Below are 68249 nucleotides of genomic sequence, written 5' to 3' on the forward strand. Positions count from 1 at the left end.
TACCAAAAACACAATTGGATGACCGACAAACCCATTAATGAGAAAATTAATTACACCAACTTGCCCAAGAAGACTACTCCCGACAGCTGGCTCCGAGATAATAAGGTAAACAAAAAACTTTGATACTTCTTCTCATGGAACGGACCTTCAAAGAGGCGTCACAAGTTCACACTTTTCGTTCAAAGATCACCCAAACCGTAGCCCTAGTCAGAGAATTCCGGCCGATCAGAGAGATCAGAAGATTATCTCATAAGTTAGAAGAAAAATGCCAACCTAGTCCATGGCACAACCATCATTTCAAAACCAAATACCAGAACAACCATCCTTCTTAGATCTCAGTTATATAACCCACCGACCGAGATATTCATGGTTTAACTAAACGCACTATTGTGCAATTCCTATATTACCTAGCTTCTTAACCTCACAAACCAGCCATGATAAGAGGAAGCTCAGAGGAGGAGAACAAGACAAAATGCACAAAAAACACTAACATAACAAAAAACCTAAAACTAACGACAAATTTTCCCAGCTCGTAGAAGAAAATCCTACTGTAAACAGTACCATCAATTCGTTAAACAAAAAAAAAAAAAAAAAAAAAACAACCCAGAAATGAAGATCAAGCACAGAAGCAAGCCGGAAGAGAAGAACAAAAACTAAACCGTTTGACCAAAGTTTAAAAAGAAAAAAAAAGAAAAAGGACTCACCAGGATTCTAGCTGCAAGCGAATGAGGGGGACCACGGTTAGAGAGGGCGTTCAAGGCGACCTCAGCGGCGGAGTGCTCAGCCTGGCGGAGAGTAGAGCAGTACTGAGGACATTCAAAGATCTCACCATTGAAGTTAACAGTAGCTTTAAACCTTGGCGCATGGTCTGGTCCTTCCCTAATGCAGGTATACGAGGGAAGATTAAAGCAACTTCTCTGCGCCAGCTCTTGAAGCTGGTTCTTGTACATTTCTGCTCCGATTCGGTGTCAGCTCCACTTCACTCCTTCCCCTCACTTGACAAATTAACCTCCTCCTCCTCCTCCCTCCACCAATAGGGCTTTCCACAGAAACCAAAAACCCTAGCCCAGATCCGATCCGCCGCAATCTGTGAAAACAATTCAAACTACAGTAGAATAATCTCACCGTCGTCGGTGACGGAGATGAAGACCCGGCGAGATCAAAGGTTTTTAGGGGTTTTTTCCCTTCACTTTTCAGAGAGAGAGAGAAGAGAGAGAGAGAGAGAGAGAGAGAGCCCTGAGGCTAGTTCGTGAGAGAGAAAGGAGAAGAGAGAGAAAACAAAAATTTCTTAGTGAAAATAATAATAATAGTAATAATAAATTTCAAATTTTTATTTAATTACATAAATTAATTATTTCTTCCCTTTATTTTTTGTGTGTTGTTTTGTCTTATTTAGAATTAATATTATATTGTTGGAAATTTTTATTATTTAATGCTTCTTTCTCTTTTATTTTCAGGGAGTCAACTAGAACGTTAAAGGCTGCATTTGCCATTGGATTTGATGAATTATTTTCATTTTTTAAATTACTAATTAATTTGTGGTTAACAAATAAATAAATACTTCTTTTTCAAATTTTTTTGTTATGAGTTTTTTTTTTTTTATTGTACAGTCACTGACACTGTACAGATAGACATAATAGAGACAATGGGATTTTTAAATCACCTTATATCAAACTAAATTTGAGTAGTAAAATTTTGTTTTTGCATTTATGTTTTTTGAATTTTGATCCATTATTTTACTCTCTCTCTCTCTCTCTCCCTCTTTTTCTTTTTTTCTTTTTTCTATTTTTGTCAAATGACAAAAATGTCCTTACCTTCTAATTCAATGTCTATTTTCTTGGTTATTTTTCCTTTATTTAGGTTCAAACGTTTTTTTTTTTTGTCTCTAAACTTTGAGATTTGAATCTAATTATTTTTAAACAATCTAAAGTTTATATAAATTTAGGATTCCAATATAAATTGACATTGTAAATTGAGAAAGAAAAGTAAAGTTGGGTTGAAACTATAATGCCCAATTTGCAAACATGTCTTGTAGCACCATATCAAAAGATGGAACCACTTTGAAAACTAGTGGAGACAAAAAGTGAAAAGAGATGAAAGTGCAATGGCATCTTTGGGTTGAAATTTTCAAATTTTGGTATTAATTGAATGGACTGCTTCCATTGATAAACCTAGGTATAAGGATAAATGGAGTTATCTACTCTATATTTTATTTCATTTCCATCCATTTTAAGAGTGCAACCAAAAAATATCTGAAAAATCAAATCCAACTCCTACTACTAGTTTGGTTCTATTACAAAAAAAATATATCGAATTATAGTTAAAAGCCACCCATTTCCATCCCTAAAAATTAATACACCCACTTTTAATTCTTTTCAAAAACAAAATTGCCTTTTTTTTTTCTTTTTCTTTTTTTGTTCTCGTTCGATTTGAATTTCGCGTTGAATGTATGTGCATCTTATTCGTATTATTAGTTTTCCTTCTTCGTATTTACCGGTCTTCTTGTTTGCAATTTCTTTATCTTCTCTTTCAGAATTTCTTCATTCTTTGTCATCTCTTATTTTCAGCATCATCTCCTTCTTCTTCTTCCTCCTTCTATTTTCACCACATGATTGTATATCAAAACCAATACGATCGTTTAAACGATCTTGTACTAAGATCTTCAGATTTGATACATGATCGTTTAGCTTTGCTAAAAGGTCGTTTAGCTTTGGTACAAAATCTTGTACCAAGATCGTGTAAATATTGGTGCACGATTGTTTCATTTAGTTCTAGTACAAGACTGTATACCAATATTGTTTAGATTTTATACAAGATCGTTTAGATTTGATACAATATTATGTATCGCGATCTTTTTACTAAGATCTAAACGATCGTGTACCAATAATGTCTGAATGATCATGTAGCAAGCTTTTCACACGTGTATATGGTCGATTAATTGCATGATATTTTTGTTATTCCATGTTATGGGTTTTTGGGTATTTTTCGTTTTTAAATTCTTTTATATCGTGTAAATAATTTTGCGTTTTGTTCTCTATTTTAAAGAACTCCTTAAATTATTTAAATAAAATACCTTTTAAATCTATTTTTAAAATTCTAAATACTGAATAAATATATTTTAAAAACTCAAATATCACATCAATCTATTGATTCCTATGAACAATTGAAAGACTAAGAGATATGTTCTTAAAAACTCACCGATCAAATGCACAAAATTTTCAAAATTAGAAGATTAGAAAGGTAATTTTTCAAGAAAGACAAAGAAACAAAAAGCAGCCTTCAAAACAAAGGTGAAAAGAAAAATGAAAAATTGAAAGAAAAAAAAAAAGACAAATAAAATGGATACGTTGTTGGGTTCTCAAAAAGATAAAATGAATCCTTTGATTTTGTCTTTTATTGCATATTAATTTTGTTTATTTTCTTATAAAACCCATGAGATTGATTTGGTTTTGGGTAGCTCCAAAAACAAGAAAATCGAACCAACTCAGTTAGATAAACATTAACTTCAATCTAATTGTTTTCCGTTCAGAAAAAAAAAATACTTCAACATAATTACAAGGAGAGTACCAACGTGTAGATAATTTGTTGGAAAAATTTGACCCATTTATAAACTTAAAATTTGATCAAGAATGAATTTAGTATAAATTTAGGGAGTCACGCTCTTCTAACTTTATACACTTATATATGTACTAGTAACAACACGTGTATGACATGTCAAACGCAGGGTTTTATTAAAAATTTAAATTAATATACTTTTTAAAAAAATTATAATATTTTCTACGTAGTACAAATACAAAGTAAAGTAAATTATTATAACAATAAGTTTTTAAATGGAAAAAATGTTTGTTGGAAGTATGGAAAAAACTTTTTTTTAGACTAATAACCATAAGTTATTAATTATATCTAGTTTTGTTTAAAAAAAACAACTCGTGATTATAAAATACAATAAAAGTAAATCATAGAATCACCCTTTCACAACTTCAAGTGATAAAACAAGTGCAAAGACAATTTTCAAATCAAATCGCTATATGTATTCAAAATGCAATAACCATGAGTAGCAATTAATTGATATCGCCATAACAAAAATCTTGTGCTCACTATTTATCGAGTAGAAAATTTTAAATAAGATATTAGTTGTGTATACTTACCTTAATCAACAATTCTTTAACAGAAAAATCTTTATTAATTTTGCTAGCTAGTGACTTTTGGCGCCTCATTCCTCCATTTTGGTTTTTGTCTCAATGGTTTGATTTCTATATGACTTGATGCTACAATGGTATGACTTCAAACATTCTCATATTTCTATTTTGTTGTCTGTCTTCGCATGTTTGAGAGGATGGTATTTTTCAATTAGCATAATGAACTTTATATATTGAATTAAATTTGTAGAATGAGAGGAGATCTTAGATGCAAAGTTTTATTTATTTATTATTGGTGTAAATTGCCTCATTAATGTAGTTGGGGTATGGTTTTGTAACGTAAAAGAAATAATGAAAATCATTTTCTATAAAAATGAATGAAAATTTGGAGAGCTAAGAGGTTTTTGGAATTTAAAAAGAAAATAAAGTCTAACATCTAATTAATTAATGTATTTAGTGGTAATTTGTTTTAAATGTACTTAATATTTATATATTAATTGTTAATTAATTGAACAAGTTATGTGACTATAATTTTCTTTTCAATTTTTATTTAACAAATTTTAAAATGGACAAAATTACCACAAATTTTATAGTGATAATTACTAAAATGAAAGGGACAAAATTAGAAGAAAAATGTTTCTCCCCCATACCCACTTTTATGTATAGGATAGAAGTATAGATGTATATCGAAAGTTAGCCGCCATATCTGAGTCTATGTTCAAGTCTCACACCTTATATTAAAATCCTATCAACAAAATTTAAAATATTATTTAGCTTTATATATCCTTATTAAAAGTAGTTTAAAGGAGATTCATCCCGAACATTACCTTTCGCTAAATTCTAAATTTACAATATCAACCAAATCTAATTGTTTTTTTTTATTTATGATTATTAAAATAATATAAAAATATAATTATCATTGACAAATTGTTATTTAAGAAATAAATAAGTTTGAATATGAAGAGTTAAATTTAATTTTCAAAATTTATAAATATATTTTAATGATGGGATTGTAAAAGGTTTTGCTTTTATCTTTTCAATAAACATTTGAATTTCAACTTTCTCTTCTACTTAGTTTTGTTTTCTTGGTTTTTTCACTCACTATGTTTTGTTTTGTTTCGTTTATATTTGATATATATTTTTGTGTTGTAATTGCTACAATAGATATTTGAATTTATCTTATACTTAGGTTTGTTTTCTTGATCTTTTTACGCATTGCGTTTTGTTTTGTCTATTACTTTGTTTCTATTGATATATACTTTTGCGTGACAATTGCAACAAGTTAATGCTTTAAAATTTGAAGGAAGACTTGAAAAACACAAAATTGAAACAATGTCAATTGAGAAATCCAAGCCCTAGAATTATGAGTTCTTTTCATAGCAATAAGTGCTTTGATTTAGTATTTTGAGTTAAATGTAGATATATTCTTTTTTTTATGATGTATTTAGCTTCTTTTAAATAATAATCACAATAAACTAATGAACTTTTTTAAGTTGTACGAATTCTTAAAAAATGTTAATTTGTAGTACATTATTATTATCAACAACACATGATTATAATTTGGATTTCTCGAGAAAGTAACAATCTTATTTTTACCTTTCATTACCATCTTAAAATGTTTTAGGTAGGTAATTAGTATCTAACATTTTATAAAAAAATTGATATAAGTTTATAAGTTGTCTGTGGACATTTATGATTATAGGTTTATGAGTTAATTCAAAATTTGAGAATGAATGAGTTTGAAAGTCTGTTTGTCCTCAAACATTAGTTTAAAAAAACTTATAGAGTTTTGTCCATTTTGATGCTCATTGTTGATTTTATAACATGGTAAGTTATACTTAAAATTGAGTTTGTGCAATTTATTAATTTAATTTGATTGATTTTTGTGGTTTTGAGTGTTGCTCAATTTTACAATGACTATTAATAAAGGCTCAAGGACAAACAATATTATATATTGAAATTTATTTTTCTACCTAGACAATAATTATAGGTTGCAGTTCCATTTTGTACAGTGATCTCAATAAAAACAACAAAATATTTGTTAAATTCAAATGTAAAAAATTTAGTAAAAAGAAAAAAAAATGTACCTCATTACGTAAGACTAAGTGAGTTCATCGCAATCATTCACTCCCTCCTTTATCCTTATAGTTAGACTATTAAAAATGTATTAGTTTAATAAAGTAATATTTTCTTTAAGTATTGTATTATATTTCTTTAAAAATGTTGAACGTTCATCAATTCAAAGGAAAGAAAATATAGATAATTTTTGAAGGAAAATTATATCAAATGACAAAAACATTAAAAAAAAAAATAGCTCATGATTTTTTACATATTGTAAATATGGTAAAATTAGTGATATAATCATAGGGCTGTTAGAAGGTTATCACTTTTAAATTTACTATTTTTATAAATTTAAAAAATGTTGTGACGTGAACTCGATTGTTATAAACTTTTTTGTTATTTTTGCAAAAATTCTTATTGATTTTTTTTAAAAATTAGTCTTTTAGTATTTCTTTAGACAATTTTACCCTTTTTCTTTTATTTATATTCGATTCATGCAATATTTCCCTATTTGTGAAGCTACCTTGATGATGGAGGGAGAAAATATATTTGTCATGGAGAGAAAAATATGTTTGTGATGATTTTTTCATTTTCTAATTTGGAGAGAGAGAACACATTATTTTGGTTTTCATTTTACGGTTTCTAGTGGCTCTTTTTCGTTTTTTATATTTAAGTTTTAAAATTATGTGATATATACTCTTGTTTGTTTTGAGTATTAATTTGTGTTAATGTAATATATTTTAATGTTTATTTGATATACATATCGGATATTTTGATTTGTAGCTTTAAGTATCACTTGTGATGGTAATATATTATCTGATGTTCTGATATGAATTATTCCATAATATATCTGACAACATTGTCAATATACATTGGAACCTATAGGGTAAATATTACGATATACATATTAGAAAATTGTATGACATTATGGAGTTTCAACCAATTTTCTTTTTAAAAATGAAGCATTAACAGACGTCATCCATGCATGGAGAGAGAGAATCACAATTAATTATATTTAAGTATGTGGGGGCTAATGTCTAAATTAAAGGCACTAACATAAGTGGCAAAGAGAAGGTCTAATAGGATAATTTTAAGGTCATTTAAGTTGAAACCCAAAAAAACAAAGGAGTAAAAAATGACTTAGTGAAAACAAAGATAACTAACTATGTTGGACTTAGATTTAATGATGTTTTGATGAATATTTGCATATTGGTATTTGTAAATAGACAATAATAATAGTATAAAGTGGTTCAACGTAGATAAATGGTAGATGTGTAAGAATATGGGTTGAATTTGAATAACTCGAACTATTCAACCCATCTTCTTATAAGACTTGGGTTGGGTTAGATTAAAATATAGTTTGAATTGGGTTAAAAAAAATTTGATTTTTTGAAAAATTTGATTCAACTAACCCAACACGAATTAATTAATTGATTATATATATATTATTTTAATAAAAAACAAATTTAAATGTAACACTTTTAAACTTTTATAACCATTAGAAACTAGAAACAAGAAAAAAAATTCTTGATTTTTCATACACACTCGTTTACAATTGATTACGGTCAATGGCGACGCATGTGAAGATACAAGCATATTTATGATACTATGCATAGATAAAGGTGTATGGTGACTTGAACCTTTACGTAGGTGACAATAATTAGAGTATTGTAAAGTAACTTGTAATTTTGAACTTTACTTCTAATGTTATTTGAGTGAAATTTTAAATTAGCCCATGCACGTATATCCCAGTTTAGCGAATGCTCTAGGAATCTGCTTAGAATTCCATAGGAAGCGATCCTCACTTCCACATTCACAAAGGTGAATCTATCAAGAATACTTTTGTAGCTAGGTACCCTACTTGATATCAAGTATAGATTTCATTAAGAACAAAGTTCAACCTTCTCATACGCTTCAGGATGTCATGCTAATCACTGAATCATAAGAATGAAACTCCTAGTTTAGCATGATTCTCGTTATATTCCATGTGATAAGTTATTACCCATTGAACTTGTTTCTTGGGATCTCTAGTTTTACAAGTTGGGTTTATCTCAGAGTAATTTATTTTTCAATAGGCTTGAGTCCCATTCTTTTTAAGGTTTTAAAAATCTTTTCACTTGCTAGTCCTTTCGTCAAAGGATTAGTCATCAGACCGTACGTAATCCACTATCACTGCACCAATAGTAAGAAACTCCCTAATGGTGCTATGCTTACGACGTATTTTTCATCTCTTACTGTTATAATAACAATTATGAACTTTTGTGTAGTTGCAGTACTATCACAATGGATTAGTATGGCTGGTACCAGTTTTTCCTAGGTGGAAATATCTGACAGCAAGTTTCGAAGGCAACTTGCTTCTTCACTAGCGGTAGCTAGCGCTATCATTTCTGACTCCATCGTTGACTGGACTAAAATTGTATGTTTCTTGGATTTTCAAGCAACAACTCCTCATGCTATATTAAAAATATATCCACTTGTAGCCTTTGAGTCATCTGAGAGGGAGTTCCAATAAGCATCGTTGTAACCTTCAAGCACAGCGGGAAATTTTTTTATAATGTATTCCTAGATTTTGTGTCTTCTTTAGATATCTCATTATTCTTTCTATGGCATTCCAGTGTTCTAAACTAGGTCTGTTGGTAAACCTACACAGTAAACCTACAATGTAAGCTATGTCTGATCTAGTACAATCTGCAACATACCTCAAACTTTCCATGATACTAGCATAATCAGATTGATTGTCACTGTCACCAGTGTTTTTGAATAATTTAATACTAGAGTCATAAGGTGTACAAGCTAGTTTGCTATTGAAGTAGTTATACTTCTTTAGAATCTTTTATATGTAATGATATTGATCTAGAGAAATTCCATTTTAAGTTCTTGTAACCTTGATACTTAGGATTACATCAGCTTCTCCTAAGTCTTTTATGTCAAAGTTTGCACTCAATGTAGAATTTACATCATTTATGACGTGCAAATTTGATCCAAAGATTAGCATGTCATCTACGTATAAGCATATAATGGCACATAACCTATCTTTAGTCTTATAATAGATACATTTGTCGCTCTCATTAACTTTGAATCCTTTTGACATGATTAAGTTATCAAACTTTTTGTGTCATTGCTTAGGAGCTTGTTTTAGGCCATAGAGGGATTTATCTAGTTTACAAACTTTAGTTTCTTGACCGTGTATTACGAAACCTTAAGGTTGTTCCATATAAATCTCTTCTTCTAAATCACCATTTAGGAAAGCAGTTTTGACATCCATTTGATGGATTAAGAGATTGTTCATGATAACTATAGAGATCAATACTCTAATTGAGGTGATTCTAGTGACTGGGAAAAAAGTATAAAAGAAATCTATGTTTACCCTTTGCCGACATCCTTTAGCTACTAATCTAGTCTTATAAATATCTACTGACCCATTAGGTTTGAGTTTCTTCCTTAAAACCCATTTACAACCTATTGCTTTGCATCTAGGGGGAAGTCAACTAGGTGCCAAATTCCATTGGATTCAAGAGAGTCCATTTCATCAATAATAGCTTCTTGCCATAAGTTGGCGTCTACTGAGGATAAGGCTTATATTAGATCTTTTGGATCTTTTGGATCTTCTACGTTATACATTTCGAAGTCTTCTCTAAAGTCCTTTATGGTTCTAGCTCTCTTGCTTCTTCTAGGTTTAGGATCTATTTCCTTTTCTTGGGTTTGGATCCTGATTGAAGGTAAACTACTTGAACTTGAGTCCCCACTAGTTTGAATATTTAAGTCCCCCTATTTCTAGATTTAAAAGGAAATCTATCTTCGAAAAAATCTACATCATTTGATTTTATGATTACTTTGTTTTCTAAGTCATAGAATCTATAGGCTTTACTGCTTTCAGCATATCCTATGAAAACACATTCATAAGCTCTACTAGCTAATTTTCATCCCACCAAGAAGGTGTTGCTCCTGATTCAAGTAAGATAGCAACCACTATCTTCGTTAGTGTTCTATTATTTCTTTCTGCTTTTCCATTCATTTCATAAGAATAAGGTGCTGTAGTTTCGTGAATTATTCATTTTGAGTTATAAAACTCATTGAAAGCAATTAAATCATATTTAGTTCCTCTATCACTACAAAGTCTCTTTATTCTTTTGTTAAATTGATTCTCTATTTCAGTTATATACACTTTGAGTATGTCAAATGCATCACTTTTATTTTTAAGCAGATAACTAAAAGTGTAGTTGGAACAATCATCTATGAAGGTTATTACATACCTTTTACTGTTCCTAGTTAATATGCCATCAAATTCACATAAGTCAGAATGTATTAATTCTAAAGGCTCTGTCACTCTAGTTACGTTACATACTTATGTGAGATTTTTGTTATCTTAGCTTGACTACAACATGCATATTTTTCAAATTCATGCATAAATAACTTAGGTATAAGATTTAACCTACTCATGTTGCTAATTAATCTTTTTTCACATGACAAAGTCTAGTATGCCAAACATTAAAAGAAGACAACATGTAATTAGAAGATAAATTCTTATTAATTTCTAATTTAATTTGAACATGTCATCGGTAGCATAATCATTTTCCACAAATACATTATTTTTTGTTAAGGTAAATAAGTCTGATCTTATGGTTTGAGTGAAACCATCCTTGTTAAAGAGATATTCAGAAACCAAATTCTTTCGAATATCTGAAGTATGCAGAACTTCCTTCAGCACAAGCGTCTTGTCAGATGTGAACTTCAGTTCTACTTCTCCAACACCAGCTACCTTGGTTGTGTGATGATCTCTCAGAAGGATATTCTTGTCCTTAATCTTATGATATTTTTTAAATAGACTAAGATCCTGACAGACATATGAGACTCGTATCCTTATAATGGTTCATAGCCCTTTAACTAGGTGGTCTATTGTGATAGACTTGACGATCTATAGCCCTTTTATTTGGGTCGTCTATTGTGATAGGCTTGATGACCCACAGTTCTTTCTTTGGGCGGTCGTAGTATGGATTTTATGGATAAATCTATAACCTTTAAATTTCATAGCCCTTTCTTTAGATGGTCCTAATTTGGACTTCATGAATAGATGTAAAATCTTCATATTTCAGTTTTTGAATGGTTTATCTTTGAAAGTCTTGGTGCAATTGGTCTTCGTATGGACTAGATGTTGTGATAGACTTGATGAAGCAATTAACATGATTGTGAAAGTGTGACTGTCTTCTATGGAAAAATTTATGGGTCTTTTTTTTCTAAAGGTTCATGTTGAATCAATGAAAATTTAAAGAGTAAAATATGTTATGGGTCACAACTATATTTGTTGAAAGTTTAAGAGGTAACTTATTCTACTTAACAAAGTTAATACCCTATTTTATTATGCATCAATTCAAATCGTCAAGATATTGGTGTTTGAATTTGGTCTTCTAATTAACTTTGCTCAAAAAGTAAGATTTATAAAATGTCTTGTTGTTTTGTTTGTTATACTAATCATTCGTGGAGGATTGTTGGAAATTATGACTTATATAGCAAAAGATGCTATGTAAAGACATGAAAAAACGATTTTATTATATCATAAATTAATTCTAATAATTAGTTATTGGTGATTAATTCCTAGAATTAATTTCGATTAATTCTAAAATCATTTTTAAACCTAATTTTGAAATAGTTTATTTTTGCAAAACTGATCTTAATTTTTCTTCCAATGACTCTTAGTTTTTGGAAAAAAAGATAGAGACCGATCAATCGTTTTCCTCTCTAAATCTACTATTTTCTAAGCATTTACCATCGATTATGATTCGTTCTTCAACAACTACATGTCATAGATTGAAGGTTGTGTTAACCATAGGAAGCAACTGACTTTTAACGATTTAACACCAAGGTCACATTGATTTTCCTTTTAAACACAGTAGTTTCCACAACACAACAATGATTCACAATGGTTCCTACAAAATGCACATAACTGATAACTATGTTCCACTATAACATATAAGGTTAAACAATAATTAACAACTTATCACATTACTACATACCTAAGATTTAGAATCCTTATACGATATATGGCAAGCTCGATATTCACATGATCTTACTTGTTCTAAATATCTTGGCATTTTCACAATAGTGTAGACAAAGTAGTCCGATCCTTTTAGTATTTTGATCATGGTCACTCATAATTTTGTAGAAAAACTTGTAGGAAGAGTGACCAAAGTTAGGATGTTATTTGAAAGGAATGACACATGTATATAGAAATAAAAGCAAAAGGTGGAGTAAATAATGGTTTGGGTGAAGAAGAAGAAAAAGAAATAAGGGGTAGGAAATGGAAAAGGCAATGTGGTTTGGTCAACCCAAAAACCAATTGAATGATGAGAGAGTGTTTATTAAGAGTGTCTTTATAGAGGTGAACAACTTTTGTTGAGTTTCATTTATCACTCTCCACATATGGACTGCCCCACCATTATATATATTACTCTTCTTTTCTCTTCTTCTAAATTTTAAAATCATAATACTTCTAATCTTTCTAATTATTTCAACACTTTCCCACAAAAATAGGGAATATATGATTGATGACATAAATTTGCTGAAGAATAATCACCTGCTTATACAATGGAAATGTGGTTTTCTTTTTCAATTTGAAAAAGTTGTTTTAGTATGGTTTTCTTTTTCATTATTCAAGTCTATATTTAGAAGCATCAACCATATTGAATAAGAAAAACTTGAGGGTCATTTAAGAATTTTATTTGCATTTTAAAATTACTAAACAAAAATATTACATTTTAATTTACAATATGGTTTCCTCCTTTAAAAAATAATAATAATAAATGGATCATTTTTCATTTTAATTTACACTATAACCACAATATTATTAATAGTTGAAGGACAGTATATCAAAATTTAAAGATTCTGTTTTATTACTACTAAATTCAAATTCTTTAAGGCAAAACCTAGGTTGAAGATTTGTTACATTTTAGAGAACTTTAACAAATGCTTAAAATCAAGTAAATTTAAAGATAATCTTTGCTTGTGCTCGATACCTAAATTTAAACTCGAGAAAAAGACATTTGTAAATGTATGGTCCATACCATCAAAAGACTAAATCTATTTAAAACGATAAAATAGTTCAATAACCTTTTAAACATATTCTTAAAAACGCATGGAACACAAAGTTGCAATTTTGAAAACACAAAAGACAAATACATCAATTTTAAAAATTTTGAAACTAAAAATTTACATTTTTAAAAATTAAAAAATAATATAATTTTTCAGAACTTAATAATTAACATCAATTCTCTTTATTTTTCTTTTTTTAAGAAGATATGTTATTTTCTATCGATTCATACGACAGAATTACATTTCCTTTCATGCTTCTATTTGTTAAATTTAAGGACGAACATGTTTATAGTTGATGTTAATTTGGTTCTTAAAGTATTAAAACATTTTAGTCTCCAAGTCTGGAAAGTACTTCTCAATGGTTAAATATTTAAAATTGGTCTTTACTTGACTAACGGATAAATGACGTGGCGTTGAGGTGACAATTTTCTGTTTTTTAAATTAATCTATGCTTATGTGGCATTTTTTGGAAAATTAGCAAGAGTAGAACATTTTTTGTTTTCTTTTTCAAAAGTAGCATTTTTTTAAAAACTCCTAAAGTTGTTTTTCTCGGTCCATCTCGAGCGAAATCTGCTACTAAGATTTTCCTAAAATATTAAAATTTTTCAACTTATAGATTGTTTTTGGGTTTTCCTTCTCAAATTTTATTTAATTCTTTTTCTCGTTTCAAAAAAAATATTCAAATCTTACATCAAACCTTAACTACTTTTTTATCTTTTCAAGAAATTATGAATCTCGGTTCGTTTCGGACAAAATAGTACCGCGAAATCTGCTAATTCTTTTGTGTTTGAAACTCATCTGGCATATTTTATGACTTTTTTGTGTGTAATTAAAATTTTACGTTGTATGGAAAATTATTAACTTGTAGGTTCATTTACGTATAAACAACAAAACTAAAAAATATTTACAGATAGCTCACGAAGCAACATTGTATTTTCATACATTATTCCAAATTTTTCCTTGAATTTCTCGGGACAAGTATTGAATTATTCTTGAGCATGCATCTTCTTCATATTATTACTTCTCCTTCTTCATATTCTCACTTCTTCCTGTTCGCAATTTCTTCATTTTCTCTTCCAATTTTTTTTCTTTCATCATCGCTTATCTTCTTTTTTTTCTTCTTATCTTTCCACTAAACGATCGTGTACCAAAAATCTAAATGATCAGTCATCTATCCCAGATAGACAAAGATAAATCACTATCTCTCCTATCGCTAAAAAGAACTACACGATCGTGTGTTCTACATGATCACATATCATGACCGTTTAGAAGAAAAATTACACGAAACATTTTTTCCATCGTTAAAAAAAACTACACAATCGTGTACCATCTTCTACACGATTGTGTATCACGGTCGTTCAGAAGAAGAATTACACACACAAAAATCCCATCATAAAAAAAAACTACAAGATCGTGTATCATTTTCTACATGATCGTGTATATTTCCTACATGATCGTGTATCATTTCCTACATGATCGTGCATCATTTCCAACATCATCACGTATCATGGTCATTTAGAAGAAAAATTACACACGCCCGTGTGCTGGTGCTGATACTACCTACACGATTGTGTATCATTTTCTAAATGATCGTATATCATTTCTTACACAATCGTGTATCATGATTGTTCAGAAGAAGAATTACACTCGCGCGTGTGACCGATTAACCGCGTATTCACTTAGACATTTTTGTATTTCTCATTGTTAACATGTAGGTTTTTTCCATTTTCAAAATTGTTCTATATATCGTAAATATCTTACTCATTTATTGCTTTTTTTTAAAAAAAATTATTTTTATTTTGCTATATTTATTTTTTGTATTTTGATGTTTAATTTAATTTGTAATTTTAAACAGTTTAAAATAAGATCAAATGTTTAAAATGGAAAGTTGGGATATAATTAGCAGTAAGATAGTTATGAAAAATGACGGAATATTTAGTATTGAGTTTCTCAGAAATATAGGGTGAAAAAACTAAAAGTGAAAAGAAAGAGCAATTAATGAAAAAGTGATGGGATGAAAATTAATGATTTGATGGCCTCACCACTAAACATTGGTGAACCGTTGGAATAGTTTTGTATGTTTTTTGTTTGGTTAATTAACACACCGCAAACATGGGTGTGTGCAACCACCCCTCCTTCTTCCTTTCCAATTACATCTCTTTTTTCTTTCCTCTCTTCTTTATAACATTGGTCCCACCCACACACACACACACACACAAAATACTTTAGTATCCTCAAAATGAAATCCATTTTTTTTTCTCTCTCCCTCAACTTTGTTCCCAAATTATTAAAGTATGTTAATTATTGTTAATTATCGTTAAATTAGTCTCCCTTTTAACTTAATTACAAATTCATTTATGAAACTTTAGTTTATACGATTATTAGTTTGGCTTCAGTGGTGTCCATTAACTTAACAGGATAGGTCAAACAATGGGTGAGAAAAAAGGTTTTAGAGAACTTTTTTGACCTATTCCTCTTTCCTTAAGCCATACTTGAAAAGTACGACCGTATGTTAAGAACAATCTATATTCTAAACTTCATAGACTGGAATTAGATAGACACAATCTTAGAAGTTTAGTAATGGTTTAAAAAGCTTCTTACAATAATGAAATTTTACTATTCACGTCATCAAAAGCCAAAGGACCAAACTTGTATGGTGAGGTTTAATAATCACATCATCCAATGTTAACAGGACCAAACTTGTATAGTCTAACCTTAGTAATACTTTTTAGTAGATAATTTCATTTTGTTCTACTTTATACCAATATGATAGCATAATATTGCGTGTGTTATATAGATTACAAAAAAAATTACTTGATTAACAAGCTCTCAACAGATAGTTGACAATAAATTCTTAACCAAACCTGTTATTGGATATGAGAATTCAATGAACCTTATATTGTAAATTTACAATTAGAATAATAATATGCCTTTTTTGTCTTATTTATATGGATGATTGTTATAAATCGACATATGATCAATAATAATAATTTCATATTCGATTGTATAACTTTTAAGTTTGAATTGAAGTCACTAGCAATGTATGACCTTTTAACCAAACAATCCCAGCCAACCAAAAGAAGAAAAGAACATAATAAATAGGAAACAGAAAGAAGAGAGAAAAATAAGTGAGCTACATATGGTGTTAAAAATAATAATAATAACTACATGAGGTTAATGATGTTACTATATTCCCCAACAATAGCACCATTATACTAGCACCATTATACTTGTTGGACATACCTTGTTGATTTGACAGAACATAACAAATAGAGAATGAAAAGAAGAGATAAAAGAAGTAGGCAAATTGAACAAAATAAAGTGCCAAATCACACTTTTTTTATTACATACATACATACATATATTAAACTCATGGTTCCCTTTACTACTGTATTCTATACCTTTTTCAAAGCCACAATTACCATCACACAATAAATTTGAGTGTTTAATTTATTGGTTAAAGTGTCCAATGATGACTTCAAAAACAAGGGGGAAAAACACATACATGTATTGGTTGATCCATTTTAAAAAGAACAGTCCTTTTTCGAATATTGATAGATGGATCTTTAAATTTCTAAATTTATGGGAGATACTTATTTTTCAAAAAGGCAGATTTAAGGTGGCGGTTGGGATCCTTTTGGCAGGCTAAAAAGCAAAGCAAAACAAGAAGTTGATAAATACCCCCTTAAATGCTCAGTTCTAACAATCATAGAAAGAGCAAACAGTAGAAAGGATTTTGTTTCTCTTGGAGAAAAAAAAAAAAAAGAGTTGAACTACAAATCTAATCCCCCAAGTGCAAAAGTCTTGTAATTCAGAGCCATAGGGGGGACCTGCATTTACACATTTGTGGTCCAAACCTCTACATTTAAATCATCCAAACTCAGATGAGATTTCGTGTGCAATCATCGTCTTTAACGTGCATTATTTCAGACTTCGGGTTATAACATTCTCCCGGTTCTAATGACTTCATACCACAAGCATTTCAACAGATTGAAACCCTCCATTCAAAATTGGAAGTGAGAGCATAAAGATGCTTAGTTTTTCCCTTTTCCTATTGTTCAATGTCTAATTTGTGAGAACTATTGGTAATAACCTACCTGTATAATATATAGAAAGCTCTTCATTTCATAGATTTTCACTAATATAATATATACCTATTTTTCCAGTAAATGGAATTAAATTGAATACAAGTTTTTTATGAGCTAGCCTACTCTACAATAATAAAAGGCAAGACCGTGGATGTGTATAGACATGAATACAAAAAAATTATAGTACATGGAGTGTTACCATGAAAATGGGCTCGCACCCAGAAGAAAAACTTCGTTTTCAACATCCTTGATCCATTGACAAATTCGATTGCAAATCTTTATCGCCAAAGCCTGAGAAAACATAAGTTCTACAATCAGAAAAGCTTTTTTTCCCCCAAAGGAAACCAAATTCATATTACCAAGGGAAACATAATAGAAAGGCAACAGGCATACACAGACAAATAAAGGGAACAGTACAGGGAAAAACAAATAATTAGAAGGGTGAATTCCAGTGGACAGTAATAGAGAGAAAAAAGGAAGAAGAAGCAAGGGAGAGTTAAAAAACAAGGGAGAGGCTCCAAACTCACGTTTAAGTCTATCCTAAGAAGTCCATTTGAGCACAAACATTAGCCTGCCAAGTTTTCCTTTACTATGAAGGAGGATTCAGAAAACCTCTACCAGATCGCCATCATCCCAATATAAGCAGGGTCAGAATCAGAGTAGAATTAATAAAAGTGTGGGTACACTGGGTGTTTTCTCTTGTTTCCAAGGATAACGATATTCAATTACCGGTCAGCTTTGTAGGCGCCAAGACCAAACTTATTATGGATTAATGCAGTTTTTTAAGTCAACAAGCATGAATTCGTATGGAGCAGTGCATTGAAAGCCTGATAATCAAAATTATGGTTGGGATGGAGAGAATCTAAAAAAAAAGCATCTTCAATCATTAGATTTAAGCCCTCCTCATTTGTTCTCTTCCCAAGTTTTTGGTTGATTTTTCTTTACAAGATATATGCTTAAATTGGAATGCCTTTTTATTTCCATTGTAATAGTATTTCTTTCACTCCCTTGCGGAGTTTGTAATTTTTTATTTTTTAGCATTATTATACTTTAATTTCTGAAAAGTATTGTCTTCATTATTTTCTTTCTTGTCAAAATAAATTAGAGTGTGGGTGCAAAAAGTCGGCAAAGTAAGACTAGCTGCTGCATAACAAAGTACGCAAAAGAAATAGTAAAGATGACAACAATATACTTATTATCCAAGTCTCTAATATTGAACATGAATAAAACCGAGAAAGCCATGTAGCTAATATGAGTAAACAACCAAAAAAATCTTCCCTCTTTTTGTTTCTTTTCACAGATAATGAAATCAGAATTGACGACAAGAAAACTCAAGAAGGTGGATCTGTAAAAGGGTACTCAAATTGGAATCTCTATAAGCAGAAAAGCCAACTAGATACATGAAACAGAAACTTCCAAACAACTTAAAAGGTCTCAAGAATATCTTTCAAGATTCTTATTTCTTCAATCTTCCATTCCCTTCATTTCAAATTTTGAAGGAACAAAATATTCATCCACAAGTACCGTGTATGCTAAACCATGTCCAAGCACCGTTTTTAAAATTAGGAGTTAATCCAACTATACCGTTCATGTATTGAAGAGTTGAGCTCCTAATAATTAAAGTTCATCTTGTATTGTTAGTAATTTCGAGCCAAACATCAATCAAAATTGCTTTTCTTTTTTTTTCTTTTTTGACAAAATAAGATCAAATCAAAATTCCCCATAATGACATTCAAGAAAGAACAAGAAGTAAGAACATGGTCACCATAAACCAACAAAAAGAAATACCTTATCAGCCAATGGATCAAATGCTGCATAAAGCTCAAAATCTTGAGTGACCCAGCAGAGTAGAACTGTAAATAAAAATCATGATTAAAACTTGAATGCCATTATGTTCATATATCTTTATATCTAAGCAAATAATGGGTTTAATGCAGCTAAAACAGACACGGGCTACCCTTTCCACTATTGCATAGTTCAAACCTAAGCATACCCCTGATACAAGATTCTGCAACTTAGAGGGTATTGGTTCTTATTATATAAATATCCGTTCAGAAGTTAATGCCACATTAATAAGATGTTGGACTTGGAGCATACTTCAATTAAGGCTTTGGAAGGCTAAAACTCCAATAAAGATCAAATTCCTTATCAAGACATTAGATTGGCGGTATAAGATACACAAAACACAGCGGGATAAACTAGATGTAATAAACAGAAACTGATTGAAATAGATTATCAAAACAAAAATATAAGAGACGAACTCAAGTCGAAAGAAAGCATCTCATTCTGATGTAAAGAATACAATGAAGAAAAACAGATATGGCAATATGGCAATATGGCAGATAAAGTTATGAATTGTAAAGAAAAAATAATAATAATAAAGGAAAAGAAAATAAACTTTACCATCAAGAGTGGAAGTGCAATACCAATTATGCAAAAGTAGATTATTGAATTAATCCAATTGGAAATGTTAAAGGAAAACAACAAACGTACCATAGTTTTCATCTCTTCTAAACTGGGTCTTGTGAGGGCCAATTTCCTTATCATGCATAGAAGCATAAATATTTTGGTATGCTCTGTACAATCTGCAACAATAAAGATATCAAAACAAATACGTAAAGAAATAAAATTAATCTAAAAAAACCTGATTAATAAGAAGGGCTTCAAAAAGTATCAGTGTTACTGTATGGTCTTCGAAATTTTCCACAAATACCTCTTCTGTTGTTGACGGCTGCTAATTGGAGATGAAAATTCAGAAGATACATACTGATCGAGATATATACTGCGGTAAATGAAATGCCACAGTCCACCAGGACCACCCATTCCAGCATTAGATTCCTTGAATCTTTCCGGAAATTCTGATGGAGCTCTTTGTTGGCCCAAATGAGATGTAGTTCTATAACGAGGTACAGAATCAACAGGCACATCTCCAACATGCATCCCACCATCTAACATGGATCTCTGAACTTCACTAAGAACATGGGACTTCAAAAGCACGGTCTCAATACGAATCCTTTGATGTCGACCATTTTTCAGAACATGCAAAGAAGGAAAAATATTATCAACCATCAATGATTGAATAAGCACCAATAGAAGTCTTTGAATAACAAGAAAGATTGCAGTAATAGTTGGTTTGAGTTTAAAATAATCAGAAAGGCAAAATGAGGTTGTCATCGGCCAAACTCTAGACAAAAATTTTAGCGTCATTTTATGTTGCTTCAATATGCATTTTAATTACAGCATCTTATACAGTGCATCATCTTAACTTAAATACGTGATAAAGAAAACCAGATAAAAATTTTCTTGATAGGAATAAAGTAATTTGCTCAAACTTAAATGCAATTTAGAGTTGGCAGGACAGGACTTCCATGGTGTGAAGAAAACAAAAACATTATAGTTGGTAAAAACAAGTTCCATTTTTGCCTTAGTTGACAACCAAATGAAACTCTAAGGAGATGTTTGGGGAGCTGAAATGTAACAAGGATTACTGATAATTTGAAGAGGATTACTGATAATTTGAAGGGTGTTGGAATGCATGAAGAGTTCAAGGCAAAACGGAAATGGGTTGTGAAGCGTGAAAATGGTAGAAAATAAGGTCGGGTTGAAAACAGTGGGAACGGAATAAGTTTGGTATTACAAATCAGGCACACAATGTTCAATCAAACATAGGTTTCGATTACATTATATTACAAACCCATTACATTGCAAGCACCCAAACGCACTCTAATAGTACTGATCTATGACAGTCCAACTCACCTGCATTCTTTTAAGTGATAGAAGGAATCTGAATTAGTTGTAAGGAGCATCAAGTAAGTGTTAACCTGCCACAAGACATTTATTCCGTCAATATGCAGTGAGGATAATATATAGAACATAATTACCCATACAAACTATAAAACCGATTAATTAACAAAGCTCGATCAATCAAGAACATCACAAATTTGCATTCTTCCAAATGACAGCCACCCAGGAAGAATTAGACTCTAATGTTAAATAAGGGTATAAAACAGATATGGAACGGAAAGTTCTTTCCGTTCTCTCTCCTCTCCTCTCTACTCCCTCCTTCCTTCGCTTCCCTCTTCGGCTCCTTCTCTCTTTCCGGTAGCTCCACCATGACTGCATCCTAGACTATCGGCACTAGCCCTCTGGTGATGACTGCCCTCTGACCATGCACCAAACTCCGGTGAGCGCAAGACAGTTCATTATTCTGGCAAATTCTCAGTTTACCGTTTGTGTGCATTCAAAGTTAGAAGTGGATGTCGAAGGATGCAAAATAGACAACCTGTCCTACATTTGGCACAAGACTGGTATTTTTCAGGTGGAAGACGTCAACACCAACAAAAACCTACCAATTTTGAACCCACATTTATTTGGTTTCTTGAAGTCATTTCGGAACTGAGTTGAAGATCAGAAGATTCTTATTTTTTAAAAAAAGACAAAAGGTTGAAAACGGAAGGGTAGAAGTTTCTAAATTCAGATCTGAAAAAGGTTGGATATCGAGATACCTTGTTTGGCCTCATACTGGTGGAAAATCTCTCATTCATCTCCCCTTAGGTGCAGATAAGGGGGTTGGAAATTATTTGGCATGATGTTGGAGAATTTCAATTCGAGTCACGAGTATAAATCTTGGTACTTTCCAAAGCTTCACCCTCAAAAAATCCCAACAAGTTAGAGAAGCAGTCATAAAAGGGGAGGAAGGAAAGCTTTGTTGATTTGGTGAAATCTAAGGACAGCCAACACCCTGTTTTGGAACCCGAGAAACATAGCATGTGCAATTATTGGGTGATTAAAAATCCTGAAGTTTTCAACACTGATTTCGACAATCTTTGGGTGGTTTTGAAGCTCTTTCAGTTTGATAACTGGGTAGAGATCAAGGATACTTTGAAACTGTACTTTGATTCAAACGTCATCATCGGTCCCCTACTCGCAGAAAAAACTTTGGTGGATATGGACTGTGGACCTTTGAACAAGCTCCTTGAGAATCCAGGTAAATGGCAAAAGTTTGGCCCTTTCATTTAAAATTCGAAAGGTAGTTTGCTGTTATTCACTATGCCGTTAAAGGTAGCTTGCTGTTATTCACTAAGCCATTAAGTGATTCAGATAACCGTTCAAATTCAGAAGGGTGCAAAGCTATGGAAGATGAAGAGGTGCAGTGAGGGAAGAGAAAAATCCTCCTGTGCTGCCCGTTTTACCCATTGAAATTCCAAGAGCCACTCATGAGCTTAATAATCCGGTGGCTAAGTCCTTTATTGGGTACGGCTAAGTCCTTTTTGGTACCCAATAGGAAGTTGAGAGTTAATTTTGCAGCTAACAAAAGATTAAATGCCAAAGCGCCCAATCTTTTCTAATTTTCAGCAAACACAGCCCAACAGTCACAAGGCCCTCTTACAAACGTTTTGAGCTCCTCCAGCAGCAGATCGTTGCCACAAGTTTATTCAGTTCCATTAGTTCCTCCTTCATTTGACGCTACAAAATCAAGCAAGACCTTGTCTGGAAAACACTCAAGTAGCTTCTCCTTTCCCTCTCAAATTCTTCTTCGTCTTCTTCCTCGGGCAGGGATACCTCAAAAAGAAAAGGCCAAGCGTCAACCAAATGTGAGGAAATACTCGCACTTATTCAACCCAAGTATTTTGTTAGAAGAAAGAGACCAAAGGAAGTAACTAAATTGAGTCTCATCAAGGAGAAGTTGTTCCTCGAGCAGAATCATGATGTTTTATAAAATTATTGTTCTAAAATCCAAGGAGAATAAATGTCTTGGTTTGGATTATGGCAATGGGTTCTCTAAACTGTTCCGAGACTATGCAAAGGAAGCTTCCCAATATGTGTTTGCTGCCTTCAGTGTGCCCCCTTTGCTTGGAAAACAGTGAGCTTTTAGTTCACTTATTCGTTTTCTGCCCCTTCTCATCTAATTGTTGGTTTAGCATATTTTCCATGCTCAAATCAGTTTGGGTCTTTGATGGTTTGTTTAGCACCAATTACTGAGGGGGCCTTATTTATCAGAAAAAACTTTTCCTAATTTGGGTTAATTTGATAAAAGCGCTTCTAGCTGAAATTTGGTTTGAACGTAACCAACGCATCTTCCATGAAAAAAAAGGGATTGGGTTGACATCGTAGAGGTTTCTAAAAGAAACGCAGCAGCTTGATGTTCTTCAAATGCAGAATTCAAAGATTACTCCATTCAAGACATCTACCCAAATTGGACCGCCTTCATCTAATAATATTCAATGTAGTTTGGATGGGTTTTATATGTATTTCTGCCATTATATTTTTACTTCTCAGCCTTGCTTTTGGTTGTTACTTTGGTCTTTTCATGCCTTAGTATTGTTCTTGTACTTTGGTCTTTTCTTTGTATTTTGGATATGATGAGGGTGCTATGGGAAAGTCAACCTAGTTGAGATGTCTGGGTGCACCTACTGATTCTATCTCTCTCTCTCTCCCCCATTTCTTGGCTTCCCTATTATTCTCATTGTATAGATCTCTTGTACATTGAGTTTATTAATAATAAAGAAGCTTGTCTCCTTTTTAAAAAAATGATTGACTTTTTTAATACCATCAGCTGTCTATGATTGTTGTAGATCAACTGCAGTTGTTGAGTTTGTCAAGGGGTGTCCACTGAATTTCTTCAAAAAGGTTGAGATTGCAGCTGTTGGCAATCCCAAGGTTGCCTTTTTTGATAGGTTGTGATAACTTTTGGAGCAGTAGCTTCTTCAATTGTATTGGCTAAAGAAATTGCATCAGATAAGTAGGCAATGGGACATAATTTCACAACTTTAACCGCATCTCGAAGGCCTAGCAAATCTTGAAACCAAGTGTTGTTCTGTTTCAGGCAAGTTGTTTCAGGCTCCTAAGCGATGGAAATCTTCCGTGTAATCAAAGATGGAACTATCACCTTGTTTGAAGTTGGTATTTTGATTACATAGTCGTTGTTGATAATTGATAGGAAGGAACCGGTTCTTCATTAGTTTCAAAAGCTTTGGGCCAAGATTTGATGGGAGATTTTACCATAGTAGTGACGAATGGTCTCTAATTGGTCCCACCAAGCCGAAGCACCTCTTTGAAACTTAAAGGCCACCAATTTGACTTTCTTGTCATCAGGAATGTGACATATTCAAAGAAGTTTTCTACCTTTGAAGCCTAATCTAAGAATTCTTCCATATCCATTCGGCTGTCAAAGCTAGGAAGATCAATCTTCATCTTGTACTCCATATTTTCTTGATGAAGGTTGTGTCTCCCTTGATTCAATCCCATTCTACCACGAACAGTATGGTAATAATTGTCTCCTTCACTTGAAGAGTCAGAATCTTGCATTGTAAGTCCTCCCCAAATGTGTTCTTTGTGGTCGAAACCTTGCCTGATACAAGTTTCTTGGATTTTGGTTTGTCTTCATCCTTATTTCTTGAAAGGAAGCTTCACCAATCTTGTTTTTTCAAAGGTTTCTAGTAGGATTCTTGTCTTCATTAACCACAAAATCGATGTTGGCAACTCCGTCATCACCCGAATCTTGCTTTTCTTGGATCCAAATTCCACCTTTGAGAGTTGTTTCAACATGCTCTCGATTGATTTCACCAGATTGGATGTTCATGTTTTCCAAAATTTGGTCCCTCGTGTACTTTGAGCTTTGTCTCTCTATTTTCATTATTAATAATACTGAGACTCGTTTCCTTTTCAAAAAATGTTTTCCAAAATTTGTCCCAACATGGAGCGGATTTCACCTATCTCGACTTGTATTTCACTTACTGACTTCTCCACATTTGTCAATCTAATTTCCATGTTCTTGGCCAAAGAGGAAGCTTCCACGTACATTAAGATTGATCCAAGAAAGAATGTGCAATGAATTTTCGCTCTTATACCAATTGATGTAACAACTTCAAGAATGCACTGTTTTTTTTTTTTTCTATCTTTTTATTATAATGAAATGGAGGCCAAGTAGCCTATTTATACAAAAATGGAGGGCTGGTTGGTTATCAAGAAACCAAACAGAAAAGAAAACTATCTGCCAAATAACTAACAATTAATTACAACTCCTACATCACTAATTCAGAAGTGGAATTCTTGAGAGGTTTTCCAAGCCATTCTCCTGCCACTCCATCCAAAAAGAAGAGCGAGACAACCTTCGATTCTCCATTCAGCATGGGTAGTGAAGAGTGAACACTTTGTAAAGACAGACGGAAATGAGGGGCAGTTGCAAATGGAACCCTTAGAAATAGACCTAAATGCTCTATTCCAGATTGATAAAGAGTTGGAAGACGAATCAAATGTTGATGATAAGTGTCCAACTTGCCCACCATCAGTGCAGCCCATTGGACTTCCAGATTATCTAAAATTGTGTGCCGATTGCGGTCTAATGTTTGTTCGATCATTCCCGGCAGATTTTACGTCCTCCAAAGGCTCCATGGTCTTTTTAAACGAGTAGGAGCAGTGAAGGGTTAGAAGAGGGCGAGCTTTACAAGTTTTTCATCAAGTTTACCTCGTCAATTAGCCTGCCTCTTTTAACCGAGGTTTAGAAGTTTTATTCTCAAGTTTGGTACCTCAGTTGTACATAAGTCTTGGCAGCTGTTTGTCAGCTCATGTAGTCTTAGAATTTTTACGAACCAGATGGTTTTTGGTTGGAATCAAGATTGTTGAGCTCTTTCATTTCATCCTCTCAAGATACATCTTCTTCAAGCTTCTCAAAGAATTCTTCTATCATGGTTATGGTTTTTCTTTTTTGGCGCTCTTTTGTTTTCCCTTCCCAGCATTTCATTTTTATTGATTTTTTTTCAGCTGCTGTTTTGGTTGTTTTTCTGCCTTGTTTGGAGTTTGTTAAGCTCTTGGTCTCATTTTGTTTGTCTGTGTATTTAGTTTCCAGTTTCTTTGTCCCTTAGAAATTCAAACTATTTGTATATTTCTCTTGTACTTTGAGCATTAGTCTCACTTCATTATATTAATGAAGAGACTTATTTCCTTTTCAAAAAACAAAAAAAACAAACATGGTACGGGTGTTGCAATTAAGATCTCTGATATTAGGTTGAAAGAAAACAAAAAATCCTACATTAATTAGGTCTTGAGTACAGAGTCCACTTCATTCAAAAAGTCTCAAAGAAGTGCAAGCCTAAGAGAAATTGAGAGTTCCTGTATCCGTACCTCAGACTGACTACAGCCAGATCTACTTCTGATCCCCAGAAGAGATTCCTATTTACTCTTTAGTCTGGATATGCTCTCTTCTAGACTAAATGTTTCAAGGTGATTTTGGAGACTAATCCAGATTTATTAGAAGTTAGTTGCACCCAGTTGCAAGCTCCAGCCCGTTCTACTAAGTCAGTTTCTAACTTCTCTCATCCTAAGTAGTTTAAGTACTCTAAGTTTCCTTTGCCCAACTCAAAGGTGAAATTTTTTAAGGGCTCTCCAAGCAAAACCCCTCTCCACCCCTCTAGAAAAAGAGAGAGTCCTCTTTCGACTCTCCTTTCAAAGTTAGTAGTAAGGAAATGGAGCATATTGATAAGCCAGCCGAGCTTGAGGCGCATAGACATTTTGAGTCTTTAGAAACAGATCTTAATGCCCTATTCCATTGCGAGGAAGACCTGAACTTTTAAAACTGCCTCCTCCTACTCGCCCTTTTCCCAATCTTGCAAAATACCAGATCATCTAAAGTTCATAGTCACTGATTGCAGACTTATTCTAGTTTGATTCTTCAAGCGTTCATTGTAGTCCCTCCAGTTGTTAGACTAACTTCTGTCTTTCCCTGATTTCTCTCGCATGGATGATTGAGTAAAGCCTAGTTGTTTGTGGTAGCTTTCTTGATATTGTTTTCGTGTTTGGTCTCTGCTTTATGCCTTGCCAAAGGGGAGTATCTTCTGTTTGTTTTGGAAGATTTATTCGAGTTTCTCTAGGTTTTGAATGGCATTGACAAGACAGTTTCGAGGCAGCCAGTTGCTTCTCTTTGGCGCTTCTCTTTCTCCTCTCATATTGAAGATTTGGGCATGCAAGTTTTTATATTTGAACGGCTCTTGAGAGTTTTTAAGCTTTGCTTTGTATTTAGCTTTCTACGGATGTATCTTGTTGGAAAGGATTTGTTTTGCTTGTTGGACTTCTTTGCTGTCTTCGGATTTCTTTGCTACTCCATATAAGAGATTGTAACGTTTCTTATACAGTTGCCATGCTTTACATGCTTATATCTATGCATGTGAATACACAAGCACATTATCACGTGATAGATTCAAGTTTCCTGTTTTTTTAGATTTAAGCTATTTCTGTTACTATGAGATATTCATTTGATTTAAAAGGCAACGTTGATGTCTGCTTAAAATTCTGAACAGGTTTCTTCACCATTTTCTATTGTCTGTTTTCTGTTTTACATTCCATTCCCCTGTTTGTCAAGATTCACTCTTTTTACAACTGCATGTTAGGATCTTCTGATGTGTAAATGTCATTGACTAAATGACCTGTGGATGCTTTAGATAAAAAAAAACTAAATTTAAATCCTAGACGAAAAGTGTATTTTACCCAATAAAATTTGAAATATTAGTCTCACTCACATCGAAATAATGAACATATGCATACAAAAATGCCATAGGATTGTATCTTGGAAGGCATATTGGAGAGAAAGACTCGGATGTCCTGCACAAGGGAGAAAAGATCAAATGAAAAAGTGGTCAATTTCTTTTTTTATTGAAACAGCAACTTTCATTGAGAAAAAATGAATAAAAATGCATGAGGATACAAAAAGACAAGCCCACAACTAAGAACTTCAATTACCAGAAGGGACACAGAATAATGTCTAAGTAACCACTTATTTACTGATCAGACGTGTCAATTTAAGATGTTCCACATCAACCAAATCAAAGACAGCAAAGAAATAAGGACAGAGCATAACCACCGGTCTATCACAACTTTTTTAATATAAGAAACAGGACCATGTCACAAAAAGGAAAGCCAAGGTGCAGAGGCAAGAAGCCCCTGCCCCAAAAAAAATAAAACATCAAGGCCTTCCAGTTGGAGGACTTGAGCAAGACTGTAATTACCCAAAAGAAAACAAAATCATGTGTCGAGTCCATAAAGCATGAGGCTTTTTTCCCCCTTTTTATAAGAAACCTGAAATAATGTATTGAACAAAAAAGAAAACAAGTACATCCTAAGAGCGGAGAGCAGATGACTCTCCTCAGAAATAGAAGCAAAATACAAAAACACCAATTATCCTGAAGGATAATGGATAAGAGCAGGTTACGGAAGAATTCTCGTAAATCGTGGCACCACCCCCACCATACATTGTTTCAGAAAATAAGAAAATCTGTGACTAACCAAACTTGTGCCGAAGTTAACTTATTGAGCTTACATTGGATGCAAATTTGGTTGTATAAATGATGGAGAATAATCTATCCTAAAATTTGAAACTTACCTAAAGGATTCTGTCGACATCACAAAGTTGGCAAGTAGTAACATATCATCGGGATGGAGAGAAGCTTTTTGAGCACCAACAATACTGATAACCTGCAATCTAGATCTAATTCTTATATATTCTACAAAGAACATGATATGTGGAACCAAGGGGGCCAAGAAGATGAAAGTTCACCTTATGTTTGCACATTAAAATTGCAAAAAGAATGCCTGAATCAGCAACATCTTGTAATATTGCACCTGCAGCTTGTCTTGTACCATAAGCAAGAGGAAGACAAGTGTATGCATGAAGAAAAGTAGCAGGGTTCCTGAAGTTGGATGAATCAATTAGAACTAAGGAAAAAAAAAAGACATCCAAAATGCAATTCCACTGCCCCTCACTGATACATGATATCAAAAAGTTCAACCACCCAAACAATACTTGATGATGAGAATAGTTGTACATACATTTTATATGGAGAGAGAAATAGAACTACACTGACATCAAAAAAATAAAAGCCAAAAGGGGGAAAATTGCTAGATTACGTGTAGTACATAAGGACTAGATTATCCATATACACTGCTATTGGTATTGACACAGAAACTACAATATTTAGTTAACAAAAATGTGAAACCATGTCCAATATTTCCATTCAAAATCCTAGTCAATAGATGCCTTATAACACTGGAGTTGTCTGGATGGTTCCATTTTTTAGCATAATGCAGAACAGAATAACAGTTCAATAAAGAGCAGCAGTTTACAAGGAGAAAGAGAACAGGCTGTGTTTCCCATCCAGAATAACATATAGGTAGGTCAAGAGTGCTGAAACTAACCAACCGAATGAATGGATGAGAGAGGAGAAGACAACATCCGTTCCTCCAAGAAGGGAAGTCATATCAAACTTGGGATTTCTCTCAAAACATCTATTTACAGACTTTGTTAGAATAAGTATCATCTGCATGCACGTATTACAATATATCAAATACGTGAAGAAACCATGATGGCAACAAATATTTTGTTCATAAAAACTTAAGCATACAATGAGCAAGATTATCACTTGAATTGCACAAACAAGCAGCATGTACAAAAGCTAGAGACAAAAGAAAAGAAGAAATATTTCAATGGGTTACAAGCAGAACCAAAGTTACCTGACCATATATAAGTTCCAACTGGCCTCTTAATGATTCATAAGGCTCTTCTGTGCAGCTGATGCAAACCAAGTAAATTGGACCCTTCACAAGAAAGACAACCTGGAGATGGGGAAATAATAATCGTGATTTAATGTAACAGAAGCAAAATATGGAAGTTGAAAGAAGACGAAAACAAAACATAAACATAAACAAACAAACAGGATCTGTTCCTCCAATTTCCGGTTTCACTACAATAGTACATAAGCACTAGAAGACAATTTCACAAGCATAGATAACTCTTTGAAAATAAAGAAACAACATGTGCATATGGATAATTTAAAAGATACGGCATACCTACAAATTTTGCACACACATACATTACTCAGGTTGATATTGGGACAATGCAAACACCCTTTTTGAGATTTTAGTCCATTTTTTGAAAAGGAAACAAACTCATGCATTAATAAAAATAGGAGCAATAGCTCATAGTAGAAGAGGGTTATACAATGAGCAAATCATTGACAAGAAAACGAGAAGGATCAACAGGTGCACCCAGCATCTCAACTAGGTTGACACCCCTATAGCACCCTCATCATATCCATTCCAAAGAAAAGAAGACCAACCTAAATAATTAAAGATCAAAAAGCTACAAGTAGCCAATACAAACCAAGCAAACATATGATCAATCCGGCTTAAACATAGCCACTGCAACCCAAAATAATCAGAGAAAATCATATATAGTTATATTCACCCTCCTAGGGCTTTTGGATTCCGAAAGGCACTTAACCAAGAGGGGATCCAATGGGGAGGCAGGAGCTAAATGTTTTGAAAGTGACTTTACTGAAAATCCCCATGATGTTCCAAAGACCAGCTTCTTTTATCCTCCATGTTGATTGGTCTTCTTGCGTCTAGGGATTCAAGCAGAATTTGAAAATCAGAAATTTCCTCCTCTTTAAGCAGACGTCTAAAAATAACAGACCAAGAGGAGGCGGCGGAATCTCAATAATCTGCAACCAATCCTTTGGGAAGTAGGGCTATTTTGGTAAAGGCGCGGGAATGTGATCCACAAAGCAATGCCGTCCATCCATGGATCCAACCAGAAAAGGATTCTGTCTCCCTTTCCCACCTTAAAAACTGCCAATGTTTCCACTTTACGCCACTGCCTAGAGATGCTTATCCAAGGGCTTCTTAAACTTGAGGATTCTTTGCTGCTTTGTGTGCCAAATGAAGGTGTCACTACAGTAGATGCTTCGAATTACCTTGCACCAAAGGGAATTCGGCTGATCCAAGAATCTCCATCCACCACTTTGCTAGGAGACCCATGCTTCTAACTTTCAGCTTGTCCAGACTGAGTCCCTCATCACCTTGGCTTTTGGTTACTAAGTCCCATTTCACTAGGTTGTTTAACTTGCTACCTTTATTGCCTTCCCAACAAAAATTCCTCATGATTCTTTCAATGAAATTAATGACTTATTCTGGCATGAGAAAGGTAGACATGAAATAGGTGGGAAGGTTGGAAAGAACCGATGAGCAGAGTGTAAGTCGTCCCCCTCTTGATAAATTGAAACGTTTCCATATATCTAACTTTTTTTGTACTCTATCCAAAACGGGCTGCCCAAAATGAACACTTTTTGGACATTCTACCCTGTAACGTGGATACTTCAGATCCCGCTTGAACGAAACGAAAGATATTGAGCTGCTTGGCCTGTAGTAGGTATCTGGTTCACCGCTTTAGGTATTAGCACTATGGCTTTCAACTTAAATGGTTTCAATTTCAACCAATCTGTAGTTGATAGTCAAGGTCGTGTAATTAATACCTGGGCTGATATTATTAACCGTGCTAATCTTGGTATGGAAGTTATGCATGAACGTAATGCTCACAACTTCCCTCTAGACCTAGCTGCTGTTGAAGTTCCATCTATCAATGGAATCATTAAACAATTTTTGTTTTTTGACAAAATAACATTATATATATATATTGTTTTTACTTTGTTTCTAATCTAATAATTTAGAATTTTCGATACCTATATTAGGAGTATAGGGTGTGTATGTGCAACTCGTTTAGACCATGGACCGGGACAAAAGAAAGTACAAAATTTTTCCCGTATCAGTGATAAGTACCAGTGACTAGGATAGAATGAATGAAAGAACTCTGTTCACTACCGAAAATATCCTCCCAAAGGAAGACCTAGGTACATGAAAGGCAAATTTTCTAATTTGCAATTTAAAGTGGATGCAGAGAGGAAACCTTGCTGTCCATTATATTAATTCCACAAAAGGTTGACTTCTCCCAATTTATCTTTTGACTGAGCACCATTCAAAAATTTCAAGCGTCTTTTGTAAGTTTTTAAGCATTTCATCATTGAACTTACCAATAATGAGGATAGGAATGGAATTTATTCCCTTTTTTCATTGGTAAAAGAATGATATTTCAGAACTACTCTGATTTCTTAAGTTGGGACTCTATTAGATCATTCCCTTGTGGCATTAATGAAGTGAACAACAAGAGGGCATGGCAAAGATGCTTTCTAACTCCTCTAAATCACCTAAAGTTAAAAGAATACGCTACTCCAATAAGGCGATAGCCAACATTGAAATTAACCAATTAGATATACACCCACACATATAAATAAAATTAAAGAAAACAGACCTGGTGTTTACCAGCTCTAACCCATTTGACACGATCACCCCTGAAAAGGTAATTAATTAATCAGAAATGTGGAGCATTGATTCAGGAAACATTACTTGACATTTTGAATATTAAGAATTGTAAAATTCGTTGACAACATAGCAAAGTCCAGCAACTTGCCCATCCTCCACAAAGGAAATGATTGCCTGCAAACTGGCTGAAAATCCTGCTAGTTTGTGCTCGTCCCCGTACCTGGATGTCATTGATTACATTTAAATAAGCTCCCAGTAGAAGGATGAAAATTATAGTGCTCTGGAGTTTAAACAGATAAAACTGTTCATTTATACAAGAACAAACCTGGAGTAAATAGGCTTTCCCGAATGGCTCAAAACAAAGAAATGCTTCTTCCTTTTTCTCCACGATATGGAAGCATCATCCTAAAATTAAAGAATTAACTGATCAGGGAAGTTGTAGTGACAATAGTCAATGTCTGTTAGATAGGTCAGTCACCACAATGAAGCAAAAGTGATGATAATTTTTCTTGGTAATTAGAACGATATAGTCAAAGAGGCTATACTTTCAAAGCCTGTATTTTCACTAATAACTACTGATGACTAGGTTTAACTATAAACAAAACATTGCTCCATGCCACATACAGTCAAGTCAACATATGTGTCAGATACTGTCCAAAAATACTCAGTAATAGATTGACAAGTAAAACTAGGTACACTCCCACCATTTGAGAGGGTGGTCTCTCCAAAAGACTAAACCAAGAGAGGACAAAAACTTGTGCTCAACATACAACAGCCCAACCCCTAAATAGTGTCACTCACCGCCTTACAAAATGATAGGCAGCTGCACACCTAACACAAGACATTAAACAATTTTAATTACCCATTAGTTTGGTGCAATAGATAATAAACAACTGCACGTGTGACACAAAATAGTAAACTGAAATTCACTCATTTCTAACCCTCCTTGCATAAGTATAAAGTACTAGAGGTCTAACAATATGCTAGCAAACTCAATGACTTGAAATTCAAGTGCATCAAGTTAGGTTCAAACAGGTAGTTATCTAGAGTCTAAAAGTGAATAAATGCAAATGAGTATTGAAAACACAACAATATGTGTAAGTCAACAAAAAGAAAGATAATGATAAATGATAATAATAATAAGGGAGCATGCAGAAGTGAAATAACTAAGCAATTTATTCCTCATCCATGAAAGACAACACTAAACAATTCCCCTCAAGATGGCAAAAAAACTAGCATGCCAAGAAATAATATCATGATTATAGCCAAGGTTATCGATTATTTTGATGAAGCTTCACGACTTTTAACAAGGAGGGAATCGTATTATGCTAGTGTAAATGAAACCAACTAAATCTTTTTTTTTTCTTTTTGATGAAATCAACAACTTTCATTGAGAAAGGATGAAATCTTACAACTCTTAAATCAGAGAGGATTGATGCAAAGGAGGTAAAAGGCATTCTTTTCAGCTATACACTTGGCCACCAACCCATTTAAAATATTTGCTAATAGGACTTAAAGCGGCCATTCCCTTTCTTTATTGAGAAAACATTCACTGAAATGATTAAAAGAACAATAAAGAAACCCTGACAAACGAAGCCCACAATGAAAGGGGGCCAACATAAGAAAAACAAAGACTATCAATTATTACAAAGTGAATTGGAACAACACCTACCCGAAGATCCATCAACCCTTCTAAAGATTTTCTTGTTTCTCTCAAGCTAAATTATCCCCAAAAAAGTAACATGACAGAGCATTCTTCTCTTATCCTGAAATGGCAGATGAAGAAATACATCATCATCTGCTACACTTTAAGCTGTCCTAAATCAAAATTGCAAATTAACTACTATTGTTGTACAGCACGTGGTCCAAATCTTCTTTAAACACATTTTCACAAAATGCACTACCAAGAGTGAAGAGTCTAACATTAGTGAGGAAGACCTTTGGTTAAAGTTGTGCTAATCCACCAAATTTTTTAACTTGGTTTATACCTTCCAATCAAGGGAATAGAAGAGAAACGTATGGAAATGAAAGGCACTTGACTAAGACAAAAATGATCTGCACAAGATAGAGGGTCATAGTTCCATACAAAGGTACTCCTAAACCTAGGGCAATGGCTTAACCCATGAAGAAGAGAAAACAAAGAAGATACATTAAAACTTTCCCATTTAAAGAATGGTCTCCTAAGATCAAAGTTGCATGAGGTGGAATCTATATATAAAGAAAGAATAAAGTCTACAAAAGCGTACTACAAAAAGAAAGATGAAAAAGACAAGGGAAAAGAGAACATGAAGGACCTAAACAACAGTCTTCCAAAAACTGAACGAGTAGCCCATCCACGATGGAAAATTTCTCACTTGGAAAAACAAGGGCGACCCAAAGAGATTTCTTTCAGCAAGTTCCTCAAGGTCCATTTAACCACACAAGCGAAGACCCACCCCAACATAATGTCACCCATATTTTCTCACTATAACCTTTCACTAGAAAGTATTCAATTCTAGAAGGAACCACCATAGCCATGTAGCTAGAAGAGCCAAATTTCTAAGCCTCAAATTTCCTTAAACCCAGCCCACCCTCCTCACAAGAATCAGAGACAATGTCCCTTCTAACCAAACATATCATGGAAACAGTTACCAAGCATGTCACAAAGATCAATATCCATTCATGATCTACTCTAAAGACAATGAGAGGCATGAGAGGCATGGAGTTCAAAATTCTCCAATCAAACAGTCGTCAACAAGTAGATAAATCACAGTACCTCATCACCATGCCGCTTTCCAGGAACCCACGAGGGTACAGAATTCGAATTCTCACCAACAGAAGCGTCATCTCTCAGTTCCTGTATCTCATCCTCAGCAACTCCATCCGTCTCCGACCTCCCGCTACTAGCACTGCTGCTTCCTCTTTCACCTGCATACCCACTGCTGCTAGGACTAGCCGGTCGATCCACCTCAATTTCCGAATTGGTCCTCCCCCACACAACTCCAGCACCATCAGAAACCTCCGTCGCTCCCTCAACCACCGGAACTGAATTCCCCACAACATGTTCTTCAGAAACTAAGCCGACCCTCATTTCCTCGTCACTCCGTTGAATTCCAAACATAGAGCTATCGGCCTCGAATCCATCTGAGACGCCATTGACATCATCTTGGTCAGAGAGGAGCTGGGGATGTGGTAAGGTCAATGCTAGAGATGCCAATTCTTCTTCGAGAGGTTTAGGTGGCGTAGAGGGTGATGTTCTAGGGTTGAAATTGTCGAGTTCATCACTGGATGATAGTGAACTCAACCCAGAAGACATCTTTGGGAATAGAACTTGAATCGTTTTCCAATGGAAAGCTTTAATTTTGCTGATCAAAGAGAAGGAAAATGAATGCGATGAAACCTTCGCGAAAGCCCATTGCTGAGAGTTTTCGCCACTTGGTGGGAAGGATCCGAGTGGCACTGTTTTCGGGTCGGGTCCATTTGCCCGTATCCTCTTCCCATTCCCCTATATTTTCCTTTCTCAAACAAATCTTTGCCTAACATTAAGCGGGATGTTTTCAAATAATATCAAAATTTTAGAATCTATAGACACTAAATGTTACATGGCCTAAGGGTAGACTCCACAAGTTTGGAGTTTTGAAGTATACTAAGTTTTAAAGTTGGTCAAGTTGTGAAGTCTCTCATGCAGAGTTGTCTAATCGAAGATTATGAAATGTGTGTTCGAAGTTTAGAGTTACGTGGTCTAGAGTGTGTTTAGAGTATAGAGTTGTGAAACTTAGATTAATAAAATATGTTTGTATTATAAGTTATTTCACAAGTTTGAAATATAAATGTAACGACTCAATTCTTACACTAAGTTGATATCATTGCCTAAAAGATAACTAACAATTGACACTCTAAAAAAAAAAGGAAAACTAAAATTTTATTAAAATTATTTCAAATATTTTGTAAACTCCAAAACTTAGAAAAACTTGAGTCTTTTAAGAGCTTGGAAGGTTAGGTTTTGAGTTGAAGTTAAGATCTAGATAGTAACATAAGGAGGCTTATTGCATGTGTTTCATGGTTGTTAGAAAGAAGGAAAAATAGGTTAAGATTGTTTAGAGGTTTTAATTTGACAAAAAAAAAAAAAAAAATTGGCTAAGTCCATGCTAGGCAATATGGCATGGAGAGCTGTTTAAATGAAGCAAAGAACCTCTAAAGGATGATGCTAGGTAGCCAAGACATGAGTGGTGGTGGCTTAGGCGTGCAAACCTCTATAAGGGGTGTCATAGGCGGCTAACATGTACCTAGGAAAGAATTGTCTTTGATAGGTTATTGGGGCTGAGAAGGTCTAGGCGAGAGAGCTAGGTGGCCTAGTGGTTAGGCGAGGAACCTTTGTGCGCGAGTAAGATTGTGTGGCCAATAGAGGATATTTGGGCGTTTTGCTTGAGGTTTGGGGGAGGTGGTGAGGCTTGTGGCTGACCTAGGCAAGTCAGTTGAGTGTTTTTCAGATGGTCATTGCATGCATAGCTTACTTTTACGGCAAGCAGGAAGTGTCAAGAGGGTTGCATACAGGACTCACTATAAATAGGTAACTTCATAAGGACAGTGCTCACAGTTTACCAATGTGTTTTGCCTCAAATCACTTGCAAAAGCTCAAAATTTGAGTCTACTTTTCAAACTAGGGTTGCTAATAAAATTTGAGGTGAGGAAGATTAAGTTTGAGCTAAAGAAAGAGAGAAATGTCATTTTTCGAATAAAACAAAGTGGTGTGCACTTTTTGGAGGCCACATAATGCATCTTTTTAAGTTTTAAGCTGAAATTTTGAGGTAAGAAAGTTAAGAAAATTATAAGAAACTTTGTAGAAGGAAGTTTTCTAAAAAGAGTTATGAATTTTTAGTTATAAATTTTCAAAGTGGAGTTAAGTTTGTGGACGAAAAATAGCTTATGAGAACTACTGAAGGATGACTGAGTGTAGCAAGCATTGCAAGGCAAGATGGGCGTGAGTATTGATCAAAAGAGGTTAGTGGGTGTGTAATGGTTTGTGATGAGCACATGACCAAGGGGTGTGCTACATAGCATGTGTGCGAAGGCAAGCAACGCACAAGGCGCGTGCGGCAACCCTACGCACAAGAACGCAGGTAGTGTGTGAGGCACTTGGCATGCCTATGTGTGAGGTTAACATGCGACAAGGCTGGGCAAGGCCCTGCACGCGTACCAATCCATTGTGTTGTCCATGTCTACGCGCTGATCTAGATCAAAAGGTGTTTTTTGTTTACCTTGATGACCTTTGTCCATCAAGTAGGCAGACATTAAGAAAGCCTGATCATCGAGAAAAGTAAAAAATATTAACAAAAACTCTCCTTTGATGGTATTGGTCATTAAGAAAAGGATCGTTGATGTTTTTTACACATAAAGGTTTTCTTGATGACCAAAACATGTCATTAGAAACCCTTTCTTGATGGTATTGGTCATCAAGAAATGAGACTTTGATGTTTTTTGCCCATAAAGAAACATGAAAAATCCATAAAATGACCAATTTACTTGAAGGTCAAAACATGTAAGGATTTTGTCTTCTTTTGCCCATCAAGAAATTGGATCAGTCTATTAAGATAACTCTTTTTTGTTGATGTGTTTGCTCATTAAGATAGCCCTTCTATTGACATTTTTTGCCCTAGAACATAAGTCTTTTCTTGACGTTTTTTCGCCCGTCAATAATAGTAGTTATAAAAAATATATATGGGTCATTACGACTCTCTCATATATGTGACCTGTAATCAGCCTCATACAAGCTAAAAAAAACTTGAAATTACCAAAACGTCAAAATATGCAAAATTCATTACATACAACTTCAAACAACTCATGCAAATTATTTTCAACATAACCTGAACAACTCCAAAACTACATAACTCACACAACTCAAAACTTCTAACTTCACAACTTTAAACAACTCATGCAAAATATCAACAACCACAAATATAAAATCCATACCATGAGACCATATAATTGAATCGCAAGTAACATATATTTCACTAGACATCCATCAAATAAAGTAATTAATGTTCATTAATCAATTGTAAACCAATGTTCTATAAATAAATAGTATCTAACAAATACGATCATATAAGGCATAATCCTTCAAAAACTAACATTGTATCACAATATACCTAAACCTATAAATATAAAAACTATTGGTTCATTACAATAAAAAAAAAACATGTAGCACCTAGAAAGTCACAACAATCAACTCTCACTGCATCTAATTTGGATCGAGTATAAGGTGCTTGTCTCCTCAGCTGCAAATGAAATAAGTGTAATGTGATAACTAGATTGTACTAAGTGTAAAAATGATAGCTATAAGAGATGATGCAAGAAAATGCATACCACGTTTGTAATTATGACGTTCTTTTGCCTTACTATGTCTTGCATGAACTTCATAACATAGTATCTTTATTATGTACACACTACTGTTAAACCGAATGTACATTATCATTTAATTGGAATTGAAATACTCATACCTTAACATAAGAGGTCAAGCTCTTGTATTTTTTTTCAACGTAAAACATTCTTAAGGCTCCGAATTAAAAACAAATAAAAAATACAACAAATTATAGTTTACATAATAAATACACACTTAATGTGAAATAACAGTCGTGTTGACCATAGATTTCAACTTGTCTTGGACACCATGTCTTAATGAATTGCGTGCATACACCGTATTCGTCTATAAATGAGATAACAAATAATATTCAATGATATCTATGTAACAAACATATATTTCAATCAAATTAATTAAAAAATAGAAGAAAAATAACAATATTTGTTTTCTAAGCTAACGCAATTAAACAAACATATCAATAGTTTATTCTTGATCGATACCAATCTATTGCACATGTATTGAGCTCTATGTTTCTCACTACCTGAACCAGTTGAAACTTGTCTAGGATTCATGAATACATATTTCTCTATAATACTTGGGTTAGATTCATATAAGTATCTAACATTAAGAAAAGACTTATAAGATTAGAAATACTCATCTACAAAAGTAATGAAAATAAATTTATGAAGTTGCACTTACATCAAATAACTCAAGATCATTGAAAGTGCTAATTCTTCCATTAGACAAAGTTGTATAATGATGTCCTTCATCATGTTTACATTGAGTTTGTACCCCAAAATCTCCCCGGTATCAACTGCAATATTAAGATATTCACAGACCATTTTCTTCTCTATATGTTTCAACACAAATCTTATTGTTGTTGGTAGTTTTAATTCATTGATTTTTAGTTTCGTTCCTTTCAAAAATTCTAACTAACGAGATTTTCTGCCAGATGTCTATAAAAAAATGTTGAAAATAAAAATGAAAACATCCTAATGCAAAAACTCATATTTCAAAATTAAAACTTTACATTTTTTTTTTTTTTGTTCTTCTATGACTATAAGATGTTTTTACCATAGAACTATGAATCAATTGCAACGTATACATAATAAATGCTTCCAACACTCGGTATGGGCATCGAAGAATGGATGTCACTTGAAAGTTCAATGAGAATCCGCAGATCACCCACTCCAAGTCGTACTCTATAGACTACTTCATCTGCTCCTATTCTATTGAAAATAGTTCCTACCACAACAATGTTATCAACCTTTCCAATAGCAAGACTACATGGTCTCTCCTAAAAAATTACATTCACAAGCTTAACCATATCAAAAATTGAATTAAGCATAATAATAGGATAGTTTGGTGGTGGAAATTTTAAACATTTTAGTGCATCTACAAATGAAAAAGTATAATTATTTCTCAAAATACTCTTGAAATTTTGAAATGCACTCCCAACTTTTTTCATAATATCTTTCTTGGATTTTGGATTTGTTACAAATGATTTCTAAAAATGACCAAATAGCATATATAAACATTCTCGTCATATCTCATTGTATTATATTTAAGAATGAAAGAAGTATGTCTACTTGAATGCAAACATAAATTTTATCTTTTAATTCTGATGGTACGTCTAACCATGAAGCATATGTAATCGAAATGTTGTGTCGAACGCATGTTCCAATATAACTCACCATTTGAGTATCATTTGCACCAATCCATTCACCACGTTCGTTGTACTCAACAACCAATTGATTCATATTTGAGCTTTATGTCAAATGAACTATCATGGTAGGTCCACACACATATCTTTGACTAGGTACTATCCCTAAAATACTATCAAACTGGCCTTCATGATCGCCTCCAACTAAGAAGTGATCGTCATTACTACAGTCCATTAGTATCTAACCTGCAACAAAAAATAAATATTATTATAAAGCTAACAGCATTAATAAATAATAAGCAAAATAATAACAAACTTGACCATATAGTCCATTATGCATTGTTGTAACTCTACATGTCGTCTACCATCTCCGGTCATTGTCACGTACCAGATCACCGTCGACACTGGTCTCCATGGCACACGTTGTTCGTTTGCCATAACGTCTCTCCCTGTCACGTTTGAAGCCCAGTCGCTATCCACACAAAGCCTGTCGTGGAGTTTGAGCCTAGTCTTATTTCAGGTTGAACGTTCGAGTTCTCTCTGTCAAGCCGACATTCCTCCATTCACCGTTTGTCGAAGCTCCACCTAAAGCCAACCTTCCTTCCAGCATGCTTCCCTTAGCCATCCATCTCTATCCCGAGCTGCGACACTGTTCACCAACTGCCGAGCCAAATTCCCTAACTCAAGTCGTCAGCTTCAGTCCTAAGTTGTGCGCGTCGTTCTACTTTTTGTCGAGTGTCCAAGCTATATCCAAGTTGATCCTTCTCCCTTTCAGTCAAGAGCAAGTCGTAACCTCCTCCTAGTCGAGTCGTGAGGGCTTTTCCTTACTTGTAGCTTTTAAGCCCTTTTGGGTCATTTTGGTAAGTATTTTTGGGTTTGGTATGCCTAAACAAATATTCTTTGGATCTTAAATAATTTAAAGGGTGGAATTAAGTTGGATTTTTGTTCTTTGAAGGTTTTTGGCTAAATTCTTTGGAGTAATTATATGTGAAATTCCACCTTAAAGTTTGAATTGGTTTCAACCTCTTTCATTGGTATAATTGAAAGTTTAGGTTGATGTTGTTTGTCAAACCATTACTTTAATTTTGTTTATGTTTAGAATTTTGCGGAAGTTTTGACCGTGACTGTTAGGAAAAATTTGTTAGCTAATCTCAAGGCAAGAGATTCTACTATTAGACCTTTGAAAACAAAGACTTGCATGTATTTTTCATTATGCATTGATGTAGCTAAGATGCATAATGTGACATATATAACTGATTAATATAGATGACTACCATAGATGATTAATATGTTATGACTGATATATTATGAGTTATATGTTATGACTTATAAGTTACGACTGATACGTTATGACTGATGTGTTATGGTGCATGAGATATTAATCACCTAACAAGGAAGTTAGGATTGATATTCATGCCATGATAAGATGTTAATGATTTTTTACATGCTATGGACTGTGGTGTTCTGTTAACCTGTTTGCTAGGGTTGTACATATATGGGTATCCCACGGAATCACTATCTTTTTATGATTGTGTGAGTTCGATGGGACCACCAACATATGTTTTATGAGTGGTCTGACAGGGTCACTTACAACTTGATTCTCTTAGGCGTACCTTTGAGTACCTGAAGACCAGCTTCTCTTAGGTGTACCTTCGAGTTGTCGAAGACCAGTATCGGTTAGGTGTTCCTTCTGGTCACTAAAGACCAGTTTCTCTTATGTGTTCCTACGAGATCACTAGACAACGTGTGTTCGTGAGCAAGATAGTTATGTGGTACTTTCTTACGGAACCTTAATGAAAAGTTAACAGACACCTAGCAGGACTGGTAGTGGGTCTCTTACTGAGTATATCTTTATACTCGATTTTTATATGTTTAATTTTTAGGCAAAGGTAGAGGTAGAGGTAGAGGAAAGATGACGAATAACAAGAAGTGACTATGACTTAACATAGGAGAAATCTTATGTTGCTTCCACCTTTCAGTATTTGACTTTTAGCGTTTTATTTAAATTTATTGAACTTATGAATTACTTTCATGTTATTTTTTTTATTTAAAAGTTAAATAGGGTCCAAACTATAACTTTATCTCTATAGATTTTATTTACAATTTATAAATGAGTATTTGAAGTTTTTCATTGAAAAATTTAGAGTCTTCTTTTATTTTTAATAAGAAAGTTTTTATTTATTTTAGTAGTAATGACCTCAACTTAATATAAAGAGTTGAATTGTTACAACATATAACATTGACAAAAATAGAGCACTTGACAAAGATAGACAAATATAAACAAAGATAGAGCACTATAGACATTGACATTCTATTTTATTACATTCACTTATTTTTCATTATCTATCTGTTTTTCTTTTGACTTTCCTTTTGATTTGGTTGCTTTGTTAGCAGATGATGTTTGCTTTTTGTTCACCATATATTTATAAAAATGTTAGGGTTAAGTTACATATGAAATAAGAGTGGTTATTGTATTAAATGAAACAAAGATATATTCAAACCTTTTTATACTGGAGATAGATTGAGATAGATGGAACCAAAATGTTAAGCAACGAACGAAATGCCGAAAAATAATTTATTTGGAAGAACAAGATGGAGAAGAATTTATAAAGTTTGGTTGACGAAAGTAGATGAAAATGAATGATTGAAGAAGATGTACGATGAAAATGATATGAAGAAGTAGGGTGAAGAAGAGAAAGTTTGAAGAAGAGGATTCACCTTTTTATATCGCATTGATTTGAATGATATTTTCGTAATTATGCGTAATTGGGCTTGACTTCTATTCGGCTTTTCAAAACAATTGTTTATTTCGAAATAAACGATCATGTATAAGGATCCGAAAATTGTTTAAATTATATTAAACAATCGTTTATGTCTGGAACTTTCTTGCCATCGTTTAAAGTTTATTATCTTAAATTTAAAGTTTTTTTCCTCATTGTTTAAAATGAACTTCATGTATCATAATCTAAAAAATGTTAATTAAAGAATAATTATAATGGATAGCAATTACAAAAATAATAATGAAGTATATAGTAAAGTTTATAAGATTTCTATTGGTGTGGTTTTTCAATAATAATATTACTAATATTTGTAAGATAGTCTATACTTTTAATTTGGATAGATTTTGATAAATTAAACTATTTTTACCGTATTTAAAAAATAATGCTATATACTTAATTATATAATTAAATCTAATTGCAACTATCCTCAATATTTTCGGATTTTGCCATAAACTCAAATCAACGACCCAATTTTCCGAGTTAGCCCAAGCTAAAATCCACGGAGAAGCCCATTTAGGTGTCCGCTAGGGCAGCCAAGTCCGGCCCTAAGTTTCTACTCATACGCTTTTTTCTCTTCTCTTCCACTCTCACATTCCTTTTTTTTCCCACTGCCGCTACCGCTGCCGACGTCTCCACCCCCTCAGCACTACTTCTCTTTCTTCTTCTCCTTATACACACTTCCTCAATCACTCAACTCTCCTTTAATCGAGTTCTGCTAGGTTTAATTACTTTTCTTCGATTCAACCACAGAAAAAATGGTGAATAAAGTCACGAGGAAGAAGCATTACAGGCCGCCGGTAAGTTCGTTTTTGTTTCCATGTGTTTTCGTCACTGTTAATTGCTAATATTCGGGATTTTCAAGCTGTTCGACGACCAGAATGTTTTGCTTAGTTTTCTTTTCCTACTTTCCGTCGTTTATCAGGGGCAGAAGAAGGAAGGTAACGCAGCGAGATATGTGACCAGGTCGCAGGCTGTCAAGCAGCTGCAAATTGGTTTGCCGCTATTCAGGTATTTCTTATTTTACCTTGCATGAATTGTATGGTATTTCTATCGATTTGGCTTTGTAGTTTTGCTAGTTGTGTAGCTTAAGTTGGAGTTTCATCTGAATTCGTAGTAATGGCGAGGATGAAGTGGATAGTTCTGTTTGCTCGTCTATTTCAAATCTGGGAATAATTTTAAGTTATTTTCTACATACATACACGCTATAGCTGGGTAAAAAATTCATTTTAATCATGGATGCTGCGAAATGTTTTTTTTTTTTTAAGATTGAACATGTTTCTCTTTGATCGTAAGTACCTGATACGAACAAGTCTGCGTCTTACGTTTATCTTGATTGAAAATAATCATTATTGAAATAATCAGTATCATACTTAGTTGGAAATCCTTTCTCTGTTATTTTTTTTTCGGGCTTGGTTTCTTTATTCTCTTTGTATTCTATATTTTTTTTCCAATGAAAGCAGTTGCATTCGTTAAAAATAGTGTCTTAAGATGTTATATTGAAGCTGGTTGAGCTAGGGTGACTTTGTCTAACGTTTATCTTGATTGAAAATAATCATTATTGAAACAAGGACTTGGTTTGGTGTTTATTATTATGACAGGAAATTATGCATTTACAAGGGAGTATTTCCTCGAGAGCCAAAAAAGAAAGTTAAAGGAAATCACCACACTTACTACCATTTGAAGGACATTTCTTTTCTTCATCATGAGCCACTTTTGGAGAAATGTAGAGAGATTAGGGCGTATGAAAAGAAGATAAAAAAAGCTGATGCAAAAAAGAATAAAGAGCGTGCAAACTTTCTAATAGAACGCAGGCCTACATATCTATCTGGATTACTCAGAATAATAAAGGAGAGGTTTGTAAAGTTTTTTTCCCCTCCTACTAAGAGAATTAAATATTTTGTTTTCATTTTCATTGCCCATAATAATTTCTTTCCACTTGTTCCATGCTACGTTTGAACTTCTAGGTACCCAAAATTCATTGATGCACTTAGAGATTTAGATGATTGTCTCTCACTGGTACATCTTTTTGCGGCATTACCTGCTCAAGAGAGGTTAAAGGTTGAGGCAAAGCGCATTCATGAATGTCGTAGGTTGGTATTTACTGGCCACAAGAAAATTTTATGAATTACTTTTAATTGTGGTTGTTGATGTTGTCGTTGTTTCTAATTAATTATTTATTATTTCTTTTAAAAAGTTATGAATTACAATTATGTGTTTTTACTGTAGTGAACTTTTATTGTATTATTGGCATGGTAACAAAATGAATATTCCTTTTATATCTTTTGCTAGGTTGAGCCATGAATGGCAAGCATTTATTTCTCGAACTCATAAACTGCGAAAAGTATTTATATCTGTGAAAGGTATCTACTATCAGGTATGTCAGGATTTATATTGTGATATGGGATGCTATGTGAAGCATTTTATAATCCAAAGCATTGTTTTATCTCTGTTGTTTGTCTAGGCTGAGGTAGAAGGTCAAAAAATTACATGGCTTGCCCCTCATGCACTGCATCAGATATTGACTGATGATGTCGACTTAACTGTTATTCTTAACTTCATGGATTTTTATGAGGTAACACTTTGGTCCTATGCTGTGTTTTCAGTCATTCTATTTAAGCTTTTGGTTCGTCTTATTAGCTGTCTTTCCTGTGATCATTCTTGTAGTTTTTAGTATTATTCTTTTGGATAGGAGTCGTTTCTTTTCATCGACTCCTTTTTGTGGGCTTGTTTGTTGTATGCTCACGTACCCCTTTTGTTTATGTAATAACTTTGTCAATCCAAATGTATAACTAAAATATCGACAGAAAATGTTTTCTTCAAGGAACTAAATTTGGAGAGAGGGAACAATAAAAGAAGAAAATGGAGGAACATGATATGTATCAAAATTAACTTTGTTCGATAAAATGACTTTCATTGAGAAAGAATGAGAGAATACAAGGGTGACAAAAAAAAACCAGCCCACAAAACCAGCTCATTAAAGAAAGGGGTACCAAGTAAAATGGTTCCTATAGAATAGTTACAAAAGTTCTTTGAAACTGAAGCCCTAAGAGACGTGATATCTAACCAAAGACCAAATCTCACTATGCCCTCTCTCTCTCTACCCCTAAACACCCTATCATTCCTTTCGCCTTTTTCTTTGGGGAGGGTGTGGGGGACGAACTACCTTGATGCTTGTACATACTTGTTTTCTACTCTTTTTTACATTGGTTTCTGACAGAGCATGTGAAAATGACCGGGGAAATAAGAAATTGTGCTACAAGCAATGTTGTTGAGGCACAATTGGGTGCTCACCAGAGGCGAGCAGAGAGGCCTTAAAGCCTTGCAAGTTCACAAGGCGAGCACCTTTAGTAATACACTTGCCTATTGTGCCTTGCAGTTGCCTTGAACTTACATTCAAGGTGACCCGGGCCCTTGCCTTGATCAATTGCTCAAACTTTTTTTTTTCAGAAAAAGGAAATTCCTCTCCAATACTCTGATTAAGAGGAAGTATCTGTAGGGAGTGTCTCGTGCTTTGAACATACTGGTTATGAGTAGTATTTTTTATTATATCTATGAGTGTCTTGACCAGTTTATGTGAATCTCATAGGACAACCTACTTAAACCCGGCAACATTTAGATGTCAACGGAACTCTTAGGATATTAAATCCTAGGTAGGTGGCCACCATGAATTGAATCCACAATCTCTTAGCCCTTTATTGAGAAAATATCTCCGTTTAACCATTAGGCCAACCCATTAGTTACAAGTATTTCCCAGCATGAATAATTGAGAAATATAATATTTTTGAATGCATGTCACATTCCATCCAGCATCTGACACTGCTAACCTTGAAGATTCTTGTACCATTCTAGCAAACACTTTGGTCTACCTGATGGGTAAAAAAAATCTAGTTGTGCCAACTACTAATTGGTTATTGTACAAGTACAATCATTTTTCCATTGGATTAGAAATAAAAAACTGTAGTGTTCTATTTGTTTGGACACTTAATTATTCAATTCTAATGAGGAAAAGAGGAAAAAAAGTGCAATGCTCATGCATCATGTTAATGTTCACCTATTTGGAATGTTTTCCTTCTTGTTTTTGATGTTTACTGGATGCTTTGAAATTATTTTCGGTGCAGAAACTTCTTGCCCATGTGAACAAACACTTATTTAACTCAATTAATTTGGAGTATCCTCCAATTCTTGACCCTCGTTTGGAGGCTTTGGCAGCAGGTGATTTTGATGTTCAGTTGAAAAGATTATCAATTTGAATTTCTGTAATTTATTCACCTTATCGTTCTTCATTCATCACTATTATTTTGTGAACATGCAGATTTTTATGCTTTGTTAAGATTCTTCGATGCCAACACGAGAACTTCCCTATTAAATCCTCAGACTTCTAGTTCATCTCAATTTGGACAAGTAGATGCCGAAGACTCTGAGCTTAGACTTGCACAGCTTCAACACCAGCTTCCCTTAAATGAGCCAACTGCGTTGATGCATCTTGTTGAAGATGCATCTGGTATGGATGAGGACGAGGACGAAGATACTCGAGAATGCAAGAAACTTTTTAAGAATATGAAGTTCTTCTTGAGCCGGGAGGTAAGCTTATGTTCCATTTTGTCATACTGATCGAAATTATTAGAGAATCTTGAGAAGATAGAATTGTGTAAGTAGACTTTATGCAGTAACTTGAAAATCCAGTAGAAGAAAAATTCCAAAACTCTAGAAAGAGAGGTTTCAGAGAGTGAAGGGAAGATGTATCATATCCATAAGCAAGCGTATTACTAGATAGTTATTTGGTGGATATTAAAAATGAAATTGTCATCTTTTTTTATCATTCTCTACAACCATGGATATTAGATACTGCTAATTGCTGTCTCAATAGCCAATGCCTCCTTTCTAAAATCTGGATCTTATGGTTTACTATCTGTCAATGTTATCCCAACTCCCATGTTTAGGTTCATAGAGAATCACTGCTTTTCATCATTCCTGCATTTGGTGGCATGGTTTCGTGGGAAGGAGATGGAGCACCATTTAAGGAATCTGAAAAAACCATTACTCATCAGGTTTGCCAGTAATTATGACGCATTGGGGTGGCTTATTATGATATGATTATAATACTTCCTGCAAGTCTTTTCATGTCTTCCTGAATATTTCTAAATGCAGATTGTTGACCGGTCAACACAGACTCACAAGTTCCTCTCTAGAGACTATGTTCAGCCACAATGGGTTTTTGATTGTGTGAATAATCGGATAATCTTACCGACTGAGGATTATTTGGTGGGAAGGTACTTCCATTTTTTAAAATCTACAGTGGGATTTGCTTCTGTGAATTATGTAATTACTCCACTTTCCAAATTCTTTGAGGAATGTATTCGGATGCTCTTTTAATATAAAGCAACTCTATGAATTAGAAGTTTGTCCATGTTTCTAAAACTCTTTCTTTTTAAATAAATCCAAAACAATTTTCAAGGAAACACACCATTTTGTTGTTTTCAGGCTGCATTTTTGTTGTGTCTAAACCCACTCTTGAATTTTCTTTTTTACTTTTCTGTGTACATACTTCATAACATAAAATTTAGTATATATGTTGTTTTTAAGCCTTGATATTTATTCTTTTGAATTAATATATCTATTTTCTAAACACTCACAGGGATCCTCCTCCACACTTGTCACCTTTTGTTGACAATGATGCAGAAGGATATGTTCCTGATTATGCTGTGACCCTGAACAAGTTGAAAGCGGATGCCAAAAATGAAATCTTGCCGTTGCCGGGAGTAGGGAAAGAAGATTTGGATGATCCTCAGAAATTATTGGATGCAGGTGTCATTGATCGAGCCAAGGCTATTGAAGCTGCTGAGATGAAACAGAAGGTATACTTTTGCAATGCTAACATTTCAGTGCAACTGCTGCTTAAACGTTGTGTACGCTCTTATTTTGTTGGTTGTATTTTCCCCAATGCAGATGATGGCTCTTGAGAAAGAGTATCATGATGAGTTGAAATTGGAGCTTCAAGGAGGAAAGTATTCTTCAGCTATTTCAAATGTTGATAAGCAGTTGCCTGATCAGGAGAAAGAGGGTGGTGAGGACACCAACCTCCCTGATTATCAACAAATGGCCGAAGATACCGATAAATTGTCGAAGGTTATGATGTCTCGGAAGAAGAAAAGTCTTTATGAAGCTATGCAGGTATGATAGTGCTTGAACTTTTTCTTAATAGTCTAATCATAAACATACACAATAGGGCTCTTGCTTTTGTTTTTTGTTTTCATTTTTGTTTCCAACGTGGTTGAAGGTAATATGCATCCATAGAATGAATATACACAACGTTAATTTATTCATCATACATATTACTCTAAGTCATCTGAGAATAATATTTTCAAGTCCCAATTTAATTACACATTACTCAATCCATCTTTCTAAAACATAACTTTCACGTCTCTTTTCGATAACATTATTTTGAGTTCTGAGAAATTTCTCTTATTGATATCAGATTGGGAAAAGAACGAAGAAGGGGAAAATTGATCTTCTGCATGAAAGGAAGAAAAAGCATAAAGAATCTCACAAATCGCAGTAAGTCGTTAGCAACCACAATTTTGTTCTTAATTATTTGTAATATTATATTTTTAGATGGTCGATTAGTTTGTTCAAGGGAATCGAACTTTGTTGTTTGTCTCTCTTGAAGGTTCCTAAGTTTTATGTCTGTTTTAATAGAATTTTTAACACCAATTTACTACTTTCTACTTTCGGAACAACACATGAATCATTTTAAAAACCCACTCTATGCTCTCACCCCACCTCTCTTTGATATAGTTTGTTGGATTTAAAATTATCAGTCGGGTGGAAAGTTTTCCATTATTCTTGGCTTCCCAAAACAGTATTTAAGAATGATTAAATTACTAAATCATTTTCACGGATCAACCCAATCCAACTTTTGTGGTTTAGGGCTGTTTTGGGTTCAAATAAATGAAAATTTTATTAGTGTTTCATGGGTTTATCTAAAATAATTCAACCCAAAATAATTCGAACTAACCTTTGTTTGAATTTTTTAGATTAGGTGTGCTTAAATTCTAAGAATTCGAACTGCCCATTGATTGTAACCTCAACATTTAATTCTGACTTTGTACTCCACTTCTGCCATCATGGTTGTGGTTAGTGCTTTCTTTTTCTTTTTCTTTTTCTTTTTTTGGGTATGGTTGATGATGAAGATGAATGCTTCTTTTTGTAGACAGATCAGTATTTTGTTATTTTTGAAAATGTCTCAATTAAAAAATTAAGAGAATAGAAGTTCTAAAAAATTTGACTATATCCAATTTGTGTGAAAAAAAATGAGGAAGATTACGTTTTTCATATAATTTATATACTTTGTAAAAATACAATTTACATCTAGAATTACATATTTTATATATTGCACTGAGGTATGGTAAATCTGAATCAAGGATGTTTTCATTATCATCTTGAAATTTATAAGATCTTTCGCATTGGAATGTTCAATGATGTTTTTATCTATATAAACTAAAATTTCTAAAATTAACTTAAGGTCACTACTTAATAAAATTAACATATACAAAACTTAAAACTTAAAAACAATGCAAAGTCTAATAATTTTATTAAATAAAAATGAAATAAAACAATAATAATTTTATTAAATAAAAATAAAATAAAACAAGAGGTTGTTAAAAATAGCAAATTTGACCATATTTATAATATATAACAGAATTTCTAGATTTTATCAATAATAGACCAAGTCACGTAATGGAAGTCTATAAAGATTATGTGTTTGGGAAAGTTTATAGTGTTATGATAGTATGCGTTTGAAAGAAGTTAAATGTTACATTGTCTAACAATTTCGAATGTAAAAAATTAACATAATATGACGGCAGACGCTACAATGACACAAAATTATATATATAAATAATGCAAAGTAAACAAGGATAAAGTATTGAAATGTCGCTTTGGTCTTGCAGCCTTGTTCGTTCGTGATTGCTCATGTATGGAAATATTTGTTAAAATTATACACGCATACTGAAAATTAAATGAAATAACATATAATTACAATATGTAGATCTCAGTTGAAATGCATGACTCATATAGTGATCGCATAGGAAGTGTCAATCTTCAAGACGTCCCACCAATATGTTCAGTGAGTTGGCACATGCATGTTCAAGGTCGCTGTACTTTTTGAAATGTCTATGACAGTCGCCCCTGAACTCCTTGAAAGATGTGAGCATTTGATGTTCAACAAATCTAGTAAGTGCTTGATCGTTGAAATCAAGGATGAAAAAGCGCTAGGAAGTAAAAAATTTCACACGTTAGCTTTGTTTATACATATGTATGTCTAAACAAAAAAACTAACTCACTGCTAAATTTACCTATAGAGCGCTCTTCACCACCTCAATTTATTCTCCCCCAACATTAGGCCACTTAAGGCAACATACTGGAAGTCCAACATTAGCCCACTTAAGGCAACATATTGAAAATGTATTTCTCACAAATGGTGTTGCTAAACCGTACAACATGTGGGGATATTGACTTCTCCACTTCTGAGGCTATGGTAATTGGAATTCTACCATGCCTATGAACGTACCTCTCCAACACCAAGTTTCGAGACTGTTGACATCTCTTAGGAGTCGGAGAGGGTTGAGACACATCTGCTGTAGAAATCAAGTTATGTTAGAAACAAATTGTGACTAAATGTAATTGTTCGCAATTAACATCAAATTACCACTCACTAGAACTGTCGTCCACCGAGGACATTGCTCCCAGGTTGTTCAACTCGTCACCGAACTCGAGAAATAGAGCATCTGTCTCATCAAAAGTGCTCGAGAATGATGACATGGTACATGTGGACATAAAATCCAAAATTAATTAAACAAATACCAGTACATGAAACTAAATGCATAAAATTTCAATTACTCCACGAATAAACTATGTCCAATCCAACCCTTGTCCATCGTTAAAGACCTAAAACATAAATATATTTGATCATTAATCATATATTCCTCCTCTCAAATCCTAAACTTAATTACTCCATGAATAAGTTGTCATCAATCCCCCATATTTTTCACTCAAGCTAAGTTTAAACTACAAAGGCTACCATAACTGCAGGATAGCCAGAACAAACTAACCACACAAATAACTTCAATTTTTAAAACCTACCAACATACTTTAAACTTCCAATACGAACTTTCTCTTCCACCTCAAGTTTCAATTCATCAAACCCCTCCTCCCCCTCAAACTTTCTCTACATCAAATTTTAAATTAATTCATAAATCCCACGAGCACTTAAAATTCAAATTGAATACCAAAAACTAAATCAAAAACCAAATCCTAAACCATATTCAAATTCAAAATTTTATTCCTAAAACAAATTTATAATCTAAATAAAAAAATATTCCAAAACCAAACAAATCCCGGACTAAAACAAACTAAATCTAAACTAAAATAAAACAAAAATTAAACTACTTAATGGATAGGTGCGGCGACAACAAAACGACAAAATAAGGTGACAAAGCAACGACAGCCAGGGACCGCAAGGGTGGCAAAACTCGGTGACTCCTTCTTCTCTCTCGATTTTGTCTCTCTTTCTTTCCCTTCTGTGAATTTTGTGATTTATAGAACTGAAAGAGTTTATGTGTGGGGGCACTCCTGACACACATCGAAAACGTCGAGAAAACACAACCACTTCCAACGCTTTATGTAAAGCGTTGGGAGTAAAGTCCTCAAACACCAACGTTTCACTTATGGCATCAGGAATATGTACAAACTTTTCCGACGCCATGCAATAAAATCAAGAGAAATGTCATTTATTATTTAATCCATCCATTTCATTCGACACAATGATCTAGCCCGTCGAAAATAGGGTCCTACTTTCAACATATGCTTGGGTACGTTAGGGATGGTTGAACAATTAAATAATATATTTCACTTTCCACGCAACCAGTCCTAACGTTACTAATTACAGCGTCGGAAAACAGCATTGTCGATAGTAACATTTTAGCATCGGTGGATGTGCCTATCCTCGACGTTCCTATCGCCAACATCCTCAACGAAGTTGGAAGAACTCCGATTTCTTGTAGTATGATCCATAGGTACACCCCTAAATCGTGGCAACAATTCCAACGAAAAATCCTATACTATATCCGGCTTCAAAGACGCAAAATATGTATCAAAATCGTTTATAACACTTATTTTGTATCTTTAAATCTCAATTTTCTAGTAGGGCAGAGCTTTTATAATTTGAAAAAACTTAAAAAGAATAGTGTCAATGATTAGATAAACCACCGATAAGTAGTTCTTTGATTAGAAATCATATACTAAGCTTTAATCATAAATTAAGAAACTAAATTTGAACTTTCTTCAAATAATGACCAATTTTAATTGCTCTTACATATATGTGTGTGTATATAAAGCAAAGGGTCCCCATTCTTGTTGGTCCATAACTTTATATAAGTCATAACAAGTAAAACTTAGTAACTTTTGCTTTTCCTTTTTTCTCATAAAGGTTAGAACTTTATATATAAATTTGGTCAGCCTGCCATTTAGTAAGAACTTTGGACCTGAAACAGTGGCTTTGTTTAGGAATCAACCCACCATTTTCAAAGTCCACAATTCAACTAAATGATTTTAATAAATAAAAGTTTGTTCCTTCTTCTACTTTGAAATAGAACAAATCTTTTGAATTACAATAGTATTCTAAGAAAAGAAAAAGGAATTAATAAACTAAGCATCAATTAAATAAAATTATTACATAATTAAACTCTAACTACCTTTAAATGATTGAAGATGAGAGCTCAACCAAGTAGACTTAAATATAACAATGGGAACAGCCCCAATAATGCAAAGGTGCTTTTATATATATATATTAGACCATGATTAAAGACCCATATTATTCAAAAAGGACTAATATCTCAATAAAAGAAAGGTCAATATTAAATTAACCCAAAAATAAATAAATAAACATCATGAATTGGTCCACTAAAATTGAGACATAAAAAAGGATTTTTCTAAATTTTGGAATAATGAAAACAAAAATACATTCATACTAGATTTCACTCTATGACAACTAAACATTATGAGATCACAGTTGTACACCATTGAATTAAATGCAATGTAAATTAATTTTAACATTAGATACAATTTTATACCAAAAAAGTTATTAAATACAGAATACATTGTAATAATAACTTTATAGCCCAACTCATAAACTCATCAAAATAAAGAAGTAATATTAAATAATTGTTACATTATTTAATTATACAAAGTAGAAGATTTAAACGGATGACTTCTTAATTAAACAAAATCAACCAAACAAACAAGCGAGATTAATTAAATGATTTTAGTATACTTTAATTAAGAAAAGTGTACGTTATTTATTATAATTGTTAAGAAATAAAAATAAAATAATAGGGGCATCTTTTCAGATCAAAATTGCCCAATAAATTATAATTTTGAACGAATAAGAGAAAAAGAATACCAATATTGAAGAATTGATTAATTAAAAAAAGTATAAAATATTTCTATCCTTCTCGTGAAATTCAAAATACAAAATATTCCGAATTACAGATGTGAAAAAAAAAACGATGATCGGAGCGATCGAAACACAGCCGAGATAGGGCGGCCAAACGGCGGAAAAAATTAAGAGAGGAAGAGGGAAGGATCAAAAATTTTGGGGGAAGAGAGATGAAAAGTCTTACTCATGAAATGAATTGGTATATTCTATTGGAATATTCCGAGAGTTTTTTTTTTTGTTTAATTGTTCTTCGTGTTTGTTCAAATTCAATCCCAATCCAATCCAATCCAATCAATCTTCGAATCCAGTTTTTTGCCAAATCGCATCTCGAACTCTGCTCAGATCTCTCCCTTTCAACGTTCTTCCAATTCCTTCATGAACCGAAAACGAAGCAATCCTGGTCTTCGCCAGAAATTCATGTGGCGGAACCCTAAATCGCTTTTCCTCGACCTCATCGCCTTCGTCGTCGCCGTCTTCATCCTCAAAGTCATCTCTCCTGTTGTCGATATACTCGTTTCTAAGGATCTTCGACCAATCAGGGATGTTAACCGGAAGAGAGGCGGCGGAAACCGTCGTAACGCTCCGGTCTCCGACGTCGACAGGGGAAATCCGCTTTGAGATTCGAGATTTGGAAGCCGGCCGACGGAACTCCGGGGAGGTTCCGGAGTGGGGAGAGTTGAAAAGGTCGGACTCATCGAAATCGAAAGCGGCGTCGTTACGGTGGTGGTCAGGTCCGTCACCGGGGGAAAGAAAACGGAACTTAGAGCGAGAGAAGTAACTCTTACCAGTTGCCATCAAAAGGGTAAAGAGAAAAACAAAAAGAAAAAGAAAATAAAAGTCCGTCTCACTGAATTGTGTTTGGATTTTGTTGAATTGGAATGGAGAGATTTTGAATTTTTTTTTTGGGAGTTGAGATGGTTAAAGAGAAATGGAGATTTTGAGGGCTTTTAAAAAGTTTTTGGGGGGCTGAAGAAGAAGAAGAAGAAGAAGAAGAAAGAAGAAATAAAGAAGCGGATAAGATTTTCCTCCAAAATTACCAAAAACTCCCTGTTTTTCTTTTTTCCTTTCTCTCTCTCTTTTTTTTTTTTTTTTAGTTATATGGGAAATTGACAAGTTTATAGAATTTAGGAATTTATAATATAAATTTATATACTTCAAATGATTCCAATTATTCTTTTCCCCCCTGATTTGATGCCTCCCTCTCTGTCACATGCCTTTATTCCTCCTTTTAAACTTCCTTTTCATTCTTTTATTTATCTCTTATATATTTCTATACCCCCCCCTTTTTTTTACTATTATTTTAATTATACCAATTGCAATCTAGTTTTCTATAAATATTATTTAATAAAAACAATACTGAGTAACATCCTAGGCTACCCATTCCTTTTGTACGGTCATTATTTGTTATATCATAAAATCTTTCTTTTAACTTCTTTACCAAAGTATTATATACATATATATATATATATTATTAAAGTTTAATGTCAATATTATTCTTCACTTTCATACACATTTGAAAACAGCGTACCAGAATGGAGCATAAATTCGTTACTTACGATATTGGAGGAAATTTTTATACCTAAAATTCTATGACGCTGATTTTAACTTTTGAAATATTACGGATGTTTTTCAAATCAAGGGTAAGGTCAAAAGTTTTAAAAATATATATTTAAAAACATTTTTAAAAATAATAAGATGACAACTAACCCAAACTAACTTATAACTTTGGATTTATTCTTCATAAACTTATTTATCTCAAATCAAATATATATATATTAGTGTCTTCATTACTTTTTTCCTAAAAGTTTATCTTCAACAACGTAATCAACCTTTACATATTTGAACTCAAACAAAATACAAATACTCAAAGTTTGACTAATTTATTTAAATAATTATCAACAAAACAAATGATAGGGATAAAAATAGTAATAGTGATTTATTTATCATATCTGTAAAATAATTAAATTAGAAATGTTTTTTTCTTTTAAAAAAAGTGTTAGATGAAAAATAAAGTGTCTGAACACGTATAAATATTATCTTAATTGAACTAAAACGAGTACGACTAAACTAATATGGTATTTATATGGAAATTTCAACTACACGTCTCATTAGTTGTAAAAAAAAAGGAAAAAGAGGTAATTATTCTAAATTTGAATGTCAAGGTGTTAAATGAACTTCACAGCTCACAATTGTTAAGGAGTATATTCTTGCAAACAAAAAAAAAATTGCTTAAAAGAGAAGTAAAATATCTTTATATTTTATTTAACAATTTTCTTATATTTGAATATTCTTTAAAATAGAAACGCATTTTCTTAGGCCATCGAACTTGAATTCCAACTCAGTATTAATTTTAAAAATCCAAGAGATATAGAATCAAATAAATCACACATTAGATGATATACATTAATAGTATTTATTTTATTTGTTAAAATAGAATACATTATTTATTTACTTACTTTAAAGTTTTTAAGATGTATAAAATAAATATACAAATTGACATTTTAGTTTTCCTTTAAGAAGAAAACTTGACCATTTTAACTCTAATATTGACGTATAATAATTATAATAACAAGAATATTATTAAATTGCATGAACATCCTAATAAAAGAAGAAATTGATTAAATAGTATCGAAACTGACAAAATATTTATACGATATAGAACAATTTTGAAACGAAAAATGTCCACAGTCTCATAATAAAAAATACCTAAAATGTTACCGTCAACAAACTATTAATCGGCCATACAATGCATACGTGTATTTTTTTTCTTCTAAATGATCATGATACGCGATCGTGTAGAAAATGATACACGATCGTGTAGTTTTTTTTTTTTTACAATGAAAAAAATGTTTCAAATCTAAACGATCATGTGCACTACGGTAAACGAGCGTTTAGATCATATTCACACAATCGTATGGTTCTTTTAAAATGATTGGAAAATGGCGTCAAGTCTAAACAATCATGTTGACCAACCTAAATGACCGTGTTGACAATGGTAAGTAATCTTTTAGATTATATCCACATGATCGTGTTGTTCTTTTTAAATAATGGAAAAAGAACTTCAAATCTAAACAATCGTGTTGACCATGTTAAACGATCGTGTTGACTATGATAAACGATCATTTATATCATATCAACACCATCGTGTAGTTCTTTTTAAACGACGAGAAAAGAACTTCAAATCTAATGACTGTGTTAACCATGATAACAATCATGTTGACTAAAATAAACGATCGTTTAAATCATATTCACATGATCATGTAATTCTTTTTAAAGGACGTGGAAATGATGCGTAAAGTACTTCAAATCTAAACCATCGTGTAATTCTTTTTAAACGATGCGAAAGGGCTTCAAATTTAAACGATTGTGTTGACAATGTTATTTAGTCATGTTGATCGTGTTGACTAGGTAAGCAATCATTTAGATCCTATCAAAGTGATATTCAAACGATCTTGATATTATGGAAGAGGAGCTGGACAAGAGAAAGAGAAGATGAAGAAATAAAGAAAAAGAAGATGAAAAAAAAAACTCGAAGATGAGCTAAAGAAATCTGAAAATGAAAATAAATAAATCGCAAAGATAAGTAGAAGAAAGCAAATCATTCAAAATATCAAGGAAAAATATGAAATTTATGAAAATATTATATTGACTTCATGGAGTTTTCATTTTTGTTACACGGACCATAAATATTTTGATGTTTTATTATGTTTATGAAAATTAACCTAATATTATTTTATATTATGGAAAAACGGTGTTGAAAATGGATGGGTAGATCATTATTTATTGAATTGTTATTGCTTCTTGAAAAACTATTTTTAGTAAGTAGATGTTAAACTAGACTTCATTGATATGTATTTTTCCAATCGTGTTGAAATATATATATATATATATATTATAAATATTAGGTAAATAGATGCCGGTTATCCAATCAAGCTTAGCGTTCATAGCCACGTGTCACCCTTTTAATCATTCAATCTAACAACTGTGACATGCATGTGTCTTGAAGACATCATCGCTTAGTGGGCCATGTAACTCATCTCATCCTTACCTAATTAAGCATAGTCATTTTGTGCATTATGTGGATACATCAATTGGAGGATTTTTCAAAGAAATGGGAGGTAGATGATTTCTGTGAGAATTTCTAAATATTTTAAGAATAATTTACATAAATGTAACAAAACCAAAAAATATTTCCGGTTAGTGTAACAAAAAACAAAAGCTCATGAAGCCGGTAAAATATTTTCATAATTTCCAGATTTGTTCTTGAATATTGCGAGTGATTGGTCGCTTCTCTTTCTTCTTCTTCCTTCTTTGTGATTTCCTCTTTTCCAAAATTTTTCATCTTCTTTATTTTATTTCTTATATTTTCTAAATGTTTTATTCTTTCATTTAAATCTCTTATTTCTTTTTCATCATTTTCGGCAAGATTCTTTGAAGTTATTTCACGATTGCTTCAATAATTTTTTTCATCTTCATTATATTCGAGAATATCATGTTTGTTTAAATACAATTTTAAACGATCAATATGATTGTTACCATTATCAACACGATCGTTTATCCTAGTCAACATGATCGTTTGAATTTAAAGTCTTTTTTTCATCGTTTAAAATGAACTCCATAATGGTGTTGACATAATTTAATAGATCGCTTGCCACAATCAACGTGATTGTTTAACATGGTTAACACGATCGTTAGATTTGAAGTTTTTAACGATAATTTACATTGGACTACACTGTCGCTTATCATAATCAACACGATTGTTTTTCATGATCTGATCGTTTGTCATGGTCAACACGATCACTTAAATTTGAAGTATTTTTTCCATTGTTAAAAAGAACTATACAGTTATGTATCATGACTTAAATGATCATAGATCATTCATTCAGACAGTAGTACATGATTGTTTATAAGAATATTACTCGCATGCACGTGTGGTTGATTAATTGTGTGTTGGTTGTGGTAGTTTTTGCATTTTTCATTGTAAACTTGTGGACTTTTTTTATTTTCGACATTGTTCTATACAACAAAAATATTTTACTGGTTTATTATATTTAAAAAAACCACATATTTAAATTCCTTAATTTCTTTATTATATTATTATTTTTATTTCTGTGTTTCCCTCTGCTTTACAACAATATTATTATATTTGGTTAAATTATACAAAGTAGTCACAACATTGTAGGTTTAATTTTCCCATAGGTTTTTAAAGTTCCATTTTTACCTTTCAAATTAAATTTTTGTTTACCAAAACAATATTTTCTTATTAAAATAAAACACAATCCGAATAAATATTAAAATATTGATGTTAGCATCAATATCATGCTCTTAGTTTTTGAAGACATATGGAATGGATAATTTTGTAACTAAAAGAGTGATCAAAACAATTTAAATAAATAACTAAAAGTAGGCTTTTAATTCCAAACCAAGTTATGATATTTTTATTAATATTTATATTCATATCGAACTTAATAAATAATATTTTGTTTTATGTTTTACGTTTCTTTATAGATGTCATCCCATCTATCTAACATTTAATATTAACGTTAAACCTTTGATTTATAAAAATATCGACGAATCAATAAATAAATCAACTAAATTAATATTAACATGTACAAATCAATAACTTTATTCATGTAATACATGAAGAATGGTTGAGCTTAACTCTGCTAATACTTAAACATTACACTTTTTAAATTATAATAAAGTTAGGAGGAAGGCTTATCGATTCTTATTTTATTTTGAATTTTGATTGTGTAGGATTTTGATTTTTTGTTTTTTATAAAAAGTTTTAATTAATTTCATATTTTAATAAATAAGTTAAAGGAATTTCAAAAGTGAAGATGAAAGTTGAACAATGTGGTTTGTGTAAAGGATGAAGTGAAAGTTGATTAATGAGAAGAGTTAGAAAACTAAATGAAAAAAAGGAATTTAGGAGAAAAATGGAAGTTTTAGCCTAAAAATGATCCTACCACTACGTTTGAAGAATTTATATTTTATTTATTTATGAGGAAAAGTTAAGTTGCGCAGTTGGAATGCCGTCTGAGCAAAAACAAAAACCACAATATTATTTAAATTAAAATGAAAAATTACAATATTCTATTTTTTTTAAAAAAAGAGAAAAATGGTTATAAAAACCGCGTCTGGGAAGGTTCTTACCATTTGCGTCACGTGCCAAGTGGTGGACGAAGAAAGACTGCCACGTGTGTAAGAATGACCATAAGGTTTTTAGAAGAGAAGAAAAAGAAGGTAAAGAGGAGGGGAGGGTAGTTTGGGAAAAGAAGAAATATATTTTTGTCTCATTCGAATACCAAATTGTAGCTATGTGGCCCCCACCGCGAAACCCACATCAATGACTCATCAGTTTTTCTTCCGTTCGTAGTACATTTTGGAAATTTGTCGTGACGCGATGCAAAGGTCGTCCCCACTTTCTTCCCTTCCCTTCTAAATGGGGTTGCTGACACGTGTTATAGTCTTGCCACGTGGTGAGATTATGGCTTTGAGAGATCCATATTGCCACGTGAATGTGGGCCCCCGTGCTTCCCTGGACCTAGTGGGTTTTGTCTCTTACACGCGTCCTCCAATCAATCATATCTATATTTTTATTTTCAAATTTTATTTTATTTTATTCTCTTTTAATTTTAATATCAAATTTGAGGGCCCTAACCAAACGATGGCCATAACCTTAAAAACCCATAGGCCATAACGTCACTTACATTTTCTTTTTACTTCTTATTATTTTAAAAACACATCATATTTCTTTCTTCTTCTTTTTTTAATTGTTTTAAAACTCTTAATATTATAATAGTGAAAGTAAATTAAAACTTAACCATCAAAATTACTAAAAATTTAAGAGAAGATTGAGTTGAAAATCATGAAAAATATATGAATTTAAAGAGAGAAGTATGAACAATCCTTAAATATTTACTAAAAGTCAAGAATAATGATTGCAATTTTTGAGGGAGACAAGTATGTTTTTAAGCAAGGTGTCAAGTTTAAAGACACTTCATTGTTTATTTATATGTATATATTAATTGTAATCTATATTTATTTATTAATGCTACTCTTGGATTTAATTGGTTGGCTCACGACATAATTGAACAAAACTTAGCAGTTGAAATAAAAGTTTCACTTTAAAGTATTTCAATCTTACATCTTGTAATTGTCGAACATGAAAAAGTTATCTTTATTTATTTAGTCACATTTAAGTTTCTTTCTATTGTGTTTTGGTTTCTAACTTTCAAATTCATTTTAATCCATCGAAATTTCTTCACCCATCAAGAGCATCACATTGATGGCTGCTAATTCTAACAAAAGATCCTCCTCTGATCGATCCAAAACGAAAGATACACGTCCAATTTGCTCTAATTGCGACCAAATAACAATTGAGTGCGCCAACAAAGATAAAATAGTTCTCTAACAAATTGGTATGGTATGACAATTAGCAACACAAGTGTCTAAACTAAAAACGGAGTCTTTTTTAAAAAAATAAATAATAAAATTAAAATTAAAATTAAAAGAGGATGGATGGAAAAAAAATTATAACCTCATGTATGGAACATAACCCAACAGAAATAAGTTTGAAGAAATATAATATTAAAATAATAAAATAAAATACTATAATATGTAATATATAAATAAAGAATTAATTAAGAAAATTAAATATTATAGAAATTTTCAAAGAAATCCACTGTCACTCGTTTGTTTGAAAAATCATGGAAGATCCGTGTGTCTCTACAAATTCACTTAAACTCTATGTGTATAGGCAATTTAACAAGTAGGAGGTGGATTACATAGCCACTAAAAGTTCATGTTTGCTTGACATATAGTGAACACCAATTACTAATGTTCGCTTGACATGTGGCTATGGCCACTAAATACACATTAACGACATCTATATATATTAACAATATTTATAATACCTTCAACGTTGTTTATTATTATTATTATTTTCAATTTTCTGTTTTTAAAAATAATTTCAATTTTTTAAAATGTATTGAATTAATAGGTGAGATAGGGAAAATAAATTTGTAGGGGAGTGCAGACTCTATGTCAAGAGATACTAATTAACACTAAACTAAAATTACTCATATTGATTTTCTTAATAATTTAGTCATTTTTAATTTTGGTGATTACCTTAATTTGTTGATTGCAAACACTTAATCCAACCAAAATTGAAAGTTTTAGGTGCAATTAAATCGTTTTTTTATTTTTGGAAACAGCAATTAAAACGTTTTAAAGTTTAAAAAGTCAATAGTCACCACCATTCAATATTTATAAGGAAGGGGATTTTAATTTCTTCAAACTTATTCTAAAATAGTTGGTGTAAGAAATCAATGTGAGTTTCATAGGTTTGACTTAGATATGAGTTTTAAGATTTTTTTTAGAATACATAAATGGGTTGTTTTTTACTTTTTCAAAAAAATAAAAGTTTTTCCTAGGAATCCTATAACAAAGTTTCCAATTATATCTATGCATTGATGAATAGATGTTTGAAGATGAAATCTAAAATTTTGTTATATTTTGATTAATTATACTATATTTAAAAAAATCTTTATATATTATTCATTTTTTAATTTGTATTTTTTTATTTCAAAGAGAAACTATATAAAAAAAATGTTCAATTTCCTTTGATTTTGGTTAAATTATAAATTTAATTATACGTTACCTTTTTTTAAAAAATAATAATAATTACGTTAACTTTATTTTACGGTTTATTTGATACGAGTTTATTAGCCCTATTAAAGATTTGAATTGTTCGGATAATATTAAAATAGGAGAATCAAAATAATAGGCTAATTGAATTATGTCTACGTAGACAAAAGAACATTTTCAATCGAATCTTTATATATAACGCGTTATCTATTTTGGTATGAGCACAAAAGATCATATATCAAGTTTTTAAGAATATTTAAATACGTTTTGAAAACACTTGTTAAAGTTTTTTAAATTCATTTTTATAATTTAAATTTAAAATAGTTAATTACTATATCCGTTTTTAAAGATATTCTTAAAATGAAAATGGGTGACTAAAATTGGTAGGTACATACATTTTGAAACTTTCATATCTATACATTTTGATCACCCTAGTAATAAATTAAACACTATTACTCTTCCATGAGAACACAAATCTAAAATGAGTTAAAGTTAGGTTGAGAAGTCATTTAAAGAACTCAAGAAAATGTACTAGTTGTCAAAGTGGAAGTTAGTTATTAATTATTAACATAAATTGATTTAAGGTCAAAATGTTGGATCTGTGATATCAACATTTATTGTTCTAAAGAAAAGATATATTAAAAAAATTAGGATGCTCCTAATTAATATCAAAACCCCATAAAAAGCATATCCCTTAGCAATAATAATAAATGATAATGGGCAGAAAGGTAAGCATGAGTATGATAGCATGTAAAACTAAGGGGTTTGCAAAAAGGTAATGGTTTCATGCACATTGTACATGAACCTTAATTATGTAATTGTAAATTTGGTAGTAACAACTAATAAAGCAATGGGGTATTGAATTGTGGGTATGGTTGGAAAGAAAAAGAAAAAGAAAAAGGCATTTTCAATCTCAATATACTTGAAAAAGGACAACCATCACTTGATTTGTCTATGCTTTAGAGGGTATGAGCTATTGATTCATAATCTCCTTTTGTGGATCTTGTTTCTATAACAATATAGTTTTCTTTTTCAAAAAGATAAAGTGGAGGATTTTTTTGTACAAGTATATGTATTTATATATATTATGGTGTTGAACAGATGTATGGTCGAGATGAGAGATCATAGAAGCTACCTTGTTCAATCTCCATGAAGATATTTGGTGTCTCCTCGTTAAATTATATATTAAGATTGACCAAAATATAATTGAGTTTAATTTGTATTATACTCTATTTTTTTTTTTTTTGTTAAACCAATAGAAAATAACTAAATATAGAAAGCAAAATTTAAAATTATTTACAAATAAATAAATAAATATATATATATATAGTAAAGCTTATTTTATAAATAGTTTCATTTTCGTACTATTTTAACCATTTTCATTTTATAAGTAGCAAAGTGAGGACCTAAGAAATAATAAAAATAATAACAAATTTTACATTTGAACAAGAATAAAGTATCAATTACCATGACTTTAAAAGATAAACAAATGGTGAGTCATTTAATAAAATAGAACTGTAAAAACGAATTATAATGAACTATAGTTTAGCCATAATTAATATAACCTTGATGGAAGATTTGATAGAGTGTGTGAATTATCTCTAATATTTTTCAAGAATATATTTTGTTTTAAACACTTTCTTTAATTGAATGTACACGAAAGCATTACCTTTTTGCAGGAGCTCTGTTGACGTGGACGATTCAATCCCATACACACTTTCATCAAACACACACTTTCATGGAACTTCCTTAGCAAGGTGTTTGAATGTGCATGCTATGTTGAAGTGACTGGACGATTCAGAAAGTGTGTATTTGATGTTTTCCATGAAGATAGGGGAGAGTCCGACAATTAAAGAGTTTGGCTTTCCAAAAAGATAAGGTGTGCGTCTCAAGGGAAAGTTAAATCACCACTAATGTTCAAACTATGTGTCAAGCTAAGGTTGGTTTCATGACGCATCGAAATAGTGAGGAGACACGTGTAAAACGTAGAGGTGAGTAATGTGTAATACCCGTATCATCTATCTCATTTGCTTGCAAGAAAGTTGAGAAGATAATTATGAGTTTTCCCAAGAGTCTAGGCTAAAGTAAAGAAATCTCGACATAGAGGTGTTAGTTAAGAATCAGTCATGTTCGACTGAGAGAAAAGGCAAAGCAAAGACAAAACTGAAAATCTCAGGCCTTGTTCGACTGAGAGAATAAGCATAAACACGCAAAGGGCAAACTTTGATGTATCTTGAGGCTCTGGCAAATCGAGATTGAAAGAAAGAAAAGGTAGAAAGCAACTCTCGGGCCATCTCGGGCTTAAAAGTTCGATCGAGACTGGACATAAAAAATGAAAATTTTCTAAGCTCTCAAGCCATCTTGAGGTTGTGCTCGCTCGAGACTGAAAGCAAGAAAGGGAACATTAGGGTTCTCGATTGATCTCGGGCAAATCTCAATCGAAATCATTTAAAAGCGCATGACAGATAGATTTCCTGAAAATTTCTATTTCGCAAAGTTAGCGTTTTTCAGATGCAAAGGGTGTTTTCAAAGGCAAAAGACTCTCATTCCTCTCATTTCTCACCATTTCACTTCAAGAACCAAGTTGAGAGAAGTTGAGATTTCTTGAAAGTGTTGAAACCAAATGAAAAGGTTTTTTTGTTAACTTCAGTTTTGAGCTTCTTGTCAAGAAGCTACCCGAGAAGTTGTAGTGTTTGGCGAGATTGAGCTCAGAAGGGTTTAGCTTGAGGTTTAGATCCAAGTTAGTAAAGCCTAATTTTCTTTGTTTAAGAAGCTCTAGAGCAAGCTTGCTAGATTTGGATATTGAGTTGAACTCTAAATCTATACAAGAGCTCGTTTTGAGCTAAGACAAGCTTGTAGAAACGGTCTTGAGCGAGCTAAGACCATCCTAGAGTCCAAAGAGAGATCAAGGTTAGTAAGAAAAGAGTTCTCTTGATGGAAAAGGAAAAAGGTAAGAAGTTGAAGAAGTTTCCTTTAGTTGGAACCCAATACTTAGTTAAGTTTTCTTGTTATTTTCAAGGCAAGAGGAAATATGGAAAATTTATAAGCCAAGAACCTATGCAAAAGTTGTAAATGACTAAAATGATTTTAAAATAAAATTCTAAGCTTGATTTAAGAATTTACGTTTTAAAGCATGCTTTGAGCTTAAGTATTTGAATATGCTAGATTTATGCAATTATTTAGAAAGCATGAGTTTCAAATTTAGAAAAGAATTATGAGAAAGCATGATTGAGTTAAAAGTTCTAAAGCATTTAATTTGAGAAATGCATGTTTTTGAAAACATGAGATTTATGAGAATGTGTTTGAATGTTATGTTTCTCAAATGTTTGAGTAAAGTGATTATTTAAAGCGAAGCTAGATTTGAAACTTGCTTAATGTAAGAGTTTTTCATAAGCATGCTAACTTAAGTAAGTTAAAGTTTTAGCATGAGATTTCTGAATATGTTTAAGTTTATACCAAGATGTCTTAATCTAATAGCAACTCTATGGAGAAGATCGTTCTATGCACAGAGGTTGTGTGATGAGTGTATCCAAATAGATGCCCAGAGTTTCTATCACATAGACTAGGTAAGAGATGAGGGCCTCTATGGATGCCTAGATTTTTTCATCTCATGATAGCTATAGCGAGATAAGGTGCTACTAGTGTCTAGAGTTTCGTCTCACAGGTATTATATCGAGGGATAGAGCTCACATGCCTAGAGTTTCATCTTGTATATACAAAGAGATCAAGATATAGCAAGAAAGAAAGAAAGAAAGTTAAAGACTAAGTTTGAAAAAAGAATGTTGTTTTGCTAGGTTTATGTATGTTATTTTGCTTAAGGTTTTCATTGTCATGCTTTGTTAATAAAAGTTGTCACTCACAGTCTTTATAGTTCATCCTTTCGATGTTTAATTCTTTTACATGTAGAGATTGTGGTTCCAATGTATGTTAAAGCATCCGCCTATTCTACTAGAAGTTGAATAGGTTTTGTACGGCTCATTCACATACATGCATGATAAATTGTACTTAAGCTAAGAGGCGACTTAGTTGTCGTTGTCTGTAGTGGACTAGTATATAGTTTCAATTTGTTGAGTTTTGTAACAGTGTTGTTTTTTTGGGGACTCTGGACTTCCTTTTGTCTTTATAAGACTGTTGAGCACGTTGTCCGTTGGTTGGGTAAACCCAAGGATATTTGCAAAGATTTTAATTCATTGTTTTCAAGCAAAGACATTTTCTTCCGCATTTTATGTTTAAAGTCATAAGGGTTTTAGATAAGAGTTACATGTTAAGGGTTGACAAGTATTGAAAAACATTATTGATGATCAACTTTGATGACAATCATCACCGAGGGTGACTACCATTGTCACACACCTAAGACATAATCCAGTGACCAACTTCGAGTTTTGGAACCTTCCTCAAACGACAACTTTGGTGAAAAACACCATATATATCAACTCCAATAACAGCTACCTCTAATGATCAATACTAACGCTCACCTCTAACAACTGACTTCAACCACCAACTTCATCGTGATGTCTAGCAACTAACTCTAATGACCAACTCAATCAATAAAATACTAAAAAATACATAAAACAATCAACTAGCAAAAATGTTTTTAAATATAAATTTGAAATTATTAGTTTATAGTGTTTAATAGTTATCTTTTGTAGTAATTTGTTATTTATGAATTGTCTAAGAAAGATCATATCATCCTTACAGACTCATTTGTTTAAGACGTGTAGAAGATCAACTAATTCTTAACAGTCTCACTAGAGGCAAGGAAGAGCCATTGTTTGTTTACCTTAATGAAAATTATTCCTTTTATA

The 68249-nt window shown here is 32.6% G+C and overlaps 4 protein-coding genes across 4 annotated transcripts in view; 1 reads left to right on the plus strand and 3 right to left on the minus strand.

Annotated features, from left to right (window-relative positions):
* The window catches only part of LOC101216558 (double-stranded RNA-binding protein 2), a 5042-nt gene extending 3766 nt beyond the window's left edge, over nt 1-1276 (minus strand). Inside the window, exon 1 of the mRNA XM_004139399.3 lies at nt 705-1276. Within this exon, the coding sequence (XP_004139447.1) occupies nt 705-950 (246 nt within the window). The 5' untranslated portion in view covers nt 951-1276. The remainder of the gene's footprint in view (nt 1-704) is intronic.
* A 16027-nt stretch (nt 1277-17303) lies between these two features.
* Nucleotides 17304-35919, minus strand: LOC101216793 (vacuolar fusion protein MON1 homolog). The gene is made up of 14 exons (XM_004139400.3): nt 35274-35919; nt 32844-32923; nt 32667-32738; nt 32508-32547; nt 29876-29977; nt 29561-29682; nt 28923-29055; nt 28749-28840; nt 27889-27970; nt 21131-21195; nt 20088-20387; nt 19868-19959; nt 19163-19227; nt 17304-17665 (listed from the first exon to the last, which is right to left on the minus strand). Exons 1-14 carry the CDS (start codon nt 35811-35813, stop codon nt 17570-17572), a joined length of 1881 nt encoding a protein of 626 aa, XP_004139448.1. The 5' UTR covers nt 35814-35919; the 3' UTR covers nt 17304-17569.
* A 7948-nt stretch (nt 35920-43867) lies between these two features.
* On the plus strand, nt 43868-50138 carry LOC101217027 (pescadillo homolog). Its single transcript, XM_004139401.3, has 13 exons — nt 43868-44095; nt 44221-44306; nt 44897-45151; nt 45263-45388; nt 45588-45672; nt 45760-45870; nt 47417-47510; nt 47611-47879; nt 48239-48346; nt 48447-48568; nt 48934-49153; nt 49245-49469; nt 49774-50138. Exons 1-13 carry the CDS (start codon nt 44054-44056, stop codon nt 49855-49857), a joined length of 1827 nt encoding a protein of 608 aa, XP_004139449.1. The 5' UTR covers nt 43868-44053; the 3' UTR covers nt 49858-50138.
* A 4243-nt stretch (nt 50139-54381) lies between these two features.
* On the minus strand, nt 54382-55882 carry LOC101217269. Its single transcript, XM_004139402.3, has one exon. The coding sequence runs from the start codon at nt 55585-55587 to the stop codon at nt 55084-55086; it is 504 nt and encodes a 167-aa protein (XP_004139450.1). The 5' UTR covers nt 55588-55882; the 3' UTR covers nt 54382-55083.
* Nucleotides 55883-68249: the final 12367 nt, after the last annotated feature.

The sequence above is a fragment of the Cucumis sativus genome, chromosome 1 (assembly GCF_000004075.3).
Source record: "Cucumis sativus cultivar 9930 chromosome 1, Cucumber_9930_V3, whole genome shotgun sequence".
NCBI lineage: Eukaryota > Viridiplantae > Streptophyta > Magnoliopsida > Cucurbitales > Cucurbitaceae > Cucumis > Cucumis sativus.

What these genes read in the sequence shown, in the direction of transcription:
- LOC101216793 (XM_004139400.3), bottom strand. Translation starts at nt 35,813, where the DNA reads ATGTCTTCTGGGTTGAGTTCACTATCATCCAGTGATGAACTCGACAAT. An exon ending in GAAAGCGGCATGGTGATGAG is followed by an intron (nt 32,924 to 35,273) that starts GTACTGTGATTT and finishes CTTTAATTTTAG; the next exon opens with GATGATGCTTCCATATCGTG. An exon ending in TTAGAGCTGGTAAACACCAG is followed by an intron (nt 29,978 to 32,507) that starts GTCTGTTTTCTT and finishes CCCCATCTCCAG; the next exon opens with GTTGTCTTTCTTGTGAAGGG.
- LOC101217027 (XM_004139401.3), top strand. Translation starts at nt 44,054, where the DNA reads ATGGTGAATAAAGTCACGAGGAAGAAGCATTACAGGCCGCCG. An exon ending in AAAAAACCATTACTCATCAG is followed by an intron (nt 48,347 to 48,446) that starts GTTTGCCAGTAA and finishes TTCTAAATGCAG; the next exon opens with ATTGTTGACCGGTCAACACA. An exon ending in CTGCTGAGATGAAACAGAAG is followed by an intron (nt 49,154 to 49,244) that starts GTATACTTTTGC and finishes TCCCCAATGCAG; the next exon opens with ATGATGGCTCTTGAGAAAGA.
- LOC101217269 (XM_004139402.3), bottom strand. Translation starts at nt 55,587, where the DNA reads ATGGCAACTGGTAAGAGTTACTTCTCTCGCTCTAAGTTCCGTTTTCTT.